The 55,796-nt window shown below is 37.8% G+C and overlaps 3 protein-coding genes across 5 annotated transcripts; 2 read left to right on the forward strand and 1 right to left on the reverse strand.

Moving 5' to 3' along the window:
• The first annotated feature begins 11,606 nt into the window (after positions 1–11,606).
• On the forward strand, positions 11,607–27,377 carry rnf13 (ring finger protein 13). Its single transcript, XM_079471759.1, has 10 exons — positions 11,607–11,786; positions 13,572–13,708; positions 13,902–13,982; positions 16,350–16,475; positions 20,620–20,707; positions 21,192–21,282; positions 21,511–21,616; positions 21,695–21,788; positions 25,183–25,263; positions 26,272–27,377. Exons 2-10 carry the CDS (start codon positions 13,595–13,597, stop codon positions 26,613–26,615), a joined length of 1,125 nt encoding a protein of 374 aa, XP_079327885.1. The 5' UTR covers positions 11,607–11,786; positions 13,572–13,594; the 3' UTR covers positions 26,616–27,377.
• pfn2b (profilin 2b) lies at positions 27,213–33,433 on the reverse strand. Of its 2 annotated transcripts, none has more exons than XM_079471760.1 (3): positions 33,108–33,433; positions 31,431–31,623; positions 27,213–28,741 (listed from the first exon to the last, which is right to left on the reverse strand). In XM_079471760.1, exons 1-3 carry the CDS (start codon positions 33,240–33,242, stop codon positions 28,644–28,646), a joined length of 426 nt encoding a protein of 141 aa, XP_079327886.1. In that variant the 5' UTR covers positions 33,243–33,433; the 3' UTR covers positions 27,213–28,643. The 2 variants fall into 2 exon arrangements, with proteins under 2 accessions (XP_079327886.1, XP_079327887.1); XM_079471761.1 differs by having other exon boundaries at positions 27,351–29,098; positions 33,108–33,422.
• Positions 33,434–36,958: 3,525 nt separating this feature from the next.
• On the forward strand, positions 36,959–55,047 carry tsc22d2 (TSC22 domain family 2). 2 transcript variants are annotated; one of them, XM_079471764.1, is made up of 4 exons: positions 37,388–39,134; positions 44,968–45,030; positions 52,718–52,769; positions 52,848–54,613. In XM_079471764.1, exons 1-4 carry the CDS (start codon positions 37,540–37,542, stop codon positions 53,106–53,108), a joined length of 1,971 nt encoding a protein of 656 aa, XP_079327890.1. In that variant the 5' UTR covers positions 37,388–37,539; the 3' UTR covers positions 53,109–54,613. The 2 variants fall into 2 exon arrangements, with proteins under 2 accessions (XP_079327889.1, XP_079327890.1); XM_079471763.1 differs by lacking the exon at positions 44,968–45,030 and having other exon boundaries at positions 36,959–39,134; positions 52,848–55,047.
• Positions 55,048–55,796: the final 749 nt, after the last annotated feature.

The following is a 55,796-nucleotide window of genomic DNA, read 5'->3' on the forward strand; positions in this document are numbered from 1 at the left end:
GTTGGAGAGAGCCACTGCCCTCGCAGAGAAGTGAGGAACAAAGCGTCGGGACCATCTAATTAATCCAAGGAATGATTGTACTTGCTTCTTCGTGGTAGGTTGCTCAGTATGCATAATAGCTTCCAACTTTCCAACTTGCGGTCGATCAACTCCGTATCCGAGTACATGTCCTAGGTAGGTTGTTTCCAGCTTGGCAATGTCACACTTATCCGAACGTATAGTAAGTCCTGGTGCTTTAATACTCTTCAGAATTTCTGTGAGATGAGACAAGTGCTCTTCCCAGTTTTTACTAAAAATGACAATGTCATCAAGGTACGCCGCTGCATATTGCTCAGTACCTCTGAGACTCTGGTCAATCATTCTTTGGAATGTTGCGGGTGCTCCATGCAATCCGAAAGGTAAGACTTGAAATTGATAATGTCCAAAAAGTGTTTTGAATGCTGTTAAATCCTTGCAATCTGGTTTTAACGGGATCTGCCAGTAATCGTTGCACAAGTCCAAAGTTGTGAGATACTTTGCGCTACCAAGTTTTTCAATGAGCTCGTCTACACGAGGCCTTGGGTACGGGTCAAATTTACTCACTGAATTTAGCTTTCTAAAATCGAGACAGAATCTTAGAGTTCCGTCTTTCTTTGGAACTAAAACGATGGGGTTATTCCATTCACTCGATGATGGCTCGATCACATCCAAAGTCTGCATTGTGTTCAAATCATGCTTCAACGCGGTTAAAAGTTTCTCAGGCACTCTATACATAGGTTGATGTATCGGCTTGTTGTCTTTCAAGTGGATATGATGCTGTACAAGATCTGTTTTACCGGGTATATCACTGAATAGATTGGGAGGAATGATAACTAGCAACTGTTGCTTCTGCTCTGCGTTGAGGTGCTGTATGTCCGAACATGATTCACTTTGCTGAACTGGCAGATACTGCTCCACCACCTCATCCTCTTCTTCCACAGACCTCACCAGCAAGTGATTCCTAGCATCCGCTGTTGACTCTGGTAGGACAGCTTCATACCACTTCTTCAACATATTAATGTGAAAGATCTGGAGTGGTTGTTGTCTTGCTGGCATCTCGATCTCGTAGGTTACAGGACCGACCTTCCCTTTTACCAGAAATGGACCTTGCCATTTCGCCAGGAGCTTGTTCTCTGTAGTTGGTAACAACAATAACACTTGGTCGCCTGGTTGAAATGTCCTCTTTCTGGCCTTCTTGTCATACCAAGATTTCTGCTTCCGCTGGGCCTGCTGCAGGTTCTTATGTGCAATGGAAGTGACAATTTGTAGCACCTCTCTCATCTTTATTACGTAGGCTTTTTTTTAGCTTCCCAGCTAGCCCTTAATATGTCCAAAACACCTCTGACCTGGTGGGCAAACAACAACTCAAAAGGAGAAAACCCTGTGGATGCTTGGGGCACTTCACGGTAGGCAAATAGCGGATAGGGCACATCAATTCCTATCCTTTCAAAGGGTACTGTGACTGCAGGAATAGGTATAAAGGGCACTATAGCAGGTGATCTGCCTGCTGTAAGCTGACACTCTGGACATGCTTTACAAAACTCCTTGACTTCCGTATATAATCCTGGCCAATAAAACTTTTTTGAAATTCTCATAAAGGTTTTCATAGAACCAAGATGACCTGACCATGGGACACAATGCCCAAGTTCCAAAACTTGCATGCAATAGCACTTAGGTACAACCAACTGCGTACCATCTTCCTTTGATTGTCTATAAAGGAGACCTTCTTTTATGAAAAAAGTATCTGTCATGATTCCGCTATCATGTCATGTTTATTCTTGGTCTTACAACGGTGTCATGGCATAGCCTTAGGTTTTGTGTGAGAAAGACATGGCTTTGTTTTAATTCTGACTTGCCATGTGCTTTCTCGTGTCTCGTCAGTGTTTCCCGCCCTTTTGTCTCGTTAACCTTCCCTGAGTGTTTCAGTACCCGCACCTGCCCCTTAGTCATTATCCTGTGTTTGTTTCCCCTTTAAAACATCCTCGTGTTCATTGTCCTGTGCTCGTTCATTGTATGTTACATGCCTTACCCAGTCTGTAAATTGGATTTTGAGACTACCGTGCTTTTGTCTAACTCTTGTTACCTCGTGTTTAGTGAGTCTAGTTGTGTTGAGTTTTGTCCTAGTGTTTATTTTCCTCAGTCTAGTTAGTCCGTGTCCTAGTGTTATTATTATTTGTCCTGTCTTGTTTTACCCCCTCGTGGGTTTTTGTTTTGTTCTTGTTATTTATAATTAAATGTTTTTGTTAACCCCTTCATCCGTGTCTGCCTGCACTTGGGTTCTCCCCTCACGTTCCTTGACAGTATCTGCACTCAGAAAATCAACAGTCGTTGCTTTCCTAGCTTTCTCAAAGCAAGGCAACAAAGTAACATCATTCTGCTGTAACTTTGCTATCTCACCTGAAATCTTCACATCTGAAACATCAGACTCTGGATCTTCCAGCTCAAAATCACTTTGTTCTGAGGTATTAATTAGGTTAGCAACCCATTCTCTTCGCTTCTCTAATCCCTCAGTCTTTGTAAGTCTTTGCTTCGCCTATTGTCTGTTCAGTGAAAAATGGCATTTCTTGCAAAGAATTATCTGTGACATCTTGCGGTTCTAAACATTGCGATACCTTCTGCGCTTGTGCTCTCTTTCGCTGCCCATATTTACTTTTTGTTGCCCACTTGTCTTAGGTGGCATTTTAAAGGCCAAAACCATAAACCGTGGTGAACGTGGCTTCCCCTTGCACTTTGAACACCAATGCAGTGCTTGTGGGTTTGTTCCAACAGTTCTTACACCCTATGTGTGATCGTGGGTTCCTTCCGTCACTTCTGACACCATATGTGAGCAATGGCTCGGTCGGCCAGAGGCCTTAAAATGTCCATAACACGGTAATCCTATTTCCAGGTAGTTTTAATGTAACAGCAAAACATGGCATTCCGATTGAAAAGTAAAAAGTGAAACAAACAAGCAAAAGCAAAAGTCTGTTAGTTATTTATATAGGCTGGGTAACCATGGAGGCAAACAACCCCACCATGCAGTCAAACCATACCTTGAGTTCAGACCCTCTTGACTGGCCCACCACTGAGCTCAAAAGAGTTTCTCCTGTGAGAAAACCCATTATGATTTTAGCAGCCACTTTATTGGAAGGCCACGCCCTCTGGAACGTACCATTCCCTTGGAATGTAGCATTCCCCTGATAATAACACTAAATGACCTAACTAAACATTTTAATAAATAACAAATTATAATACAACAATATTGTGGTGAGGAAGGCGGGACGAGAGCCGTGACGCGGGGCCGGTGGCGTGAGTGATAAGTGGAAGCAGCTGTGCGCGCACCGGTCCCGCATCTTATCACGGAGGAGATTGGGAGCTTAAAAGGATGTTCGGCAGGACTGTTGACGAGAGAGGACCGGTCCCGAAACTGTGTTTAGTTTGTGTATGTTTTATGGCCGGCAGTCTACCGTGAGGTGGCTGCCGGTTTGTTCATTGTTTATTGTTTATTTAATTAAAGTTTTAGTATTTGAATGTTCGCCGGTTCCCGCCTCCTTCCTTCCCATCTAACGAACTTTGCTACATTGGTGCCGAAACCCGGGAGGAAGGAGGGACATGCTGTCAGAGAGCCCTCGCTGCCGAGGGTGATCGCGGTGCTGAGGAGTTCGGGCAGCGCGGACGGGGGAAGTCCGCGAGTGGCTGCCCGAGGCGGTGGTGCTGGATCAAGTAGTCGGATGGGACGAGGACCTCGCTGCCGTGCTCCTGGGTCGAGGTGGGGTGGCTGCCGTCCAGGAGGGAGCCAAGGCCCGTTTGCCGTGGGCCGAGCCTGCTGCCAGCCGCCATGATGGGGAGGAGCAGGGAACGGAGGACCAGCTGCCCTCAGCTGGAGGGCCATCGCCGGCCGCCAGGGGGCGGAGGAGGATCGAGCCGTCCACCGAGTGTCCAGTACCATCGCATGGCACCGCGAGGAAGAGTTTCTCGGCTGGCTGAGGACCGAGCGACAGCTTGTCAGGGAACCGGACAATTTTTTTTTCTTTTCCTCTCTCCCCTCTCTCGTCCCTGTCGCTCCGGGGGCTCCCGTCTACGTTCTTTCGTCTCGCCGGTGCATACCCCCAGGCGCCGCGGACTCCGAGACTGGCTCCCCGGGGGGGGGAATAGGTACAGTCTCGGTGGTGCCCCCCGGCCTGTAAGGGGTGATGGGGGTATGTGGTGAGGAAGGCGGGACGAGAGCCGTGACGCGGGGCCGGTGGTGTGAGTGATAAGTGGAAGCAGCTGTGCGCGCACCGGTCCCGCATCTTATCACGGAGGAGATTGGGAGCTTAAAAGGATGTTCGGCAGGACTGTTGACGAGAGAGGACCGGGCCCGAAACTGTGTTTAGTTTGTGTATGTTTTATGGCCGGCAGTCTACCGTGAGGTGGCTGCCGGTTTGTTCATTGTTTATTGTTTATTTAATTAAAGTTTTAGTATTTGAATGTTCGCCGGTTCCCGCCTCCTTCCTTCCCATCTAACGAACTTTGCTACAAATATAAAAATAAGCCAAATCATAAACACAGTATACACGTCCATAACTCTTTAGATATTCACATATAAACCTAAAAATCACCTTACAATATAACACGTCAGTGCCGGCAACCAGACCGTGTTACTGTATATCTATATATGCAAAAATGTGTGAAATGCGTGAAGTGAGTCAGTGTGCATGCATAGTTCATGTATAGTAACGGGCCTCTCCGTAACATTTATATTACCCACAGAATTGTTCAAAATAATGTAATGTAAAATGTTTGATCAAGTTACACAGTTTAGCATTTTTGAAATTCCGCTTTTATGAAATACAATACCACTTTACAAAAAGGTGCACAATAAAAATCAGTCAGATGAGCATCTCAGACACTTTCTGAACTCCAGCTCTACTCAACACGAATCATTTTCATCATTTCCACAAGCTCAAGAACGGCAAGCAGGTAAATATATCTACTGTATATAATACAGTTTAAGTACTGAAAATAATTTTAATAATGTATCTACTGTCTTTAATCATCTGATTTGAATCTATTACAACTGGTCCTAAAGACCCTCAACATCCATATTTTAATCTTTAGTAAATTAGTTTAATTATAAAATATTACATTTCATTAGATCTCATTGGGTGAACTGACAGCAATTGCTGTGTTGAATTTTAAATCAACTTTATAAAGTCGATGTATTCAGATCCATCCATGTCATTATGTATGAAATCAGACAGTAAGCCGTACTAGTTAAAGTATTTTTTATAACTTTTCATTCTAATAACTCTTATTTGTCACAATCACACTGGGTTTACAAAAGAAATCTGATGAAAGCGGCACATCTTCTGGTCATACTAAATAAACTATAAACTAAGAGGTACAAACCATGGTCAAAAATCATTACAGCTTTGGAACAACTTGACCTATAGTTATCTTTCTAAATACTTTATCAAGGTCAACCATACAATTTATGTACTGTCACTTGCAACAGAGTATGTCTTATCTTCAGAGCTGGGTAGTAATTTATTACTTGTAATTGAATTACACTACATTTTAAAATAATCTTAATCAGAGAACAGTTAGAATTTAATTGTTACAGATTACATTACATAGATTACATTACAAATTACTTTTTAAATGAAGTGTTTAGACAACCAACCAATCCAAAAGTGAGTCTAAGAATTTTGTTTACAACCCACGATAGCGACAAAGTCTGACATGCTTTTGTCTTTCAAGCATTTATGTTTGCTATGTATTGTTCAAGAACAATATTAATCTTCACAGTCTGGCAAACAATAATATATTTGTGCTGCTGAATTATCCATGCCCATCATTCACAATATATCATCTTATTTCAAAATTTTTGTCCACAAAGGTAGACATGTGAAAAACATTGATATATTCTCCATTGTTTAAATTGGATTTTGAATAAGATAATCACAAGGATATGCAAATAATAATTTGATAAAAACTTGTTTTGCGACTGTGTGTACCTGTCATTTGTAATCCAGTCTTTCTGTTCTGAACATTTACATTTGCTATTAGCAAAACGTTATTGATGTGGCTATAATATACAGTGGTGTGAAAAAGTGTTGGACCCTTGCTGATTTTTTCTTTTTTTGAATGTTTGTCACACTTCAATGTTTCAGATCATCAAATAAATTAAAAAGAGTACACAAGTAAACACAAAGAGTACACAAGTAAACACAAAGATAACACAAGTAAACACAAAGATAACACAAGTAAACACACATGCAGTTTTTAAATGAAGGTTTTTTATTATTAAGGGAAAACTAAATCCAAAACTACATGGACGTGTGTGAAAAAGTGTTTGACCACCCCAGTTAAAACATAACACACCTGAGTTCAATTTCTCTAGCCACACCCAGGCCGGATTACTGCCACATCAGTTAACAATCAAAAAATCAATTAAATAGGACCTGCCTGAAAAGTGAAGTAGACGTAAAGATCCTCAAAAGCTAGAGGTCATGCCGTGATCCAAAGAAATTCAGAAACAAATGAGAAAGAAAGTGATTGAGATCGATCAGTCTGGAAAAGGTAAATAAGCCATTTGTAATGCTTTGGGACTCCAGCGAACCATAGTGAGAGCCATTATACACAAATGGCGAAAACGCGGAACAGTCGAGAACCTTCCCAGGAGTGGCCAAGCTGACCAAAATTACTCTAAGAGCGCAGTGACTGCTCATCCATGAGCTAACAAAATACCCCACAACAACATCCATCCAATGAACTGCAGGCCCCACTTGGGTGGTAGTGTGATGCTCTGGCGCTGTTTTGCTGTTTCAGGACCTGAAAGACTTGCTATGGTAAATGGAACCATGAATTCTGCTGTCTACCAGCTTCTAATCCTGAAGGATAATGTCCGGCCATCTGTTCGTGACCTCAAGCTGAAGCGAACTTGTGTTCCATAGTAGGACAATGATCCAAATACACAACAGCAAGTCTACCTCTAAATGGCTGAAGAAAAACTAAATGAAGACTTTGGAGAGACCTAGTCAAAGTCCTGACCTGAATCCTATTGAGATACTGTGGCATGACCTTAAAAAGGCAGTTCATGCTCAAAAACCTTCCAATGTGGCTGAATTACAACAAATCTGAAAATATGAGTGGACCAAAATTGCTCCACAGCTCTGTAACAGACTCATTGCAAGTTATCGCAAACGCTTGATTGCAGTTGTTGCTGCTAAGGACGGCCCAACCAGTTATTAGGTTTAGGGGCAAACAAACACTTTTTCACACAGGTCCGTGTAGTTTTGGATTTTGTTTTCCTTAACAATAAAAACCATCATTAAAAATCTTTGAATCTTTGAATAATATTTAAATTAGTTTGCTGATCTGAAACATTAAAGTGTGACAAACATGAAAAACAATACTAAATCATGAAGGGGGCCAACACTTTTTCACACCACTGTAGGCAGGTATTTATAAATCTAAATGATGTAGACAAAAGCTTATTGTTTAGATTATAAACTCTTGTTTAGATGATCAGATCTGAATACTTTTTGTTTTGTCCATCACTGCAGGATTATTACACACATTTACATTGATTTGGTATCTATACTTTAAGGCATTGTTTTCTATTCTTTAACCATTTTTATTCGACTAACTTCTAGTTCTTCATGTACTTTTATAATTAAATATTTTAATATCATTTTAATGTTTTAAAATTTAAAAAGAAAAGTGTTGTGGACACATACACCTGGTAAAGATAAAACAGACACTTGTAAACAAATGTAATCAAAAAGTAGTCAGATTACGTTACAAGAAATGTGTGATCTAATCATGGATTACGTTACTGACTACAAAAGTTGCCATGTAGTTTGTAAGCAGCAACTGATTAAAATTCCCAAGTGATCTACCCAGCTCTTAATCTTCAACTGTCTCAGATTATGTTCAGGTCAAGCCTTACAAACCTTGAGTTCTTTAATCGTTTGCAAATAACTAAAACTTTGTCTGTCACTCTTTTCAGGATGAGATTGTCAGTTCTCCTCTTACTCTTCGTCACCCTGATACTCAGTCATGGATGGGGGTATGACAGAATCAGCAATGATCAACATGAGCAGATTCCATGCCAGATTAAGAGGAAAAGGGACGCTTATAAGGGTTTTCAAGACAAACATATTCTCCCAAGATCTTTTGACACAAGCAATACAAATAAGTGGGCAGAGCATCTAATAAAAATGAGTCTCTGTGGGAGAGAGAACCAACAGTCCTTCCTCACTAAAAAAAATGAGGCTGACATTAAAAGCATCTGCAGTAAAGACGGCTACAGACACAAGGACAAAATGTGCATCAGTTCAAAAAAAATCAAAGTATTCATTATTAAAAGCGATTTGATAGATAATAAGTGTAAAATTAACGATATCAAGTCTGAGAATTGTTATGTGATTGTTGCTTGTGAGAATGTTGACAACCGCTGTTTGCCTGTTCACTATGATGGACAAACTAACACTCCACCAGGCCTAGATAGTCAGACCTGCAGATGTTAGGCATAATGAAGCACAAGTTGCAACGTTAATACTATAGCAGTCTCTATAGGACATTTCACATAAGCCTCATCATCAAAGATGAACGCAAACATAATCATATACTTCACTTCTATCATTTAACTTCACTTCTACAGATGCTTTTAGCCTTTTTATCGCTAAGTCTTTTTTATCCTGGAGAATCATTCCAATTAATCTTCATATAATCTGTCCTTTAGTCATTTAGTGAATGATGTTTATTATTGTAATCACTTAAAGTGTAGCAAATAATATCATGCTTTTCCATTGTGATGGTCTTTTATAATCTTTAGACTTAAACCAAAGTTGTGTTATTTGTGTAAAATAAAGCATCTTTGTGTGTCAGTGACTTACTGTCTCGCATCATATGACCAGTGTGGCCGGTCTGTGTTTTTGTGTTGAAATGTGAAGCATGAGTTTTTACACAAACACACAGAGGTAAACGCATAAATGCATTAATTTATATTACAATGTCCTACAGTGTGACACACTTAACCAACCAGGAGTCTCAAAATTACTTGAAAGCATTCAAATGAAACAAATTTGAAGATATTTCTTGTTATGATTGATGTTATGATGGCATTTAAACTTTGATCTTTGATGTCCGTGAGTCCGACCACTCAAATACTAGAGATGGTCAAATCCAAATGGAGAGATTTTAGATACAAAGAGAGTCTTTTCTTGCACTTTACTATAAAACAAGACATAAGTCGCAGTCCTTCAGCCATTCATCAAACGATATCTTAAATAGCATCTTTTAGGGAGTTTATACTCCGGTCCAAACTGAAGAAGGTAGCTCAATCCAGGAGACTATAGTGCAGAAAAATGAATTCAAGGCAAATATCCAAACAAGGGATATAACAGAAGACAGCACTGAAAATAACATGAACAGGACGAATAGTTTAAATAGGGTTTGGCCATTAAAGGAAAATCAACACGCTCAACAAACAATCAACAAAGAAATAATCAGAGGTGGAAATGTCGCCATCTAGCGGCAGAATCAAGACCCTTTAGATAGATCATCACAATTTCTATTTAAAACTCTTCTCATCTATTATTTCCTTTAACCTCACAGGATATATATATATTTGAGAGGTCTGCATTTTAAATGGGAATTTTTTAAATAAATATATTTGAATAGTTTTTCCAATCTCTTAAATATGTTATCATCAAACCTGTGTGTAAAAATGCCTGTTTCACTTGCCTGTTGTTGTCCATAAACACACGCTACATGTGTTAAAAGTCTGCACAAGGTGCTATTTTTTACTCATATCTCTTTTTGCAGCGTAAAATCATGGTAACACTAAACTAAGTGATCATTCACAAAAAACATTGGGTCTCATTCACTTTGATTTAAGGTGAACTGTCCCTTTAAATTTTAATCACAGACCAGACACGGACTTATCATGCAAAGAGAGAGAACATTATAGAAATAAAGAAAACATAAAAGAGTTTCTTTATGAGGATTTTGTTGGATTTAACTATTTGTAAATCTGAATTTTTTTTAGGCTAACCAAACACACATTTAAAGACATGCTGTTTTTTCCATATTTATTGAGGCTCTGAGTATGATTTATTTGATGAAAAGATGCCCTTTTTCATTTAGAGAACACTCTAAAGTTACACTTTATTTTAAGTGTCTGTTTGTTACAGTGTACTTTTTAATAATGAGTAATAATAATTAACTATACTTACGGTAGGGTAAGGGTGAGGATTATGGTGTGGTTTAGAGTTAGTTACATGTTATGATTACATAAGCTGGTTATATATTTTATAAGATGGTTGGCTGGCCTCCTGAAGCAAGTTTAGCTGTTTTGTACCATTTTGTAGCTGGTGAGCTTGACCAGTGTGGAAACTATGGTGGATTTTCTAAGCAACTGGTGGGTTTTCTAATATAATATTGCACAGCATCTAGTTATAGGCCTCATGTACGAGTCCGATTTAGCTGTGGGCCTCACATATTTTCATGTACACCATACTGTAAATCATCAAAAAGTTGATTTATTTCACTAATTCCATTCAAAATGTGAAACTTGTATATTATATTCATTCATTACACACAGACTGATATATTTCAAATGTTATTTCTTTTAATTTTGATGATTATAACTGACAACTAAGGAAGATTCCAAATTTTGGGCCCTTTGGGCTCAAGGGCCCTTCAGTCATGACCTGCTGGCACTGACATTAGAACCATCAACCTTCTGATCACAAGCCCAACACTCTAACCATTAGGCCACAGCTGACATCTTCTTAAAAAAGGAAAACACTGTGGAGCAACACCAGCAGATGACACAACTGATGAAAGTAAATTTAGCATTTTTTCCTTTGGAAATCAGGGTCCCAGAGTCTGGAGGAAGAGAGAAGAGGCACACAATCCACGTTGCTTGAGGTCCAGTGTAAAGTTTCTACAGTCAGTGATGGTTTGGCCTGCCATGTCATCTGCTGATCTTGGGTTAATTAATTCTTTGATTAATCAGATTTCCAAAAAGCCTAATTATATTTTCATTATTAACACAATGTTCCACACCCTGTCCAATGCAAATACCTTGTATATGACATTGTTATAAAACAGTTTGACAGAGTATTAACACTTAATGATATTTTACTGACATTTATTAATCTGCTATGTCATGTTTTTATGACAATTATGACACGTTAAGATGTATTGGTTAATGTAAAGTTGTCAACAAAGAACTCAAACAAACAATATTTGCATTAAAAATGTCATAATTGAGCGAATGACACTTAATGACAGTGCATAAAACCTTCATATTCATGACATGTGTGATGTAGCAAATAAATTTCAAAGGTTATGTTTGTCTTAGAAACTAGCTACAGATTGGAAAATTCTGTTTGCTCATTACGGGACCTTACGTTAACCCAACTGATGGAAATAAATAATAATAACTGAACTAGTAACAGTTTTGTTGCAAAGCACAATATTATGGTGAAATTAGATCTCGTGTTTGTTGACTTAAAATCAAATTTGTTGTATAAGTTCTACCTGCCCTGCGCGGGCCCCGAACCCATTCGTTCTGCGCATCGTTGCATCAATCAACTCCACCACAGTGCGCTAGAGGGCGCCGTGTGTCAAACTCTGTGTGTGTATCGTGTGGGGTTCTTGCATCTGTGTTGATATTCTGGCCTGCTAAGCGAAATGAGGTCGTAGTGTTGTAAGCCTCTGATTTCATTCAACAGTAATGACACCGTTGTAATATCATATCACCGAGATAAAGGAAGCGATCTAATGTGACGGTAAGGAAAAGGCTTAACCTCGTTATTGTGCCTTTTTTGTGTTTGCGAACTAAGGAACAATCTCGTCTTTTGAAGAACAGTATTGTTATCTTTGATTGTATTCATTTTTTGTGTCCAGTCTTTTTTTATAATTTTTATGCTCTGAAATAACATTGTAGACTTGTCGAGTTTTGATCGTGTTACAACATGAAGGCAGATGGTTAAAGTAAAGCTGAGTTCGCCTTGAAGTGTTTACTGTTAGCCTACATGCTAATGCATTCCCAACTAAATGTGATCTTAAACACTTCTTGTGTAACGTTACTAAATAAGACATTTAACAGCATAGAAAGGATGTTTTATAATGCACGGTTATATAACATGTTTACATTATGAGTCCTTTGTAAGTGCCGAAACATTTATTTATTCTGGCCTGTGTTTACAATCTGATATAACTATAAATAATAATATAGATTACCTATATTAGGGTTTATTATGCGTGGATGTTTACTACAAATTGTTTTATTTAGATCATTGGTCGATGTGAAACTTTAAAATTGCAAACATAATAATTTCTGTATGTATTTAAAAATAATTAAAGGAGTGGATCAAACACAATAAAATGGGTCATTCCATGTACATTATAAGTGCAGATGGGCAATTCCGTTATGGATGTGACATATTGCGTTATGGATGTGACATGCAAACGGGCGGAGCACGTATTTGTTAGCAATATATTGAACCATATGGTCACACTTCAGCATAAGGGGCAATTCTCTCTATTAACAAACCATTAACTATGACTTTCCCCCAATAAACTCTTAATTTATTGCTTATGAATAGTTAGTAAGGTAGTTGTTAGGTTTAGGGATTGGGTAGGATTAGGGTTGTGGAGTATGCTTATGCAGAATATGTGCTTTATAAGTACTAATAAACTGCCAATATGCCAATATTAGGGATGTTAATAACAATTACTTAATAGTGAGAAAAGCCCCCTATACTGAATTGTTACCGTTTATATTTAACTAAACCCTTGTTGAGGGTCACAATGATAAATTAGTACGATTATACAATGTATTCTTTATATTGTGACCACAGTTTGGTCACTTACTTTTCCAACTGGTTATAAGTGTTGAAACATTTGGCATGGCTTACTAAGATTTGCTTTATGAAAACAAAAGTTCAAAAGTATAGCTAGATACTGTTCCCTCATATGCAAAAGGCTCTATATTCGATTTAACATTTCATTCTAAAAAGTGAGTAAAAAGTGTTATTAGTACAGATTCATCGCATATATGATAATAATCAGTTGAATCTGATAAAGCATCCACCTGAAGCATACTTGTGTATGCAGCTACTTTCCAGAATAAAGCTGCAGTCTGTAACCTTTGCCTCTCTGTCGCCATCTCTGTTTAAACTTTAAATTGGAGTTTACTCTACGTACTTATCTTAATGTCATATTACATCAAAATTAAATTTCCTGCGAAAACGTACCCGACGGCTTGAATCGAAACCTACCAGTTTGAATCGGTGTGAGGAGATTTTTCAACACTAACTGACTGTTTATGTACTCGCTTAATAAGTTATTGTTTATATTTTCCCCAGAAGTTATGGATTGCAGCTTTAAATATTAAGTGTCACACTGTTGGATTAGCCAAAGTTTATTTTAAAAACTCTATAGTTTAAACTGATGTATCATAGCTGAATGGTCAGGCGGGATTGAATTAGCCTCTCAGGAACAGAAAGTGGTTTTAAAAGGGAAGTGTGTGAATTTCCCTCTGCACACATCACTCCTCTTTGCATTTGCAGGTGAAATTAAAGCGGATCTTAAGATGCTGCTGTCCTTGGGTATGCTGATGCTCTCTGCCACCCAGATTTACACCATCTTTACCGTTCAGATATTTGCCTTCCTCAATCTTCTACCTGTGGAGGCCGATATATCAGCAGTAAGTTTTCACTCGATTACTGCTGTGAGTTAACATCCCACTCGCTCCATCATGTTTCTGAGCCAGAAACACAGTTTGCATTTTATCATCTAATGTATATTGGCACTTATAATGTTCACAAATAGATGATTTTCGACTGAGAATGATATGCATTACTTAAATGTGCATTTTAATAGCTGCTTTTTTCCCCCAGTATTCCTTCGACAATAAAACTGAGAACTTTGATGATCTGCCTGCTCGGTTTGGCTACAGACTGCCCAGTGAAGGACTAAAGGTGAGTGTGCCATTAATATTTGATGATGACATTACACACAATTACATGTGTGTTACAATTACATAGTTAAAACAACTATTAACAAGTGTCTGAACCTTTATCTCCTCAATGTGTCAAATAAAACAATTATTCATGGACTGTTCTTCTTACTATTTGGTATACCTTCCCCTTTCCCAAAGGTCATATTTTTGGTTAAAATAGAGGAAAATCTGTCGATTTGTATAAAGGAGTCACCATAGACAATTAATTTATTTACTTAAAGTGGCAAAAATGAACTTTTTTCAAATAGGTTTCCTTAACAACCCGACCCAGAGTCATTGTTTGGATTACATTTACATTTAGTCATTTAGCAGACGCTTTTATCCAAAGCGATTTACAGATAAGGATTAACAGGTTGTCCCGCCGTACCATTGGATGAGCACCTATGTATTAAAATTTAAGGTATGGACGTTATATAGTAATATTCGCAGCATTGCTTTTCTAATGGCAATGTCATTGAAAAACCTTGAATGACTGTTGGTCAAAAATTGTGGCTACCCTGAAAATCTTTTAGAGAAGTTGCATGTTGAAAATGACCTTTAATAAATAAATAAACTTGCTAGTCCATGTCACAAAATGACTAGACAACTTTTCTGTCTCTTTTCACTGTATGCGGTGACCTTTGATGTTACTGTTTGATCAAATTCTCAAAGCTGCTCAAATAAGCAGGTTTTCTGTTCCTTATCTGAATGAGACAGAACCACACATCAAACCTCATGATGTGTTAGTGATAACTATGTTGAAATCACATTACTTCACATCTGTTTGAGTCAGTTCTCCTTTCGGTACGCATTCAGTTATCTTTCTTTGTTGTTGTGAATTTCTCTTTGAGGGACTAGCCAGTTTCAGGTGGCCAAACTAGTTTTTGAAATAAAGGTGGCCGGTCATGGAATGCAAAAGAAGATATTTTGAGAAATATCTCGGTGGTTTTGTGCTCATAAAAGGAAAGTCAACAAGTTGTCAGCGTTCTTCAAAATATATAGAAGAAAGAAACTCCTACAGGTTTGGACTGACATGAAGGTGAATAAACGATGAACAAATTCTCATTTTGGGGAGAATCGTCCCTTAAAAATGTGTACTTCTAATTTCTCTTTAGTTTTGAAGTTATTTAGTGTGGGTTTTATTGGACAGGGCTGTCTTTGCTTGCCTGCGCTTCTCAGTGAAATTGTCCTATTTTTAGGCACTTTATTGAATCAAACTGTGTTTTTATCTCATTGGGATATTGTTTTTTTGGCCTGCTTTGGCTCATCTTCAGTCATGTGCTGGCCACATGCCTGCCTGTTTTCATGGCCCAATAATCTCTTATTCAATAACAGGAAGTTTATCCTCATTGTTTAGCGGAGAGAAAAAAATCCCTGGTTACAATGCTTGTTTTAGTAATTCTGGATAAAGAAGAACTGTGAGTCAAACAGAGTCAATAGATATTCATTTTTCTGAGTTTTCTGCATGTGTTGTTATTTAAAGCGTGTGTGTGTGTGTGTTTTTTTACAGCAGATGGTGCTGTTGGAAAGCTTTTAGTAATGTTGAATGGGGTCATTGAAAGGACATGAGTCAGTGCATTGTTGTCTCTATTTTTCCCTTAATGCAGTTTTCTAGGCTTAATTGCTAAATGTTTTTTGTAGCATTTTTCTTCTCTTTTTAACGGAAGTACACATGGAAGTCTTGAAATCGCCTCTCTATTAAATGAACCATTATCCCAGAAGTGTGTCTGAACAATGTTTTCTTCCAGCAGTAATAGGATTGCTCTGTCTAGTGTACAATCTAAAGTATTGATTCGACACGGTGTTCAGTCCTAGAGCACTTTAAGGACACTACCTAGATTTAAACTAAATTATTTCAATTTGACTACAGAGGTCTTGATTTGTCCGTCCAAGCCCCGTCTCTCCTGTCCAAACACAAGTCTTGGAAGAGATTTTGCATTTCTAACAAAGACAGATAACAAGGATTAGTGATCCGCAATTATTTAATACTAACAAAACAGAGTTTGTTGGAATAAGTACACTCTTTTTTTCTAAAGCAAGCATCACTGTTGCTCATACTTTGTCCCTTTACGGTTTGGGTTAGTTCACCCACAAATGAAAATTCTGCATGACTTGAAGAATGTTGATAACCAAACAACATCGGACACCATTGACTTTTAATGTATAACACCAAGAATTCTCAAAATATCAAAATATATTAGAAAGAAAGTCATATTAGCAGCACCTTAGCAACACGCTAGATTACCCCTAGCAACCGTCTAAACAAAAAGTGTGATTACATTTCTTCTGAATATGTGGAAATCGTTTATTTCTGCCTCTGACAGTCATTGGTTTTATGTCTACCCAGGGCTTCCTGATTGGTGCCCGTCCTGAGAATGCCTGCGAGCCGATCGAACCCCCGCCCCTGAGGGATAACCTCACCAGCGCTTTCATCGTGCTGATCAAGCGCTTTGACTGTAATTTCGACATCAAGGTAGGTTTTGCTTTGTGAAAACTCCATGAACCTACAACAGAGTTTGAACACCATCATTTGCACAAGCAGGTTTTTTTGTGAAAAGTTTTGGGCTGAATTCTACAGATTTTCCGTGCACTTGTGTGGGCTTTCACTGTGTTTCTGCATGTTTGGAAACAATTATCGATAGGGTGCCTTAATAATTCAGTTGTTCTTCTGAAGTAAAATTCACAGTCAAAAGAACGTCACATTTTTCTTTTGCCTTATTTTTTGACCAATTCCACAGATTGTAATGTAAGGGGACATATGACCAAAATCAGGGACTTCAGTAGCCATTTTTGTAAAAGCTCTCTTCATTTTTTTCCATCGTTTATTTTCTCTGGTAAGAGATCACTTACTCAACAGAGTGTATGAATCATTCAGAAGATTTCATACTTGATTCTTTTTTCGGTCTGCCGCATCATTGAGTCGTCACCAGAGTTTCTCTCTCTCAGCATGAACACAGCAGCCGTTTGTCTACTGACCAGTGAGCTAAGCAGTTTAAAGATCTCAAAGAGCTTTGTATAAGAACCTGTTTTTCCCTGTGCTTGTTATTCCTTTACCCAGAAGACTTTCTTCTTTAGTTGAACAAAATAGAGCGAAATTCGGTTTAGGTGAAACAATACATCAGTATGGATTTATATATCAATCTAATGTCAAGCATATGATAAATGCAGTGCAAAAAATGTAAAATAAAATAGATCAAGAGGAACCCTAATTTGGACCGTCTTCACATCTTTACAATAAATATTGAATCACTGACTGGGAGTATTCAGAGTTCTGAAAAGGTCTTCATTATTGAAGGCCTTAAATTTGGGGACAGAAGGATTACAAATTCTAATACGGCTCTTGACAATGTAATCTTCACTAGAAGCAATAAAACCTAAATGAAGCGTGTCAGAATTGTATTGTATTTCCTGCTAGAGATTTACTGCGTATGCTGTCTGGGTCTGTTTTTTTGAGACAGCAGCAAGTAAACCGCTCAAAGCAAAAGCAGGAATTAAATAATGAGTTATGTTAAGATCCCAGGGACATTTTTTGCATTCATTCTCCTGTTCACATGAGAGCTCAGTGACTAAAACTATAAAAGCGTGTAACATGAAAGCCTCTGTCCATATATGCAAATGCTCCCATGAATGCAAAAATGCAAAATCAGCCCCCGCTCTCCAAGACACGCTTTCATGCTGGTGGCAAAAAGTATGCATAGACATTAAGAGCTGTGCCTAAAGGTTCTGTTCACCTGGAGGTCTTTGGACTACTTCCAAAGGAAGCCCAACATAAAGCCAGCTTTAAGATATTTTCCTGTACATCAATAAACTGCTTGACAAGGTTAAACATTCAGGTTTCACCATGAGCTATCAATCATAAATGTACGGAGATCTTGTATACTCCATGACAGGGCTGTGATATGTTTATGATGCAATATTTGATCCGTGTTTAGTTGATTACGCGAAAGGTTTTTTTTCTAAAAAAGAATAGTTTATTTTATTGTTAGAGAGGCTTTTTTCATATATTCTTGCTGTCCGGTATCCAAATTCGCTGTTTTACAGGAAATGGTAAAAACACTGTTTTCAATGATTAAATACTGTGTTTTTAAATACTTTTATTGGTTAGATATGTACAAAACATAAAAAGGGTGACTAATAATAACGATTTATGGCCAAAAATGTAAATAACAGAATATTGAGATACGAGGTTTCAGAAGGACAGCAATGATATACAGTACATCCGGAAAGTATTCATAGCGCTTCACTTTTTCCACATTTTGTCATGTTACAGCCTTATTCCAAAATGGATTTAAATTGATTATTTTCCTCAAAATTCTACAAACAATTCTTCCAATCATTGTCCTGTTGGAAGATGAACCTTCGCCCCAGTCTGAGATCCACAGCGCTCTGGAGCAGGTTTTCATCATGGATGTCTCTGTACATGGCTGCATTCATCTTTCCCTGGATCCTGACTAGTCTCCCAGTTCCTGCCGCTAAAAAACATCCCCTCAGCATGATGCTGCCACCACCATGCTTCACTGTAGGGATGGTATTGGCCAGGTGATGAGCGGTGCCTGGTTTCTTCCAGACATGATGCTTGCCATTCAGAAATATCTTTCATCAGACCAGAAAATTTAGTTTCTCATGGTCTGAGAGTCCTTCAGGTGCCTTTTGGCAAACTCCAGGCAGGCTGTCATGCACCTTTTACTTAGGAGTGGCTTCCGTCTGCCATACAGGCCTGATTGGTGGAGTGCTGCTGTGATGGTTGTTGTTCTGGCAGCTTCTCCTCTCACCACAGAGACATGCTGGAGTTCTGACATGGCCATCAGGTTCTTGGTCACCTCCGTGACTAAGGCCCTTCTCCTCACTCACTCAGTTTGGACAGGTGGCCAGTTTTAGATAGAGTCCTGATGGTTCCAAAGTATTCAGACCCCCTTAAAATTTTCACTCTTTGTTATATTGCAGCTATTTGCTAAAATTATTTAGGTTCAAACTCCATGCAGGCTTTCATGTGTGTTGCACTTAGGAGAGGCTTCTGTCGGGCCACCATGCCATAAAGCCCCGACTGGTGGAGGGCTGCAGTGATGGTTGACTTTCTACAACTTTCTCCCATCTCCCGACTGCATCTCTGGAGCTCAGCCACAGTGATCTTTGGGTTCTCCTTTACCTCTCTCACCAAGGCTCTTCTCCCCCAATAGCTCAGTTTGGCCGGACGGCCAGCTCTGGGAAGGGTTCTGGTCGTCCCAAACGTCTTCCATTTAAGGATGATGGAGGCCACTGTGCTCTTAGGAACCTTAAGTGCAGCAGAAATGTTTTTGAACCGTGGCCAGATCTGTACCTTGCCACAATTCTGTCTCTGAGCTCTTCAGGCAGTTCCTTTAACCTCACGATTCTCATTTGCTCTGACATGCACTGTGAGCTGTAAGGTCTTATATAGACAGGTGTGTGGCTTTCCTAATCAAGTCCAATCATTATAATCAAACACAGCTGGACTCAACAATTCTGTGTTTTTCTGTCAATATGGGGAGCTGTGTGTACATTAATGAGAAAGAAAATAAACTTAAATGATTTTAGCAAATGGCGTGTGAAAAATGTAAGGGGGTCTGAATACTTTCTGTACCCACTGTATATATATATATATATATATATATATATATATATATATAAAATAGGGCTGTGAAATCAATCATGATTAATTGATTCCAAAATAAATGTTTGGTTTTATATAGTAAATGTTTATGTGGTGTGCAATTTATATGTAATGTATATAACAAAAGCACTTATTTTGGAATCAATTGGATCGATTTGACAACACTAATATATGATAATAATAATAAATAAGATTTAAGTTGAATTATAAATGCTAGGAAACTCATAAATCAAGGTTTTAAACAGTCTTAATTTTTGATAGAAGATTTGAAAAAATTATATGAGATTTGCATTAACATGTCTTGTCTTTAATTTCACCTCTTAAACTTGATTCAGGACTTTCGCGCTCTGTTTGTTAACCTACTTTTTAATTCGTGTGAAAGACGAACCTTCATTTTGTTACTGAAAATCAAATGTTATTTTAATTCTTTTAGGTGGTTACTGTTGTTAGTTCGTTAGAAAAGTGTTCTGGAGTGTTCTTATCTCTGCCTGAACAAATATTTACTTGTATAACGACTACAGACGTCCATCTCTGATTCTACACCACATTATAATATGGAGAAAATAGGCTGTAAAACAGCACGATTTCAAAAAAGATTGTCCAAAATAAAATGTGTCCCCTTGCAGTTCTCATGTCTGCCTTGAGTGGCCGCTGTTTAGCTGTGGTAAGGCACTGGCTTCTTCAACACTGATATGAAAATATAAATAGTTAAAACGACTGGTACCTAAAACCAAACAAATAACAATGTTGGCTATTTTAAAAACTTTGCATTCTGCCTTCTATAAAACAGTCATTGAATTGGAACTGTTGTTCCTCTTCATACTCTTGATAAGTCGATACCCATCACAAATAATCCTTTCAACACACAGAAGAACGGGGGCCGTACATGTTTCATGCAAATAATGTGTGTATGTGGGTTCGAGGAGTGCATGCATGTTTCCCGTGTTAGTTTGAACACAATACATCTCTCTCTCTCTCTAATTCATAGGTCTTTCATGCGCAGAAGGCCGGCTACAAGGCAGCGATTGTCCACAATGTGGATTCTGATGACTTAATCAGCATGGGATCCAATGATCGTACGTTTCTGAACACAAATGCATAAAACATGCAGTGAAGACACCAGCTCATGTGTTCTGCTGTCAGACAATGGCCAGATTCATAACCTCAGCCACAGTGCTCAGAATATAGCTACTGTTTATGAATTCTGAATGAGCTGTCATGTTGTTCAGCTTGAAATGTTGAGATGCCATGATGAACAAAGGTGATGGTCATGCAGAACCAACCATAGACAGTCTCAAAAAACTGAAGCGATTCACGCAAAAATAAAATTCTGTCATCATTTATCCTCATACTCATGCTATTATGAACCTGTATATGACTTCCATCTCCAAGCACCATATTGAGTTATTTGATAGTTTTGACGACATAGTATTCTAAAATGTGGCAAATATAGTCTATATTTTTTCAAGAATACTTGTTATTGGACATAAATCATTTTTCTGAAAGATTCATTTTGATGAGGTTTATATAAAGTGTGTCTCTTCTGTTTATTTATTGCAGTTGATATTCTGAAGCAGATTGACATTCCTTCAGTTTTTATTGGTGAAGAAGCGGCCAACTCCCTCAAACAGGATTACATATATGAGAAAGGGTAAGAGCTTCAGTTACAGTATTGATACGTTACTGTTTAAACAGATACTTACTAGAGATGAGTAACACTTAAATTACTAGGATACAAAATTATTAATATGACCAGACCAACACAAATCATTTTATTTTATTAGAATTATTATATAAAAAAAGCTTTTTACCCCAACATCTATCACCATAACACCTGCACCAGCTGCAAAGCCATTGATTTATGTGCATTTGTTTTTAGTGGTCATGTTATTCTCATGCCAGACTTCAGTTTGCCTCTGGAATATTACCTGATCCCATTCCTCATCATTGTGGGCATCTGCCTAATCCTCATTGTAGTCTTCATGGTGAGTAAACCATGAGCTTAATATTAAAAACCAATAGCTTTATATCTAGCTTCACGTTTACAATTCATCTATTCTCAGATCACAAAGTTTGTACAGGACAGACACAGAGCCAGGAGAAGCCGCTTGCGCAAAGACCAGCTGAAGAAACTACCAATTCACAAGTACAAGAAAGGTAAGATCCATCTTAAATTGCTTTTTAAATCAATGCTGAGAAGATTCCCAGGTATAACGCAATAACAATTGAGTTTTTCTGCCATATTTTAAGTGTTACTTTTAACAATACTGACTTTTGAAGTGATAATGTTGTTTTGTGTATTCAGTTATAATTCATTCTCATATCAAAATCATTGGCTTCTCACTTCTGTTAAAGGCAGGATACTTTGGCTATAAACTTTATACTTTGTTATTATTAAAATAAGACTTTTTGAGTCTTGTTTGTCAGTATCTATTACACGACTTGTAGGGACAGATCACAGTGGTCGACAGTTTATTTGCATGTTACAATATTGTCTCAAATAGCTTTATTACTTTTTTATAATTAGCTGCGTTTTATCTGTTAGACAGCTGTGTGGTTAAAATCCTCCCTCTCATCTATTCCATAAGAGCAAAACCCAACTTAAGTATACAGGATTTCCTCAAGACTAGTTGTTGAGGTGACCCAAAAGTGTGTATTTTGGGAACACACAAAAATGTGTTAGCAAAAAGCATCAGTCAGATGTGTAAATGTAAGCCCACACTGAACGGACAGCCTGGCATTGTGGACACATGTTGACTTGTGGGTGAAATATGGAATTCTCCTCCCACAACGGAGCTTTTCAGTTTTCCACATCCTCAAACCATTTTACAACCAAATCAACAAACAATGACCATGGACCATTCACTGTGTCTGCATGTTGACACGCTGTATCTGCTGTAATGTAGACGTCTAGTGAAAAGTTGTCTATATGACTGACAGTAGGGGATTAAAAATTAGAGGGAACACATGGCATTGTGGGATATAGTATTACATGTACTGTGGCATATTTAGCAGTGCTTGCAGGAATGCTCATGCTGTTCACTGTATACTGAAGGAATCGAAATAACATGAAGAAAACAAGATATGAGCAAGCCTCACAAACAGGATCAGCACATTTCCTCTCTTCCCGCTCATGGCATCTCCTGATGCTGAGTCGTTGTTTTCTTCTATCCGCCCTCTGCTGATTCATGCCTTCTGCTGCAGTCTGTCTCACTAACCGAGTGAACAGCGACCTGCTGGATCTTCCTGTGTTATGACACTGCAGTTGCTTTTACTGCAGCCTCCGGAAACACTGTCAATGACTATCTTTACACTGCTGCAGACCGGTGCAAGAAATGCTGTTGACATGGTTTAGCATGGTGTCTCAGGCTTCAAGCTGTTATCTGTAGCTGTGTCTTGAGATTTCTCATCCATTTGCAAGCGCAGATGGCAATTTCACACGTATATGTAGTTGTTTTCAGAACAGCCATCATTTCAACGTAAAATCCAATCCATTATTTGTTCTCGCATTGTTCTCGTAAAACAACTTTGCCTAATGCCATTTTGAGTGATTCTCAGGAAATCTTTGTTTCAAGATGTCGAACATGATTTTATTAAAGTAATTTTATCAATACATTTCCTTTATATTCATTTAAATGTATGACATGTTTTAAGCCATTCATTTCCAAACTTTTACACCGTTTCTACACCGGACGTGAATGGCGAGATGCGACACGACGAAAGACATTGGAATTCATTATAATAAAAGATTTTGACCACACTGTTTGCGTTGCGGCAAGACGTGACAAACCCATTAAGAACAAGCAGTTGTAGACATGGTGTTACTGACAGTTTAACACAATTTTAATAAAATAAAATAAATAAAAATTCTCATTACCGTAACCATTCAAAAATGGGAATCCCATAGCATGTTTTGCACAAAAGCAGTGTGAAGCCATGATGCCCATGTCCGTTTTAATTAATCATACAAAATGAGGTATCAATAAAGTATACTGTAATAGAAAATTATACATGTGCAAAGCGTAACAAGATAATATTACACTTTAAATATTAAGTAATCTGTTCATACATTTAAACTGCATTTTAAATGTTATGGAGGATGAGAACACATCAGTCATGGACACTTTCTTTCACCATTTCTTCATTTTTATTATACATGAATATTCTTTCAATAATATTTTTTCATTTGAGAACATCCAATTGTTTTAATTTTACTGTTTAAGTTACAACATATAATCCACTCAGATAAATCAGGACGTGTTATGGTAATGAGAATTTTAGCAGAAAAGGCATTCGAATACATAATTAATTACTCTGTCAAAATTATGTTTTGTCCGAGGTAGAGAACACTATTATCTTATTAAAAAAAATTGTGTAACAGAACTGTATGTTTTATAATTCGAATCTCAAAAGCCATGATATTTCAGTGGTTTCGTGAGAATGACCAATTTTGTTGTCAACTAAAAATGGCTTAAAATAATATATTGCAATATATTGAAATGTTGCTTAGTTCAAATGCATGTCTATAGGGCTTTTTATAGTTTTGCATTGTTGCAAAGAAGCTTTACAGTAAATACATATTAATACAGACATTAAAGTATAGAAATAAGGAAAAAATCCAAACCTGGAATATATCTAGGATAAACTGTATTTATGCTATTTGTACTGCAAGATGTAAGTGTTAACAATAACGGTAAACGTTGGAATAGGAGTATTATATTCGTGGTGCTATTAAGCAGGTTTATTACAAGATTAAATATATATTGTAAGATTTTTAAAGTGTATTATGAAGTGCTTTTCAACATTGACAGTTTTGAATGAATTTTACCGGCATGAAACCTGTGAACCGAACAAACCAGAAATCCCTCTCAAATGCTGGCATTCAGTCAGTCATGATGTTCTGTAGTCGCAGTTATAGCGTACCCATATATGGTCAGATGCCACTGTAGTTTGAGACGGCAAGAAAGCGTGTTCGCTTACTGCTTTTATAAACATCAGAGGGACTCTTTCATTGGTGGAGGGAAAAGTGAAAAAACTGAGGAATTTCAAGGGAGGGCAAGACAAATTTCTGGACTTATAAGACTTGAATGTTTTGATTGAGGACACCCAGAATCGCAAAAGACATGCTACACATTTGATAAGCATCATTACTAACATCTATAGTTGTAGAGAATGCCTAGTTCATTTTTTTTTATCTTTACCGTTTTGAAAAATGGGAATTGGAAACCCAGTTTGGGAAGAACATTGTGTAGCTTCTTTCATTTTGATTATTATACACACAAGGTCAAGTTATGAATATAAACAGAAGTTTGTGCTTAACTTATCATGCATCACTTTCACACTTGCGTGCCAAACAGCTGTTGCATACAATGTAATATACAATGCAATTTTATACTGTCCCTTGATTCAACATTTTTCCAATTTGATTTCAGAATAATAACAAGCATACTATTTTTGCAAACTGTCCAATCGACAATTGGAGTCATTTTTATGGTATTGATTAGTTGATAAGTTTGGTGGAATTAAATTCTTTTTCTTGTACTTCTCACAGGTGATTCATATGACGTTTGTGCCATTTGTTTGGACGAGTATGAAGAAGGAGAGAAACTTCGGGTGCTGCCATGCTCACATGGTGAGTATTTGTCTAGATCTTTCACCGTTAAATGATTTGTGACGCACTATTATATGACTGTTATAAGTATAACAAATTATATAAGAAGTTTTTATTACTTAAATGTACACAAATAAATATGGATTTGGTGATCACAGGTAAATATAGACAAAGCTCATAGACAATAAATCCACAAATGTAATCTGAGCAAATAGGGCATCTTCTGCAAGACAAACTCTATATTTGAAATTAGCAGAAAAATAGATCAGCTAGATTCATACCTGCAAATTCGGAAGAGGTTAAAAAGGTGACTGAGTCATAAATAAACTTCTAATTTGATCATTATTGGTTTAAGTTTTCAGAGAGTTGCACCTTTTATAAGACAAACTGGATGCATATCCATCAGTACCAAAGCGTTTGCACGCCATGGGTTTTGTTTCCGTTTTAAAACATATGCAGGATTGAGAAAATAAAGTGCGGGTCTGATTTTAAGAAAGTAATTAAGAGAGATCAAGTGAAAGACCTGATTGATGCTTAAAAAGTTTCATAAAAAAGAAACTTTGGACAAATATCAATTGCACCCAAGTGCCTTAATCACTTAAAAGGGCAGTGCTCTAGAAGTGGAAATTCGAAAGGAAGACTGGCAGCTGTCTTTAAAAACAGCCATTTCCATCACACGGGTGAACTGAATAATAAATATCCAATCGTCTCTTTCAGCAGGGGTGCAAACATTATGTTTAGACGCGTAATTCTGGTTGGCCCAAACACTAAAAAAGCTGTTATCTTGATTCTGGTTGGCCAAACGAATCCAGGTGCTGGACCAAAGCCATTTCAGACACTCGAGAGTAGATACCCGAGACCCAACCCCCCCAGAAAAAAAAACTCTTCGGAGTTAATTGATTCACATAAATTATCTATAAATGACCTATTTTTAATTCAGAACACGCCGAAAAGCTGACTAGTTTGCAGGTATTTAGATTGCTTTTATCAGGATCTCTTGACACTAGTTTCCTTTGTATCTTTTGTTAGCCTACCACTGCAAATGTGTTGACCCATGGCTGACCAAAACCAAGAAGACATGTCCAGTGTGTAAGCAAAAAGTAGTACCATCCGAGGGCGACTCGGACTCTGAATCCGGTGACAGCGGTGCCGAGGAGAACGAAGTGTCTGAAAACACGCCTCTGCTACGATCTCTGGCCTCGACCAGCGCCCATTCCTTCGGAACCATGTCCGGCTCGCCATCCCAGCACGAAGCGGAGTCATCGGACTACGACGAGCACAGCGACACAACCGACAGCGAGGAGGAAGTCACCGTGGAAACGGTAGTGGTTCAGCTGCAGCAGAGCCTTCCGGACATGGAAGCCAACGCTTGATATGTTAGCCAAAGCTAACACGGACTTAGTGGGGATTTCAACGCACCTGGAGCAACAGTTCACAATCACTTATACGTTAACATAACAAATTCATTTAATGTACACAACGTGTTGTATTGAGCTCTGCAAAACTTGAAACTATGCAGAAAGGTTTTATAATTTATGATCCCCAATGCAACATTTTTGCAAACCTGCTCTAAAAAAGTAATTGTGCTTTGATCAAATACTGACAAAATCCCAAACTCATATCAGACGCATATCCAGCCGGAAAAATAACTGCATGGTTTTACACGATAAGACATTGATGGGTCGACAAAATCTGTGGGTGCACAAATACTGACATCAGCCTTAGTTTGATCAATAACAAAATAAATTGTCCTTAATATGTAATTAGGTAACACATTGAAATACTGTAAGTAATACTATGTAGATATGAAAGGGTTTTTTGATAACCTAAACTGTTTCAGATGTCTAGTTGCCTTTTAAATGTTGCTTTGTTGTGAATGTAATGTTCTGCACACCCTTGTTTTCAAATAGTCTATTCATTTTCCGTCATTAATAAAATACTACATATTTGCTGGTTTTGTGTTATTTGTTGAAAAAAGTTAAAAATGGGTACAAGGTTACACATTCATAACAACGTACATTTTAATTTTCCAAACTCTTTCCCCTAAAAAAAAAGGTTGAATTTTATTTATGATATAAATGTGCAACAATGAAAATGACATGGTGCTTGGATTGGAATAAATTTATTTAACCTGTAAACAAGGTGTAAAATTTATGGCATTTCTTGGTTTATGCATATGAAATCAAAAATCAGACTGTATCCAAGATATATGAAAAAAGTACAAGGAAAGGAAACAAAATTATGTCAGAGGTTTGGAATCTGTACAAATATCCCACAGAACCAAGTGCCGATGAATTGTTTACTTGGAAGTTTTTTAGATTAATCCTAACAATAGCAACAGGTTTCATTTCTTTATGGCACAGAAAACACATTTTCTCTAACGATTTCAGTGTCATACACTAATGCTATCATTTGGACTTTTGACAGACATTCAGATCATTTTAACAGACAGCTGACAACTTGAAGGCGTTTCCATCGGGACATAGCATGGGATGAACAAATTCATCAATTCAAGTGTTAACAGTTAAAGCTGACAAAATGAGACCGCTCGAGTCGTATTTGTGAGCTTGCCGTCAGATGCTAACGCTAGCGTTTAGAGTCAACACAAGTTGGTCAGATGAAAAATTCAAGCTATACTCTTTTTTTGGAAATGGCAGTCTTGAAAATAAAAAATTACATATTACACAGGAGTGAAAGTTAAGTGCTGGAGCTACGCCAATGATGGAATGTCAATGGAGATTTAAAGGAGCGATGGATGTAGTTATGAGCTCGTGGGAGGAACGTTACCGTTTCATATCATTTCTTTTTAACTGACAGTCGAACTGAGAGCAAAACCTCCTGAAGCCGCCCAACTGAAACGAGGGGGAAAATTATGAAAGATTGCTAAAATGCATCAGTTTGTAAATAATGGAGGAAGTGTAGTGTTATACAGGTAGTGTTTCTGATCAGGGATGTAGGGTGGTTGGAACATCGGATGTTAAAGCAATAAACCTTGGCAATGAGGCTGTGCAGAACAGACATACAGTCCACTCAATGAAGTTATGTTGCACGGACTGAACATTGATCCTGCACAGACTCCATATACATCAAAATATGTGAGGCATCTACCCCCGACTAAGGTCCACTTTGTAGTCTCGAAGATATGCTTAGGGTTGACCTTTCCCAGAGTAGGTCTAGGGAGGAGGAATGAGTTTTTAACTCAAGCCCTTGGTCAAAAATACATCGTGTCGTAACAGTAGTGCCGAACCGGGAACCGAAAACAGAACCGGGTAAAATATGAGATAGCGTATTGAACAAATAGCAAAAGATACAGGAAATGTGCAAAAGAAACCAGATGACAAAGCAAATGTCATCTAAAGTAGTGAGCGATGGGAAAATGAGCTGCTAGGGTGGGAGGTGTCTTAATATCCAGCTTTCCTCAGGTATTCAGCCATGGTAAATGCTTTCTTGTTGAGCAGCCCTCCATGGGTACCTTCCTTGCCCATGACTATAACCAACGCTGGAGTACACAAGGAAAAAAAACAAGAACAGAAATCAACAAACATGGGGGCAAAAAAAGAAACTACGTACCCTAACTTAAAAAAAGAAAACTGTTGACAAGATTCATTACCCTTCCTTGCCATTAAGATGTCCAAAAACTTTAAATGTGACTGTTTCAAGGGGGAAAAACCTTGACAGCTTATTTGGGGAATGTGGGTGGACTTGTTTTCTTTTGTTTCTTCCCGCCTAATTTCACCACTTAACCAAGAGAAGAAAAACTAAAACCCTGAATCTCTCAAGTATTTTGCCATGGAAAATGCCTTCTTATTCAAGCCGCCTCCGTGGACCCCTTCTTTGCCCATTACAAGAACCAAGACTGAAAGAAAAAGATGGAGAGAAGTTAAGAGGACAGGAAAACCCTAGCTTTGGGAAAAAAAGCCAAACCAAGATTATTTAGAGATAGGACAGAAGAAATCTCAGCAAAGATAACATGCACACAGACACAGACTGCAGGCCAGTCTAAACTAGGAATTAAGCACATTTAATATATCCCAGTAGGGATGCACCGATACCACTTTTTAAGGATCGAGTACCGATACTTTTTCCCTGGTACTCGCCGATACCGACGCCGGTGCTAGTTTTTTTTTGTTTGTGGCAATTTTCTAAGAACACCTCAATGAGACTAATGAACATATCAGCATTTTTATTTTTAACAACTTCAACTCTAAAAAATAAATCAATCTTATCTGCTTATCAAAAATTTCCAAAGCCCAAAATTCACAGTGTCCAATAACCTCCAAAGAGCAAAACCGAGGACATAAGCATGCAGATTGCCATGCGTTGGTCGTCATCATTGATTTTGAAATATTTCCACACTGCTAAGCGTGAATGAAGCGTTAAGAGAGAGTGACTTACATGTTAAGTCAATGCAAAGACGCGATAGACCTAGTTGCGGTGTGATTCACGCGAATGAGGTGGCGCGAATTGAGCAAAAAAAATTTGCTGCGTTAACCAATCAGGAGCTTGCTCTAGTAGGGACGTGATTATGACATGGCGAGCGGAGGCAGAAATCTGAAACAACAGTGAAGGATTGCGCCTCTGAAGGATCTAATGGACCCAGACACAGAGCCGAACGAGTCTACGTCTATCTTCAGCCTTCCATAGCCCATACTGCGCAGCTACCTGCTCAACAAAATCCATGTCCGCCATTTCGCAACAAGACTGGAGCCGCCTGCCAGAAGCAACTCCCATGACGCGAATTTCACTCGCGAATGAAGCGAGTAAACTCAAAATGTTCAAGCGTCCAACTACACATGAATAGCGCGATTTAGGTGTGAACACTCTATGACATTGTGTCTGCTACGGCGTCTCTGTGTGCACTGGAACGTTCTGTCAATTACGTCACGTGAGGTATCGGTGTTTGGTATCGGGGAATTTTTACGAGTACATGAGCTTGTTATCGGGGTCGATACTGGTATCGGTGCATCCCTATATCCCAGTAAAGATATAAAGTACGTTTGCAAAAATTAGTGATTCAAATCTGTTAAAAATATTTGTTGGAGGCACTTAAACATTTTGTTTACAATCATATGTAACTTTATTCTAATGATAAACGTGATATCAGGACTAGTGATATTGTACATAGCAGTCTGAATCACAGTTTTTATGTGTCTAAGTGGGCGGTTTTTCAGGTTATTGCAGTGTTAGCATTAAATTGAGGTCCAACTTAAGACCCAAACGATCTGAATCAATCGATCTGAATCAATCAAATGCTTCATCACATTCAAGCATGAAAAGTGGGGTTAATATTTCTACTCAATACATGCCACAGAACACATGAAAGAGATTATTCAGAAACTTGTTTTGATTTCAGGAAACAGGAAACCCTCACACTTTAAACAGCGACAGACCCAAGATTTTTGTGACAGATTGGCAGAAACTTGCATGCAAATGAGGAGAAATCTTCAGGTCCCAGAGACGACTTCCTTAAGCATCAGAGCTGAAATCATGGCTTAAAAGGTATGTGTTTAAAGAATGGCCATTTAATTAATTAAATATGGTTTAAAATGGGAACTAATGGCAATTAAAATGTTTTTGCACATTACGATTTATTTAGTATTAAAAAAATATTTTTAAGATGATTTTGTTCAGGGTTTGTTGTATAGTGATTTTTATAACAGCATATAACAATTCAACACATACAAGAAACTGTACCAACATGGTGTATATTATAGAAATGTATTAAAAATATAAATCCATTTGATTTAAATACATCACATTTTTTCATATTGCAATTTATACTGATAATTGTGGAAGGGTGTGTTTCTTGGCCCATTTTATGTATTTCACCTAACCATTACAGCGGTGACACTATGCAACACCTAACTAATGGACTGACTGAGAATTATCTCCCTTTAAACCATAAAATCATCAAAATATCTTATGAAACTGTTTAAAGAAAGTGCAAATAATTTAACTCATTAATGTGCACCATATCTACCTTAGAAATATATATAAAAAATGTTTTATGCACACATTCCAGGTACAAATTCTATCTAATCTACAACGTTTAGGCCATTTAAGGCCATATTGAGGAAAGGTTGACATCTACATGATCAATTTACCACAGACAAAAAAATACACATATAGGTGTGCAACTTGACTAATAAAAAAGTAATTACGAGAAAATAGGAGAAATTAACAACTACCTTTGGCTGCTTTGCCGACAGTAACGTTGTATGTGGCTTCTCCTCCTTGGCTCTTTGTTCTTATGTCCATTGTCCAGTCACTGTCGATTAGAAGACTGTCTCGAATAACTGAGCATTTCTTTGAACCTAAAGTCAGGCCGTTGGTGAAGAAACTTTCTCTGTCTTTTCCTACTAGGATGTCGATTTCTGTGGGCTGATATGAAAGAAATAGCGGCGAACATCAATAGCTGAACTGGTTTTAACTGTTCCCCACACCGTGAAAATGAAATTTGTAATATCATTTTTACCCTCACGCTGCATATGACTCAAGATATTTTGAGAAATGTCTCAGTGGTTTTAACTACAAATGATTCGCTTTGAACATTAAAGAAATACATTTCTGAATCATGGTGAAAGCAAATGTGATCCGTACTGATACATCCGTAGAAGGAACTTCTAGAAGGCGAATATTTCAACCGAACTATCAAAGTGGAATGTAGACTTAGTCGTGGCTTTATATTTCATGAAATGACAAACCCCATCAAGAATGAACATGCAGGACGTCTATTTTTTTCATGAGTTCCAAGTATAATTCAAGCTGTTTTATTTACACTGGCCGAGCCATTTCTCTTGAGGCCAAACCACAAAAAACTAAAGACTTTGTGTTAGAATCCGTGAAAAAAAGTGATTTCTGGAGATCTATGTTCAGTCAGGATCTGGCGATGCTAGTATAACTTAATGAAGACTGCCATCTCCTTCTCATTCTATAAACGCTAATATACATGCGAATTTCAATATACACGAAAACATTCACATCTATACAGTAACATCAGTAAAAAAAAATTATAAGCCTTAATTTAAGTTTGCCACTAAGCTACGGGGGAAATAAAGTACAGTGTCACAAATAAGCCTGTTATCAGATGAATTAGCACCCATTTACTGAACGCCATCTTGGATTGCGGGAAGAGGGCATACGGCGAACACCTTGTATTCATAAACGCGTTAACGCACATTTCGCAGCTTAATGACGCGTGTGTACTGGTATGATAGTGCATTTGCGTAGCCGTCCGACGATTTTCGAAACTGACCGGTCTATTGAATTGGCCTGTTTGGACCAACAGCATCTCCATCTCACTATTTATGACAGAAAACTAAAAATTTTTTGTAACTTTAAGGAGTCCAAAGTCCCAAATTTAACTTCGACTCGAAACACTTTTACGCATTGGCCACATACTTTTAACAAAGCAATGTATTTGTGTTTGAAATAAGCTTCGCGCCAAATAAAACAGCGCTTGGATTCTTAAAGGGAATAATAATACGACACGACTAGCGTTACTCGCCATTTTGTCCATTCAGGCCCTATATTCTGGTAAACTGACAGGCTAATCTAAAACATAGCATGTGTTTCAAATCATTGCAAGTTCATCACACAGACAGCGGCAAGACGATAAGAAACATTTTGAGGCGTGCAAAAATAAAATAGATTTTCTGAACGTCCGGGCCTTACAAATCAACGGAATATCTTGTTTTAGCATTTTGAAACGTTAAATATCTGCAATATTTCTAGGCATTCCGAAACAGTGCCCATGAAAACCAAAATGCTGTCTTGCTAGGCAGGTCACTGTCTTGACACACAACCACAATTTGAGTCAATCACTGAAGACAGAAGAAAGAATGTTCGTAATAGCGTTTATTTACCGTGATGTTTACGAACGTTCCCCCCTCCTGCGCTGCCCATACGTATTTAGAGTCGGAGTTGTACCCAACAATGGCGGAGTCCTGGCAGCTGCCATCCGACATCAGGTTATCCACGTAGCTCTGCCATGACGACATATTTGCCTTCCGATTACCAACGCGCACACTAAATCTTTTTAAAAGTCGGGACTAACGGGCTTGTACGGCGTCGGTTTGCGGTAACCGTATAGTTTGATGTCCCGCACGCCCCCTTCGCTAATGTGAGTTTGAGCTACAGAGAGTCCCGGCAAGTACAGGGTGTAGTCCCTCGGATATCCCTCCGCGCAGGCGTGCGTCGGATGAAGTCATAGGATGGAATCATAGACGCGGATGAATACATATAGACTGGACATAATAAAGTTAGCTGTTGCCTGGAAGATTTACTACTGTAAACAACACGAGTACAACATATTTTTTTCGCAGCACATCTTCGAATTTGTCGACAGATTAAACTCTTTTTAAAACGCTCGTTTATTTTTGGCATATTTATTTATAAAAGGCAAAGATACATATTGGACGCATATATAAATATGGGAAAATATTAAATGGCTCAAATGTTTTATTTTTGTAAAATATTAAGATGTAATACTATTTACATTATTAAAATTTTCAATAACAATAATAATGTTTTAAGTGCCTGTGTTTGATAATAAGGACATGTTGCGGTCGTAGCACGTTGTCATGGTCTCTTGGGTCCTCTTGTGGGCAAATCTTGTAATAACAACTCTTAGGTTTGTGTTTAGAGCAGGGCCCGAATTTATCAAGCGTCTCAAAGTGCCATTTTAGTCTTTAGTGCCGAGAATTCATGAAATGTACCTACTCCTACTTCCAGACGTAAGTATACAAGTAAGTTATCACATTTCTTAAAGCTAAGAATCACTCGTATTCAAACAATTATTTAAGACAGCTCAAGGGGGTCTCTCAAGTGCTCAGGAGTTGCCACTATGAGCTTGTAATGGCGCTAAGGAGACAGATACATGTGGTGAGGGATTTGCCAATGGATCCGTAGATTTCCACCTTATACACACATACATTCGGTTCCGCCCTTGCATATGGGGAAAAATCAATGTATTTAAAGCAAAACTACTAGACCAAAGCAAATAAAATGAAGGGCGGCTATGCAAATATTTAAAAAAACTCTGAATTATTACAAGTAACAAGTGTTACTGTCATTTGACCTCTTATATTCACCTTTAAATTAACAAAATAATCTATCATAAGAGGAAAACGTTGAAATATTGTTGTTGTGTGGGACAAATTAGATGAAGCATAGGTAATGCATCAGCTGTCAATTTCAAGAACTTAAAGAATGAATTGGCTCCCTGACGTTCATGTGGACAAATAAAAAAAACAAATACTTAAATGTTTGCAAGCATCCTTAAGGACAATCTTCTCATTGGTCACCTCAGACTTACTGTATCGTTGCTGACTCTCCTTGTAATAGTTTGTGTTTAGTGTGAAAGACAATGGTCTCTTCATTACATTTAAACCTCAAATGTGAGGTTTTGAAAATATGGCAAAGAAATTCATTGCACTAAAACTTAATAAATATGTTTCCTTTGCACTTTTTAACCTCTAAATGTTGGCCTTGCCTCAGCCAAATTTCTTAACACTAATCTCCGGCATGCTACACATAGTATTTTTCCTATTTACTACACAGTGCTGAAAAAAATTATCAGTGCAACTAATTTTCTAATGAGTGATTGAAGCTGTATGTTTATGCATTTCCTTTTGTGTTTCACAGATAAGGAACCATCATATAGGTTTGAAAGAAAAACATGGGTGACACGATGACAGAATTCAAGTTTCAGCTAGCCCTAACTTTGCCCAGTTCAGTCACTCCGTGCCAGATAAAACCAGACATTTCACACATCAGTCCGTAAAACGAGTAATTTCCCAGTTTAGATGTTAAATTTAGAAAAACACTCTCCCATCTTTGTATATCCTGGAAAGGTTCGGTATGAACCGACCTTAAGCCACAGTGTGTGTCCATTACAGTGACCAGCACATGAAAACAAAGAATGCCTGTATGGGGACATGATAAATAGCACCTGTCGTAAGACGAATGATTCAAAGCCCTCAAAAGGGAAAATGCTAAATGGTTTTAGGACATACACACATAAATGCAGCCAGCTAAAATAACAACCGTGTTCCACTCACCACAGGACCGGAGAAAATACAATAAACAGTTTTGTGTGTTGTGTAACTTCACTCTGGAATTCTTGAACAAGTTTGTTGATATTTCGAATATTTATGATTTATAAACTCTTCGAATCATTCGATCTCAAATCATTTACCTTCATATCCAATATCAGCTATTTGTTTAGATAGCAACTGTTCTTTAGTTAATTCTAATTGAAAATCCTGCTGAGCTTTTTCCAGCAAATTTCACTGCTGTTTGGATTGGGCAGCAGAGAGGATGGGCAAACGCAATAGCAAAACAAACACTGCCTCCCCTGCATGTTGGAATAGCATCACGCCTAAAATAATGACCTAAACTAATAAACAAACTCCAGCAAAGATGTTTCTGTCTGCATTCCTTCTCGCCCCAGCATGAACTTTTTCTGAAGGTCTAAACAAAGACAAAAGTCTGGTTGACCAAATATGTATGTAAAATGTATTTATGTTCTATACCCAACCGTAAGTATTGGACTTTGTTGCTCATCTCACACTGTTTGTGCTACAGATATGAATGGGGCCTTATGTTATTCTGCATATTTAGAAGAGGGGTGATGGTTACTTGTCTATGTGATCAGAGAAAAGTACAAAATACCACAGACTTACATTACAGGGCCATAGACTACAGGGTGATAGGGTCATCTGACTTTCCAGTAAGCAACCATATAGCAATCTGATCATAGAGAAATGTCAATGTAGCACACTGAATTCGAAACACTTGCAACAAATGTAGTTTAGTATGTTATGGAAAATTTTATTATGCTTTATTTGGTTATTTAAATATACAAATCTTAAGTTCCCAAGCAATGCCAATCATTTTTTAATTGCATTCAGTTAAAACATATATTGTTGTCACGTTACTTTAGGCTTGGGGTAAAGTTGGGGTAATTTAAGAATAAGGTTAAGCAAACATTTTTATATAATTTTAAAGATAAATTGTGTTCGTATGTCTGCAATGGCACATGAAAATGCCAAGACGGACTGACAATGGAATAAAATTAAGGAACGTTATCTATTCAATGTTTTTTTAATTAAATGATTATTTGTATTTCGGCTTTTCATTTATAATGTCTTACAATAACCACTATGAGAATTAAGCATTATTTGTATATACCATAATGATTTGGTTCAAATATGTTTAATTTGTGATTACAATGGTTTTTACTTTTACTATAATAATAAGGGAAAGAAGATACGAAGTGTTTGTGTTTAACATTCGCAGGAGAATATCTTGCTATCTTCAGTTCCCATATTTACATAAAATTGCTCGACAAATCCCATAATTGTCAAGAAGAAAAATGACTTTAGAAACATTCATGAGCTCATTTAAATATAGCCTAACTAAATTCACGTAAAGTGTGTAAATCGTAATAACTATTCCTTACGAAAATGTATCATGGTTTTAATATAGATTGACAACATTTGACTATATTAAAATGGTTGCTTTTTCCTAAGGAATACTAGTTAACGGCATCAGATACTGAAAAGGAACAATAAAACGTCTAATATTTGAGAGTCCTCTTACTTCACCAAACTAAAAAGATATTTCTCTTCGCAGCGAAAAGTAAAAATAAGCACATTGCGTAAAAACGTCTATTCCTGACTGGTTTACGTACGTCTGTGCGCAGTCCTCCCATAGGGCAGCGCGTGTGGTACGTAGCCATCTTGTGTACGGCAAAGGAAGAGCCGCCGTTAGCTTGAGATTTCTACAAACAGCCGATAGACCAACAAACAGTCAGTATACCACGAACGGACCTTCTTAAAGTGCGAAACAGCTACCGAACATGTATTTGTATGCCTCAAGATGTCTCTCCGGCGCGTTTTAAGGAGGATTTGTGCTTTGAAGACAAGGGAGTATTTAAAACTGAAGGCGCCTCCTCAGACTCGAGTGACTGGAGCGACTGGAGTTTCATTCGCGACAGCGGCCTGAGGGAAACGCTCACACCGGGACATGGCCTTCGTTTAGGCCAGGGAAATTAAGGATACGGTATCGGAGAGGTTTCACACAGCTGAAGAAAAGCTGTCGTCTTGTTTTAAAGGACTAAAATGCTGTCATGAGGACGCGCGCGCACTGACAGCGCCGAGGGAGTCTGAAGTTAGCGCGACGCTAACGGAATATTTTATGATATATTTTCATATAACTTCCGTCAGTGCACTCGAAGCTTGACGCTTCCACCTTATCCGTTAAAGTCGGAGTCGCACACTCGAAGCGGACACAATGTCAAAAATGCCGTCGAAAAAGAAGAGCTGTTTTCAGATCACGAGCGTAACGCAGGCGCAGGTGGCGGCCAACAACATCACCGACGACACCGAGAGCTTGGATGACCCGGAGTCCAGAACCGAAGACATGTCCTCCTCGGAGATATATGACATATCTAAAAGCGGAGATTTTGAGCCGGAAACATGCGACGTCAGTTTATCTGACGAGCCGCTACATAACGACTCGGAAACATCTGGCGCGAGTGTTTCGCTCGTGCAAGACGGTCTCGCAACACCTGGTTCTCGTAACACAGGCGCTAGTCTTATAAACCCAAATGTTCGTGGTGCTCTAGGGCAGATGAGCACTGCTGCTGGGTCTTCCCAGCACTCACCTTCTGTTACGGCTGGTGTTGCATCATCAAATGCACCATCCTGCATGGCACAGCCATATACACCAGTTAGCAGTTCTGCTACAGTTAGTGGTTGCAGTTCTCGTTTCAGGGTCATCAAACTAGACCATAGTACTGGAGAGCCCTTTAAAAGAGGTAGATGGACTTGCAGTGATTTTTACGAAAAAGAAACTGATGTTTCTTCATCCAGTCGGACTGTGGATAATGTTAAACTTCCTGGCGCTTTGGACCACAATGCGGACAAGGATGGACATGGAAATGCAGGGGGCTTGGTGGCTTCACTTGTTGTGCTCGCAGTACCTGCAGCAGAACCTCATACTGACAGCGGTTATGCATCTAATCCTTCTATAGAGCTTCAACATCAAAGTTATGGCATTTCGCAGCAGGGTTTGGGCCTCCCAACCCATAGTCTTTTCCCGGTAGGGACCGGTGGTGCGCATATTCACCATGTCAAATCTCCCAGCATGCCTTCTACAACTCAATCACAGCCGATATACCAAGGTAAACCGGCACAAAATCCCAGTAACATCCTTTCATCAAATCAGGCAGACTTCAGATCCCAGCATCCCTTGGATGGCTCCTCATTGACCTCCCCTCCGCTCGGGGTACCCTTGAATCGGGGCCCCTCCCCTGTCATGACACCTGCAGTCAGAGGCTCTCATATACTGGGATTGGTTTCTCAGACTGTGGACGCGATGGGGCACGGCAGAGGTCCAGAGCCTGTTCAGGGGCTTTTACAACATCCAAGCATTGGCACAGCTCTAGGGACTGTGTCAGTCCCGTCTGTCGTTCCACAGGCATCAGTGCCAATCATTCAGCCTACGTTGACTGTGTCTGTCACCCCCGATACTGTTGTCCCTGGTGTACAAAATGTGCCTGTTGTTATGTCCAGTGCCTCTAATACCGCTCACAGCATGCCAAACCAGACTCCGGTCCTGTCTACACAGCCCCAACAGAACCAGCTTCAGGGAATCCCCAGCAGTTTAGTGGTGGGACTGGGCACCCCGTTCAGCTTTAGCCAGATTCCCACCGGCCTCACTCAGGCTGAAGATAATCGGAGGAAGTCTGAAGTGCTACCTCGGAGCTCTTTCATCATATCAAAAGATGCCACAAAGATCCTGAATGCCGATGGCTTGCAGCTTTCCACACCTACCGTCAACAGTCTGTTCGGAATATCTATTCCCATAGATGGGGATGAAGACAGGTAAATACGTCTCTTCATGATCCTCAGCAGTCTGTTTTTAAGTTTATTTATTTGGGTAAAGCTTTAAATGCTTAAGTTCAGTGTGATTTATTAAACAAAATGACCTCCCTACTCTCAAATGTTTTTTGTTACACTTTAGCTATACTTACAAATGTATGGCTTTCATTGCATTCAATGGTTAATGGAATTTGGTATCATTTTTACCAAAGACTACTTCGTTAATAGTTGTTTACTTCCGCGTTTTGGTACGATTGCGTTCATATCAGCAGCGAAACGTACTGGAGTTCACATGAACCGCACCCCAGACCTCCTTTTTTAAGCGGACCCGGGTACAGTTCGCGGGTGCGCACCCGGGTTTGGAAGACAGCGTTCACATCACCCAAAATAACCAAACTCTGACGTTTAACGAACCCGGGTGCGCACCAAAAGTGCTAGTGTGAACCCACCTGATGTTGTCAACACGATTTACCAGCTCATCAATACGAACAACCTAGTGAACACACTATTAAGGGGAACTGACTTCACACATCCACTAACAAGTCTCATTGAGACTATCTGGTTTAAAGTTGACTTAGCAAAATGTCATACTAAGTGAGGTATGGTCTAGTATTATTTGTTTGCAGATGCCACTTGTTTTGATATTTTACGAATTCACACTTCTATAGTGTCTGTATCCCTGGCCTCTACATCTACATAGTTTCCCCTGAAAAGTCACACTGACTGTGAAAGTTTAGTGTTGTTTTTGTGTTCATTCAAGCATTATTTGATTGTTGAAAACAATAGGACACAGTACTGTACATAGGCCCGGAAACATGACTCAAGTCTTTCCGTTTGTGTAATTTTCTTTGGTTTGTAAGAATATATTGGCAAATCTGGTTTGATTCACATTTACTCAATGCATTGTTCAGTTCTTTCGAGATTTATTTTGATGACTTGCGTTTCCTTTCACACGTTTTTCTTGAGAAGTTGAGCTGTCTTTCTATACTGATTAGGAGCTGTTAGCGTAGTGTTTCCTATCTTGTTATACGCAGAAGGTGCTATACATTCTGCACAAGGACTGATATGCCCTTCAAAACATAAGCAACATCTGCCTGATGATGTGTTACATAAGGAGGATGTTATTTTTCTGTCATTAGTTGGTGCGAGTCCAAAAGAAAATCTGTACATTCTGTTCTGCTTACATGCTGTCAGCATTCTCAACAAGCCTTTAACAAGTGTGAACTTTTAAACATGTTTGGAAACATGTTTTAAATTGTACAATTCAGTGTAGGATATAAATAGCATTTTGTGTTAAGAAGCATTATTATCGACTGGATTTTTGATTACTCCAAATTACTGTAATCATTAAACTGCTTTATTTTTTAAAGATTGGGTATGACTTCTTTACACTGTTAAAGGAATTATTCACTTTCAACATACATTTTCATGATCATTTACTCACCCCTGTTGTCATCCAAGGTGTATATATATTTTTTTCTTTTTGATGAAAACATTTCAGGATTATTCTTCATATAGTGGACTTCAATGGACTCCAAACGGTTCAAGGTCAAAATTACAGTTTCAGCGCAGCTTTAAACGATACCAGACGATGAATAAGGGTCTTAGCTAGCTTTATAAACTCAAATGCTCGCATTGCTCTGTTCTGCAAAACGCGATCACAACTTCACGTATTACGTAATTACGTTGAAAAGGTCAGGCTTGATGCAGGCAGTACCGAGTCAGTGTTTGCAAATGTGGAGAAGGAGGACCATTCAAAAGTTGTTTAATATTCAATTACTTTTGGAAGCACGTGTAACATATTACACTAAATTTTGACAATTCTATGCATTGAATTGAATGAGTTTAGATTTTACAGATTGTTATTTAAAAGTAGGGTTGGGTACCAAAACCCGGTACATTTATATCCGTTATGTAACTGGACCGAATCAATTTGCAGATTTCGGGGGCAGATTTTGGTGCCATTCAAATGCTGACTGAGCCGTCGATTGAGACATTTACCCTCATTCACTCGAACGAAAGTCGGAAAGCTTAGATAATACAAATGCAACAAATCTTACATAACAGTTAAACGAATCGCAAATGATCTGTGATCCGCGCGGATTGTATTCGCCCCACAGATCGGAACGCGCATTACCCGTGGATTCATCATACTATAATGTAGTCAAGAAGGCTCTCTGTACATGGACTTAATCGGTTGATATATTCAACGCATTTTCCGCCCATATTTAATACAACTATGGTGAGCATTTAGTTGTAGCTGGAGGGTAAACAGTAAACACTATAACATCTTTCAATGTTAGTGTGTGAATTTATGTATTTTCTATTGTTTAATAAATATTTATTAATTGAACATATTGTTCTTTACATTTAAGCATTTGGCAGACGCTTTTATCCAAAGCGACTTACATTGCATTATCATATTATCCTGTACATTTTACATGGGTATCTGCAATCCCCTGGGATCGAACCCACAACCTTGCATTGTTAACGCAATGCTCTTACCACTAAGCTATAGGAAAGATATATTTTTGTATTAATTTAGGCACCTGTACAGTTTTAAAAGTATCGATATGGCACTGGTATAGAAAAAAACCCAAACGATACCCAACCCTACTCAAAAGTACTTTCTCCTAGTGTGATCGAAGGGGTCATATGACACGAATACGTATAATTTGCCCATGCATGCATTAGACACATAAAATTGCAAAAATCAAAGTGTAGGAACAAAAGATGCATTTAACAAAAGCGAATGCTCACTCAGACCCGCCTCATGTAACCACACCCCCACAAATAATATTTGTTTATGCGTGCCATATGACACTTTTCAGCAGTTTACTGTTTTTCTGAGGTATTTTCAGTTATAGAGATGTTATTTGTTTTTGGCTGTTGTAACTTTTTAGAAAATTCTTTTCTGCAGAGTTTAGTTCCAACACACCTGAAGAAGCTAAGCAGGGTCTTTGAGATGAATGGAAAGTTACAGGCAGGAGAGTTTGATCGTGGTTTGGGCTAAATTTGTGAGCATCTGATTTGAGTTTTGAGCGTCTGTAGTAAAGAAACTCGAACTAGGAGTGACTTGTTTCAATCGCTGAGGTTAAATGGACATGTTACAGTTTAAAGCACTTCTTCCTTAGAACTTAGTGCCCAGGAAATGGCCCGTAATAATGTTCATCTTTCGTTCATTACTTTCAGTTCCTCTCTAAACTACGTTATGAAGATGAAGTGACCTTTAGACACAATTGAGACATTTAAACTGCTAACTCACTGATTGAAATGGTATGACAGTTGACATACTGGTGAATGCTACAGGATTACTATAGAAAGCGTTACAAAGTTCACAAGTTTGGGGACTGTGAACACTTGTTTTTTTCCTTTTGTTTTAGTGGTCTGGCATCTTTACCTACCAGCTATATAGTAGAGCTGTGGAAAATGTAAACATTGCGATGCCAATGTAAAAAAAACTGCAATGATGCACAGAATGATATAATAGATTTTTTTTTAATTAGACGTTTACAGGTTGACGTCACTTCTGTTTGTACGTACTTAGGCGGAAGGGAGAGCAGGAACCGGTGCTAATAGACTCATGTAATGCCTTAAAAGCTCATATTTGGCCATGTTTTGGGTTTATGATGATTAGATCATAAGGAAGCACATCAGTGGACAGAAAATGACACATGGGCTCTGTGTGATTCGTGACTTTTTGTCATTGTGCTTTTCTCTGTTGCCGGAGACCTTGCTCAGGCCCCATCTTTTAAAGCCGACCTCAAACCATCGTATGAAATGTAGCAGACTCTTCATATATCAGTACCACCAGAAATGTCTTGAGATCAAAATGGCTGATTTTGCTGCGGTCATTTTCAATAATTTGCGATTGTAAATACTTGAAGTATTTATATAAAACGTTTTAAGCGCAAATGTTTGCTCCTGCTGATGGTAGTTAAAAGTAGACGCTTTTGTGATTTTGAGATTACAAGGACTACAAACCAGTTTTGCTCCATTAAGTTACCCTGTAACATCAGGATATTGCTTCACTCTGTCATTTGCCTGTATACGAGACTGAAGGTAAGAAAGGTTCAAACACATCATTCACTCACGTGTGCGACAGGCAACCTTAGTACAGAACCTACTGAAAATAAGGCATTAATCAATCAAATTAGACATAATTAGATAATTGTACTTAATTTTATGTGAGATATTTTCATTTTCTTGCGATCATTTTGCAGTGAAATGACCAATTGTGCAGGATCGTATTCTAGACTTTTACATTATTTAGGTAATTGATAAAAATCTTTCACATAATCCCCCAAACTTGAAGATTTTAGAAACTTTGTTCTAGTGGAAAGTTTTCACCTGTTCACAAGAATTAGTTCAGGGCAGGCTAAGGTTTTGCCTTAGGTAGAATATTTTCAGGTAGTTAAGTCATGAACAGTTTGCAGTAGCCGAACAGGAAACGCTGGAAAGTTAATTGTGAAACGTAAACTTGAATCATTTGCCACACGTAATCAGCAAAACTGCCAAAAAAGTGTATTACTATCAGCTGTTGAGTTATTTGTGTGTTTGGTGGTTAATAATTTTGTCTACGCTCTATGCCATAGAAGAACCTTTTTCTTCCATAAAGAACCTTTAACATCAAAAGAACCTGTATGTTTCACAAAAAGTACTTTTTTATAAAAAAAGAAGGAAAGAAATGTTTTTTGAAGAACCTTTGACTAAATGGTTCTTTGTGGAACCAAGAAAGGTTCCTCTATTGCATCACTGTGAAGAGCCTTTTAAGCACCTTTATTTTTAAGAGTGTATTCAATTTTGCTTTAAGTTATAAAAACAATAATACAAAGTATCACAATAATATTTTACAGTATACAGTTATAATTACTACACATTTATTTACTTTGCATTAAAGGAATGGACCAATTTTAATAACAATAGACACAATTGATCAGTTGGTCTGGAATTTATCTTGGCTTTGCATATCCTGTCATTATTAAAAGGATCAACCTGTTAATCTTAAATATTCCCAGGGCACTTCCATCCGTCACTAGTCATATTTGGTGGTAAGACACATTCAGCATTTGTGTTTTGCAAATCAGCTGAGAGAATTTAACAGGATAGTTCACCCATCATTTAACTGACCCTCAAGTTGTTTCAAACCTGTAGAAAAACCTGAGACCTCAAAAAGCGCTCACAGAAATCTGCTGAACTTAACGTATTTCCTTCGTATCTGAATGGCAATGATTACCAAATGACATGTCCCCACACACAATTGCGTATTTGCTTATTCAGTGTTTTGGCTAATTTGGTAAAGCACCTACCAGTAAGCGTGTAGTCGTGTCTGTTTAACACGTTTTATTCTTAGTCTTGAATCGTTGCGGGTCACAGAATAAGGGTTGTTTTGTAACATTCATAGTGTTGTATGATCGGGCGAAGGAAATCAAATTAATCTGCTTTTAGTTAAGCTGTAAAAACTTGGCTGTAAATCAATGTGTTCGTTTGTTTTAGGGGATCCGTCTCTGTCACACTGAATGACTGTTCGGACTTGTTTCAGATTCATTCTGAACAATGAATCCTTGAGGGCTCCTGCTGGGGGCACTGATACCACACAGTGCTGTTAACTGTTTCAACCACTGTCCTTTACTTTTTCAATATGAATGTCTATTCATGGTGGCGTTTTATTGAAAGCCATTTATAATCGGCATCTTGTTTATCAAATTTAAAAGATCATTTTTTCCCTAAAGCGTAAAGAAGGGTTTGTTTATTAAGCTTCCCCTATCACCTATAATGTTATTCTTATTTTCATTATTTTCACACCGTATCCTTTCTTTCTTTTCTAATCTCCAAGGAACCCTTCCACAGCTTTCTATCAAGCCTTCCCCAACTACAGGTCTAAGGTCATCAGTAATGGGTATGATGTCCGTGTGCATTATATTTTGCACTTTTAGTGGCCATGGTTCTGCATGCACTGCAGTGAGCATGACATTTCCAGAAGCGGCTTAAGCTCACGTCTCTGATATCTGTAACAAATGCAACTTTTGATGATTGTTGGCACGATTGTTGTTTGTTTAACTGACAGTAAAGTGAGTTTTACGTTTATTATAATGTACATAGTAGATTACACTTTCTACCTTGTTGAATAAAATGGGAGGTTTTTTTTGTTTCTTGTTTAATCTGTAAATCTAAACAGACTCTGGATCCAACCATTTATATACAGTATTTTTGTGTTAGTTGTCCAATAGACATGTGTTGGTATATGACAATATGGAGATGTTTATATCTCCCTTAATAAAACTGTGAAATATTTTATATAACCCATGACACGCAGTGGAACACACAGTCATGAGTCATTCGCAACGCTAAATCGGTGCAGTACATGATACACACGTAGCTTAGCATGCTCCGGCTGACTGCATGCCAGCGTTAGATGAGCACCCCTAGATTTTATTTATGAATGAATAAAAGAACAGACGCGTACATTATGTAAAACATGTCGTATAAGGCTTTGGCAAATACATTTACCATTTCTACTTGCTTCTAACAATGGTGTTTTCATAAACATGACACTACACAAGCAAAAATAAAATCATGCATGGACAATTTGGACCATTTGTATTATATAACTTACAGTTTTCTTATTTATATATAAATACAATAAGCATGTTTCTTTAAGAATTTTTTATATGTCTTACAGACGCGCTTTATGTGCACAGGACTCAATTTGAAAATGTACATCACGTATCAGCTTGATGGTTAGAGGCAGAAATTGACATTTGATTATGATTGAAGATTCAGTAGGTCTTTGAACAAAGGGAGGTTTGTACTGTCATTGAGCCAAAAGGATTTAGCATTTCTGTGTGACTCATTATGCTGGTGGGAAAGATAGTATTCTTTTCAACAAGTATTACATGTTCATTCCTATCCCTAAAGAATCACAATGTTAAACGTTTCTATTCAACTTGGAGAGTTTAAAATCCTTGGATTTAAGGATGAGTCTGAGAAATCAAATACCAATCCTCCTTACCCGTTTAAACTTATTGCAAGTCTAAATTCTTATAGATTTTTTTGACAGATTAGTTTTGTAATACTTACTAGGGTGTGAAAATATATCGAAATGGCAATGTGCGATACGAGAATCGATACAGAGAAACGCAAGCCCGTTTAACGATATTTCACTGCGTATCCAAGTTAAAGTTTGGTGAACTCTGACCTGCGAATTCGCATCACGTGAGTCTGTGAGACCAATAGAAGATCAAAACGTCACAGTGTGACCTCTAAGTACAGAAATGTGAAAACTGAGGAATCGCGGTCACCCATTTTCGTACCAACGTCCGAACGATCTTCGCTTGCTAAAAGTCAAGTCTGACAGCGGCTTAACACGCAACTGAAGAAATTTTAACAAACTAGTCTGAAAAAGAGTTTAGGATTGTGTAAAATGTTCTATTCTCCATGCATATTTGTAAATAAACGTTAATGATTTAATGCTGGTGTCTGCGCTGAAATATTTTTTAGGTTTCTTTTATTAAAGCTGATTAACTCAACAATGTTCTCAGGCTTAAATAAGTGGCTGTTAAATTTAGAAATGTGCCATTATAAACATTTTTAAATGTTTTAAATGTATGTATCAGTTTACAAAGATAAGCTTTTCATTTAAGTATAAAATGTTAAATTTACTTGAAATGTTACTCGTGTTGGTAAAATGTTGCTAATTTACCCACTGAAAAAAGTTTTGTGGACTTGAATAAAGAGAAAAATTTGGCACTTAATCTTTTCATGGGTATTTTGTTTTCATAGTTAGGCAGATACCGTGAGGTATCACAAACAATATTTTTAATCGTAGTATCGTTTCATCATGATATTATCGGCATTGTGAGCCATGTATCGTGAATAGTATTGTGAGGTACCCTCCCTGTGATTCCCTCCCCTAATACTTGCATTCAAAACAACAGGAAAAGCTTACATTTTTGCACACACACATATATATATATATATATATATAAAAAAAAAATATATATATATATATATATATATATATATATATATATATATATATATTTTTTTTTTTATTGAATGTTATAGCCAAGTCTTTTATTGTTTTGATCAAATATTTTTTTTTTAGCCCGTTATTACTTTAAAGGGTAACTCCACCCAAAATTCTGTCATGAATTACTCACCCTATAGTTGTTTCAGACATATACATTTCTTTGTTCGGTGGAACACTAAGAGAGTTAGCAACCAACAGTTCTGAAGCACCATTGACTGCCATATATTTTTGGTTCTGTTGAACACAAAAGAAGATATTTTTGAGGAATGTAGGAATGGGGCACTTTTGACTACCATTTAAGTTTTTCCAACTATGGCAGTCAAAGGTGCTTCAGAACTGTTGGTTGCTAACATTATTCCAAAATCTCTCTCTTTGTGTTCCACCGAACAAAGAAATGTATACATGTTTGGAACAACTGAAAAGTTTGGTTCCAAAATGAGAAATCTTTCAAAAAACATGCTTCTTGTGTTGTGTTTTTATTATGTTAGTTAGATGTAATATTTAGTTATATTTGCTCAAATCAAAACAAACCAACTGCAGTTTGATTTGTTTTAATTGAAATGAACAATAAAAAAAACATGATTTTTGAAAAACTGAGCTCATTTTGGAACCAAACTCTTCAACTAGAGGGTGAGTAATTCATGACAGAATTTTCATTTTTGGGTGGATTATCCCTTTACGTAGTTGTGTGACAGTCATAAGTCATCATTATGACAGATATGTAAAACTTGGGATTCATCTTATGTGCCTACTTAAACCATTATCATGTTCTTTCATCTCTGTCCACATGTTTCTGGGCAGTTACAGACAGATCCTGCTGAAAACAAGATTGATTTTGAAGATGGTAGAATTGTTATTTTTGGTAACTGTTCTCTTATAAGTTTGGAATGTCAAATCACTAGTTGAGCATACGCTTAAGAAATTAGACGAGAACAAGGAAATGATTATGAACCTTCTTCCTGAAGTGGATTTGAGAGGCTTGTTTGTATTGATATTTATTGAATAATCTATAAGAACAAATACTTCGAAAGAAACAAAATACCTTGAAAGACATTATCAAATCACACTACATAAAAGATGACTGTATTCCCGTATGGTTACATAAAGATGCAATTGAATTACTGCCCAGCCGTATGTTTTAACAATTTGTCATGGAAAGCTTCAAAGAAAAAAAGTGTACTGCTATCACGAGTATTCAATCCTGGCATAGACATCTGCTTAAAATGGCATTGCTCTTCGTGTGCTTCAGGACGCATACAACTTTAAAGAAATGATCATGATTGGGGTCAGCTGTGGCCTAGTGGTTAGAGCGTTGGGTTTGTGATCAGAAGGTTGCCGGTTCAAATCTCAGTGCCAGAAGGTCATGACTGAAGAGATCTGGTGTAAGGCAGAGAGCCTTATGCCAGATTGCTCTGCAGTAAAAACTGTAAAAAAAAAAAAACTACTTGTAAGTCGCTTTGGATAAAAGCGTCTGCCAAATGAATAAATGTAAATGTTTGTCGTCACTGTATGCATAACCATTTAAATGCTGTAGTTCAGCCCTTCCCAAAGTCCGGACTCCGGAGGGAACTCTTCCGACCCGCCAAGTTCCAAACAAACACGCATGCAAGTACGCTTGTACACACACACACACACAGTGTAGTGGACCGATCACGTAAAAAGCATTTATTGCGCCGAGTAATTCATTTATTGTTAGATGCGCCTCTCTTGAATTGTTTTCAGTCGGCAGAGAGCCTTTTGCACGTAGGGCGTCTATAGTAGTGTTTACAGACTTATTCAGGTAAAACACATAGATAAAATGTTGCCGGTACAGCCCCGTGAGTTGTGGTTTCTCTTGGTCTATCTGTGCAGCGACCGGCAGGAAATAGAAGCACATTCAACCGACCAAACTAAATTGTGTTTCCAAAACTCTGTCACTGTTACAGACTGCCTGGCCATATGAAATTGGATGTAGTTTCTTTGTAAATATTTGCATAGTTTGTTGGCCAGACGGACATTTGTGCTGCATGAATCACTAAAAGTTACATTGAAGTACTATTTCATAAACAGGAAATATGTAAATGAGTGCAGCTTTTTGCAATTTGTTGTATAAATATGCAGCACTGTATGTAACGCTTAAGACAGCAAACGCAAATATGACCAGATAACTCCATCAATATGATGATTAGCAATATGAAGAGTTGATTTGCAAAAAATAACTTGTACACAAGATTTGTGCATTCAAATTAATATCAATGAAACTGCAGTTGGGTTCTTTTGAATAGTAATAATATAAAATACAGCTTACTAACACTATTTATATGTCTGTTTCTCCAAATAAACTCTTCAAATAGAGTTGATTTGTTTTTTAAATTTAATTAAAGTTGTTTTAAATGTTTATAAAAATAATTTGTAATAACATTTGTACTTTTGACGTCGACAAGAATTAAAATTCAGACTATTGAATGTAAACTTTGAGAACCCCTGCTGTAGTTAAACTTTTTATGCTTTCTTCAAAACCCTAACTAGAATCAATTATAGTAGTGATGCTTTGGTAATGAACAGCGTTTATTTGACTTTTTGGTTAAAGATCAATAGTGGTTATAGATAAGACAAGATTTTTGACGAAGCTAGAACATGCACACTGCCGACCACCAGGAGGCGTCTGTATGAGTGCGCGTGGATGGAGGTAACACCTGGGTTTATCACAGCAGTCCGCATGACTCAGGCCAGCAGCGGGAGGTCATTGGTTTTAGGCCATCTGTTCTTTGGCCAGCTGTGTGTTGACCGAAAATCTTACGCAACAGCTCGCCGAATGAATTGAAGGCATCTCTAAAGACTCTAGACTTGTTTACATGGGAGGAAAGAATCACCCATGACTCTGATTTGAAGTAGATGGACTATCATTAACGTGAGTAAAGGGTGTATGAAGAAAAAACATTAATTAGGTTCACGAACTTTCTTCGATGCCCTGGGGCCTTTTAGTTAGCTGTTTATCATATGGAAAACGTTTTAAGGTATGAGGCAGTTTGTGGATTTCACTAGAAATCGTTAGCTTATACATAAAACAATGATGTGTTCTTTTCCCACATATCTTTAAATAATGCCGTTACAGATTTTTCTACTGTTTAGGCAGAAGGAAGAAGTTTTCTTTGGAATCGTCTGATCGAAATGCTGATTGTTTTTTGTGGTTGTTGAGGACACATTTGACGTTATTACATCACAGTAAGTAAACTGTGTTGCTAAGAATTGGATTGTAAGATGTTAACGGTCACTAGTAATTTTTGTGCAAACAACCAATACATCTCTCTGATTTTTTGTATTATTAACTGGCATGTTTATGGTTTAATGATAAAGAAATGCTGGGGACACCTGCTCATCTATAAGTAACCTCTCTAACTACTTACTGACTGTTTGAGTTCAGGATAGAAGCCATAAGCAAGTCATGGACGTTCTTCAGACTCTTCGTATTGTTGCTCCAAAGTTGCTTGGCAACATCACAATATAAACCAGCGTTGATATGCATGAAAGTATACATGCACGTAACAGCAGGCAGGCCTTCTAAAAGAAAAGGCTTTAAATTGAGCAGATTGAGAAATATAGGGATATTTGATACAGCTTGTGAGACACCGTTTGTGTCTTCATGTTTGCTCGACGTCTGTGGTCCAGAACCTGTTTCCTAGTAAGGATATGCAGGTGCCTGCTTGTAGAAGAAGGTCCTGCATCCAAGCAAAGGAATTGAAGAGCATAATGCCTTTGCAAGGTCTTATTGCCCCAAAATTAAATAGACTGACGATAATATTCTCGAGATTCTCATTGACTTCTCAGAATCATAAAATCGCAACAGGTTTGTAAACAGAACTGCCTCTGTTCTTAGAAATCGAATTTATTTCTGTAGGCTACCTGTGTTTTGCAACGATAGTAATAGATCTGCTATTAGGACTTTGCAAGCATGTTTACATTTGTGTTGAAGTTATTGTTTTTAAAAGGTTTGCAAGATCACACCCGTCATGAGGTACAGGTGTAGCTTTGTTTCAAATCTCTACAGTTTAAAAGACTCAAGAATGTATCATTCAAATGCATTTGAGAACAGCCTGAAAGTCTTCTATATAGTTTAAATTTGTAAAAAAATGAAGTATTTACAAGTTCGTAGTAAACGAGGAATTGCAAGCAAAAACAATCAGCACACGATATTAATATCAGAGTTGAGCTTCAGTGTTCTCGACTTTTACGGAGCTAAGCGTGCTGGCTCGTGGAAAGCGTGCTGAATTCGGACCCCGCCCCCTCGGGTACCACACCCCCCTGCTCGAGCACACATTCCATAAATCCTGCAGAGCGCATGTTCCACAATACAAACACAGAGAGACTCGGGACTGGATCTGAGACTAAAACCCTTTAACAACATGCGCTCAAAAATGAGTTACTGCCTGCCCTGCTCGCCTGGATCATCTCCTACATGTTCCGCGAAATTAATAGCGTACAAACGATGCAGGTAAAAGTTTTACGCCTTTACTTTTTTCAAAACTTGCTCGCTTTTCCCTCCGGGGTGTTTATGCGCTTTGTTGATTTTTTTTTCTAAACGCAAAGCGTATTATATTAAATTAACGCGAGGTGTTAAATCGTGTTATTATTACTTTGCTTTTGGTGAATGCTGGGTTTGTTCGGGACGTAGACGTGTTGTGCGTCACGTACGAGCCGTCTCGACAAGTAACATAATCGGAATATGAACGTCAATAACTACGTTTGAATAAAGTGTCAGGCTTTAAATTCATGACAGGTTTGTTTACATTTGTATTAAAGATGCGTGGCGAGAGAAGATTATTTATTTATATTTACTCACCAATAATGTAATGCGTTGAGGGGGCCATGTATGGGGCGCGCGTTCTTGTGTCCGTTGAGGGGGTCGTTCTTGTGGTAAAACACAGCTGGATTGGATTCAATTCACTTTATTAACTAGATTTAAATATACTCGGCAAAACTTAGGAATTTAAGCGATCGGAAAGCGTACGCCTGACGCATGTGTGCATAGTCCCGCTATACAAAAGCGCAGATGAAACGCAAAAACGCGCGCTTGCCATTACGCTGTAATAACGCGAGTTATTCATAGGTGTATTTGAACGTGATTGTTTATTGTTTTGGTCGTTACGCTCATCGAAAGTTATCATGAACATTTTGCTTTGTTAAGGACCAACTGCTGGTTAGATTTCAAAACAACGTAAAATTACAATAAATGAGTTTATCTTTCGAGTATATTCAAGCGTGTAAGATGAATAATAAGGACAATATTTTTGACTCCTTAATAACGTTTTGTTTTTGCAAGAATATGTAATTTATTGCGCAATTGTGTGTAATGTTAACATGCTGGTTTGAAATGACAGCATGTCCATATCTGCTAAGCATTTTTATCTGGAGAATTGATCATGTGCTGATAAGCACAACAAGGAAGTGTCATGTAAATTTGGCATTCTGAATTATTGCTGGGTGAAACTTGGCAGTTTGTGGATGAGATTCCACGGGACGTGAATATTCCTTAGTTGATATTTGTATTAAGTAATGTCTTTGTTTTTTTCTGCAGTGCCTCTGGCGCCAGTGTTGTGGCCATTGATAACAAGATAGAGCAAGCTATGGTAAGTTTTTTTTAGATTGTTTTATTGTTTTTCTGAAATGACGTGTATAGCTAATAAAGTTGTTCCACTCTTCCTCAGGATCTTGTGAAAAGCCATTTAATGTACGCTGTGCGGGAGGAGGTGGAGGTCTTGAAGGAACAGATCAAGGAGCTGTATGAAAGAAACTCTGTTCTGGAAAGAGAAAATGCAGTATTAAAATCTCTGGCCAACTCTGAACAGTTTACTCAACTCAACAACCCCGGAAGCACTTCTCCCCAACAGACAGCAGTGAGCGCCATCTTACAGGAGGGAAGCAAACTCGTGGCCTTGCCCCCACAACCCAACGTATCCACAGCGTGAAAAACTCATCACCATAGACTTGTATAAAAAAATGCACAAACATTGCAATCTGCAAAAGAGATTTTGGTTTTGGTCTTGTTTGTCATGTCGTGGAGAGCCATGCTTCGATTTTACATGCTGCTTGGCTTTCCCAGTATTAGACAATCAATTTGGGAAAAGCTTGCGTTTGGCTTGAAGAGGGTTGTGGCAGGTTGTCCCGGGCTTGAGGTGATGGGAGGTGTGAGAGAACGGGAAAGGGAAGTTGAGATGTGTGCATCTATTCCTAGACTTTCCGGGTGAAGACAAACAGCGATGTTGTAACTAGCAAGGAAAGGATGGGAGATTTTCCAGAGCCAACAGAGTTCTACAGCATGAATTTTTTTTTAGTTTTACAGTTTGCATATATTTATTAGAGGGCTGCTATTTTCATAATGTAAATGAAAAATATGTAACAGAGGTCTATTATATAATGAAAACTTTCCTTTGGTTTGGAAATTGTAAAATAGATGTTAAAGCATCGATAACTTAGTTTGGCAATAATATCCCCATGGCACAGTTCCATCTGGAAAGGTTGAATAATCTTTGCTATTGTTATACAGTCCTGTATAGTTGGATGGATTGGGGTTGAATGTATATGTGTATAGATTGTAAAGTATTATAACCAGTTGTACAGGTGAGCACCAGTTATCAAGTATTTCTCTAATTTAAAGTATAATTGCCATACTTCCCCAACGTTCTACACTTATAATTTTATCTGAAATACCTTTTTTTAAATCCTGGGATGGGGGAAAAAAGCTGTGAATTTGTTCGTACAAACGTATTTGTAACCAAAGAAGAAAAACTGTAGATTTGTTTTGCAATGCACACTTTCTGACTTTTGTTTGTTTTTTCTTTGCCATGTCAAGAAAACCTTTGTTGCTGGTTGGCATGTTCTGCATGATCTTTCCGACCTCGTTTTCTTACCTCATTTTTTTTATCCAACATAACTTAAAGAAGTCTGTGAACCATATTATTTGAGTATGGGCGGTGAAGGGTAATTTCTGGCCACGGTGATGCAATCCTGATTATGGGAAAAAACGAGCCACCTTGTTTAATTGCGTGGTGTTAATATACATCAGATGTTTATTACATTGCAGAAAATGTACAAAATATAGTATTTCCAGGAGTAGTTTACACTGATTGCTAAACTTACACATAAAATGTAAAATTGTCATCCCGAACAATCAGTGGAAATCAATTTGTGAAAGTTTGCAGTTCACAGAAAAAGTGTTTATTTTGGTATAGGGAATGTCCTTTGTATTTAATGTCTCTTGTGCCTCTTGTATCATGCGCTTTACAGCAGTCTGGTTTATTTTTGCCCGTCAGAGCCAAACATAAATTGTACATCAGTCTACATCACCCGGCAAACATGTGGTTTGGTTTCTTTATATTTGTTGAAGGAGTTGTAGTATACAAGCAAAATGTATTGTGCTTGGTCACTGAGCCTTTGAGAATATCATTGTTAATAAAAATATTGCAAATGATTGAAACACGCCGACAACGGATTAGTAAAACCATAACACATAAGAGCACAATATATTTATTATATTGCCAGGCGACATATGAGTTATGCAAAAGTGATTTAATCCTGTGATCTCAAACTGGTTTGGGTTCAATTTCCACAAGTACTTTGAGAAGGAAAGAAGCTTTTAAAGAAAATAAGTCACTGAATGCTACCAACTCAACGCTTTATCCTCTTACAGTTTTAGACAAACAGTAAACAAAAGACCCCAGGATAAATGAGCTACTTCACAATGGATAGGAAAATTTTTGCTATTTCAGTAATAGTTTATTTACATAGATAAACCATCCTTGGGTGGATGTCAAAGAAATATTGTTACCTGTAAACAAGAAATATTTTGAGATTGTTATTTCTGTCAATATACATGTTGCCAAATATAGAAACTACTTTGCACATGCCACTTTTTCTCTGGTGTTAAATGGTTAGGTATGACTATATACAGTATACTGGTGAACAATGCAAATATATATTCAAACACATTTGATAACATTTTCCACCTTTTTAAAATAACAGTTCTGTCTTTACATCTTGGATTTGTGTCCATTATGTTATTCTCACAAAACCCCCACTTTACAGTTTACACTGTATTTCCAGTGAAAGTTGTTTTGACCCCAAATCACATTATCTTCCCCTTGGCTCTAACTGTCTATGCAAAGATAGAGCACCCAAGAATAACTTGCTTGTAGCAACTTGACATGACATGCCTACAGTGTGACTCATTGAAAATCTCTTGAAGTTTGACGTTTGTCAAGTATTGCCTACTGAAGTTACTGATAAAACAAGTTCATCGCCTTTTGGAACTATGTGTGTGGACAGCGCCAACATGTGTTCAAGGGGCGTAAAAGCACGGTTTATAGAAAACACGTAAAACCAGCAATTTATAGAAATGAACGATAGAGAATTAATGAAATGTTCAAGGATTTCGGATACAAATTAAATAATACCAAATTTAACATGCCACCATTAGACTATCATGTAATGTATATAAAAATGTATAATTAAAACGATATTTCGGTTTTTGGCCGGTCATTATATAATACGGTACAGCTTAGAATATACAAGTTACTATTTATTAAACAAAGGATTCAATTTAAACATTGGTCCCAATGCACAATTTTACTGAATGTTTCCAAAAAATGACAGCGAAA

This window comes from Barbatula barbatula (genome assembly GCF_947034865.1).
Source record: "Barbatula barbatula genome assembly, chromosome: 13".
Taxonomy (NCBI): domain Eukaryota; kingdom Metazoa; phylum Chordata; class Actinopteri; order Cypriniformes; family Nemacheilidae; genus Barbatula; species Barbatula barbatula.

Coding starts and splice junctions, on each gene's coding strand:
- pfn2b (XM_079471760.1), bottom strand. CDS start 33,242: ATGTCGTCATGGCAGAGCTACGTGGATAACCTGATGTCGGATGGCAGC. Junction 31,624..33,107: donor GAACGTTCGTAAACATCACG/GTAAATAAACGC, acceptor CTTTCATATCAG/CCCACAGAAATCGACATCCT. Junction 28,742..31,430: donor TGTCGGCAAAGCAGCCAAAG/GTAGTTGTTAAT, acceptor TGTGTACTCCAG/CGTTGGTTATAGTCATGGGC.
- tsc22d2 (XM_079471764.1), top strand. CDS start 37,540: ATGTCAAAAATGCCGTCGAAAAAGAAGAGCTGTTTTCAGATCACGAGC. Junction 39,135..44,967: donor ATAGATGGGGATGAAGACAG/GTAAATACGTCT, acceptor CTAATCTCCAAG/GAACCCTTCCACAGCTTTCT. Junction 52,770..52,847: donor ACAAGATAGAGCAAGCTATG/GTAAGTTTTTTT, acceptor ACTCTTCCTCAG/GATCTTGTGAAAAGCCATTT.
- rnf13 (XM_079471759.1), top strand. CDS start 13,595: ATGCTGCTGTCCTTGGGTATGCTGATGCTCTCTGCCACCCAGATTTAC. Junction 13,983..16,349: donor TGCCCAGTGAAGGACTAAAG/GTGAGTGTGCCA, acceptor ATGTCTACCCAG/GGCTTCCTGATTGGTGCCCG. Junction 25,264..26,271: donor GGTGCTGCCATGCTCACATG/GTGAGTATTTGT, acceptor ATCTTTTGTTAG/CCTACCACTGCAAATGTGTT.